This window comes from Canis lupus, chromosome 24 (genome assembly GCF_003254725.2).
Source record: "Canis lupus dingo isolate Sandy chromosome 24, ASM325472v2, whole genome shotgun sequence".
In the NCBI taxonomy this organism is placed as follows: domain Eukaryota; kingdom Metazoa; phylum Chordata; class Mammalia; order Carnivora; family Canidae; genus Canis; species Canis lupus.
The window spans coordinates 5,397,870-5,469,614 of NC_064266.1; the positions used below are offsets into that span (position 1 = coordinate 5,397,870).

General features: G+C 46.7%; 2 protein-coding genes across 15 annotated transcripts in view; one reads left to right on the forward strand and one right to left on the reverse strand.

Annotated features, from left to right (window-relative positions):
• Window positions 1-7,807: 7,807 nt before the first annotated feature.
• On the reverse strand, window positions 7,808-41,900 carry BANF2 (BANF family member 2). The gene is made up of 4 exons (XM_025469229.3): window positions 41,746-41,900; window positions 40,473-40,725; window positions 16,231-16,359; window positions 7,808-8,211 (listed from the first exon to the last, which is right to left on the reverse strand). The coding sequence occupies exons 3-4, from the start codon at window positions 16,354-16,356 to the stop codon at window positions 8,065-8,067; spliced, it is 273 nt and encodes a 90-aa protein (XP_025325014.1). The 5' UTR covers window positions 16,357-16,359; window positions 40,473-40,725; window positions 41,746-41,900; the 3' UTR covers window positions 7,808-8,064.
• A 16,691-nt stretch (window positions 41,901-58,591) lies between these two features.
• RRBP1 (ribosome binding protein 1) overlaps window positions 58,592-71,745 on the forward strand; it is a 65,403-nt gene continuing 52,249 nt past the window's right edge. For 11 of the 14 annotated variants that reach the window (XM_049100567.1, XM_049100576.1, XM_049100570.1 and 8 more), the window contains exon 1: window positions 58,593-58,795. The gene's annotated coding sequence lies outside the window, so the exon portion shown is untranslated. Of the gene's footprint in view, window positions 58,796-71,745 lie in introns of all 14 variants that reach the window. The other 3 variants (XM_049100568.1, XM_049100571.1, XM_049100569.1) reach the window with 3 other exon arrangements.

Here is a 71,745-nt window from a genome sequence, read left to right on the forward strand (position 1 = left end):
TGCTATGTATGTGTCACTGAGAACACATCTGAATTGCCAGATATGCCCCCCTCTCCACCATCAAGGGTGGCTCTGGAGGCAGCAGGCACTGCTTTAATGCCAGGCAGACCCGGTTTGAAGCAAATCATAAGATTAGTGTGGCCATGGCCCTTGACTTTTTTGGTCCTCAGTTTTCTCGTCTATAAGATAGAGAAAAGTGCCTCCACTCACCCTGGGAGAATTTGGGGTGCTAGCAAAGTGCCTGTTGCAGTGTGGGTTCAATCATTTCTATTTCCACATTTCTGTATTTAGAGCAGGAAACATTTAAAAATTGTATATCTACATATGCACACCCATATACATACTCATATATACATGCATGTATGTAGAAACATATATACACATATATGCGTATATGCAATATATACATGTATGTGTGTATATATGTAGATCTACACACACATATATAGGCATACACACACACATACATACATACACACATATTTCCAGAAACACTTGCTAAAAGGTTTACCTTCATGAGTCTTTCAGAAATTCCCAAGACTAATCACCCGCAAATGTCATCTCCTCCTAGGAGCCTTCCCTGACTACTCTCATCCATCCCCACCTCTTCTTTCTATAAATAACAATATACCATCAGTGCTACACATTTTAAGACTTAGGCTTTTAAAAAATATTTTATTCATTTATTCATTATTTACTTATTCACCCGTCTTCCACAACTGGTCACACCATTGATAATTCTTGTCTTCCCCTCTTAGATAATCACAGTTTCATCCTGCCTTCTTCCACTCTGAGCCATGCTCTTTATAAAATACTTGGTTCAAAGCTTAGCTTCCATGGTTTTCCCACCCCACCTTGGTTGCTTGGCTTTTGTGTATGAGCCATGGGATCCCTCCCATTATCACCATTTACTACTATATTAGTCTGGGTACCCTCTAAAAAAGAAGTGGGAGCTTTCCATCTTACACCTGGGATGCTGCACACTCTGAAGCCTCACATGGGAATTCTAGCAGTTAGCTCTAGCCGCATAGCAAACTACCACCAAAACACAGTGGCTTAAAACAATAGGGTTTCTTTACATGAGTTTGTAGGTTAGTTGGGTGGTTTTCCAGCTCTAGGCCAGGCATGGCTGATCTCAGCTAGACTCACTCATGCATCTGAGTTTCAGCTGATGGGTTGGCTGGTCTAGGATGACCTCACTCTGATGGCTGGCTGGCAGTTGGCTGTTGGATGAGGCAATGGAGACAAGTGGCCCATGTGTCTCTCATTCTCCAGCGAGCTAGCACAGGCTTGTTTGTGTGGGCATCACAGGGGTACAAGAGAGCAAGCAGAAGCCTAGGCTCACAACTGTCACAGTGTCATACCCACCATATTCTTTTGGCCAAAGCAAGTCACGAGGTTAGTCCAGATTCAATAGGAAGAGAGGTAGACTCTGCCTCTTGGCAGGAGGAGCTGCAAAGTTGTGTAAAGGGTGTGGATACAAGGAAGAGTAAAGGGTTGTTGGTTGTAGTAACCAGCTACTACAGGATTTCTCAGGTGCAGGGAGCAAGGCTCCTATAACCTATTCTGGGTCATCAGCACCGATGAAGTCTCTGTCCCCACTCACTGCTGCTGAGCACTAACCTTGCTAGGACAGAGAACCTGCAATAGGTTCCTTCAACTCACTCTCTCTGGGCCTGTTGGTTTTGTTTCCCCTCATAGCTCCTTCTCCCACTCCCTTCTTCCCCCTTTATTCAATCCTGACCTCCCCCTTTAACACCAAGCTCAAATGTCACCTCCTCCTAGAAGCCTTTCCTGACTACTCTCATCCAATCCTACCTCTCCTTTCTATAAATAACAATATACCATCAGTGCTACACATTTTAAGACTTAGGCTTTTAAAAAATATTTTATTTATTTATTCATGAGAGACACAGAGAGAGGCAGAGACATAGGTGAAGGGAGAAGTAGGATCCCAGTGGGGAGCCCAATGCAGGACTCCATCCGAGGACCCGGGATCACATCCTGAGCCAAAGGCCACACACTCAACCACTGAGCCACCCAGGCATCCCAATACTTAGGCTTTTAGAGCTACTATTCATGAAGCTCTTCTCAAGTGCCAGGAATGTTCATCTCCCCAGGGCTTGAGTAAAGATACTATCATCATCACCCTTTTACAGATAAGTAGTGAGGCCGACAGGGTGACTCTCCAAAAAGGCTTACCACCGCTCCACTGGTGAGAGATGGGTTGCTTTTAAAACCAGGCCTGTCCTACTCCAAAACCCAGCCTGTACCAGGAGCTATGGGTGCCCCATACCCTGTGTGCCCTCACCTTTACCGCTTCAGTGCATGCGGCTGGGCGGACCTCCAGCTGCCAGTGCCTGACCTCCTTCTCAGTGAGGTTCACTTTCCCCATGTGGCAGGTTCAAGAGCTAAGGGATTAATTTCCTGTGGGAGCAGTCCTCAACAAATGACTGATAAGAGCAGGTATTTAGCTACCCCAGGGTGAGGTGACTGAATGCATGCTCTACACTGGCTCCCAGAGTTCCCTGGGTGGGATGTGGTCCAGTTGTCCATGGTGCCAGAGATGGAAGATCTTTATTGGTTGCTTTCTCCTTCCTGCCATACTGCCCACTCCCATAATGGAATTTTCTGGGAGATTCCTGGAAAAGGAAGCTTTCCTTCAGGCCTTTGTCTTGAGGTATACTTCTGGGATGATGCAAGCTAAAATATATCTACCTCCTAACACGTTGGCTGCTCTTCCCTCCCTTCTCCCAATCATCTCTTATTAAGCTTAATGTATTATTAAGCTTGAAACCAGAGAAACTTGTTCTTATCCCCTTTGCCTTTCCCCTAGCACCTAACCATGCTCGGAGCCTTGGACTCTCCATAAATACTAACTGGAATCACTTATTGATTCACAGATACTCCGAACTACACATATTGGGCTAAGAGTCAATACTTGACCCCTCTTCCTTCCACATGGTTTGGCTTCCGTTTAACATGCTGCTTAAATCCATAATGATTGGTAAATGTTCTCAGGCACCAATCCTTTCCCAAATCATTAAAACTGTCCTGCCAAGTAGATGAGCCTTTGACCTGGCTGAGGACACATGTACATGGTCACCCCTCTTAAGTGTCCTTGAAAATGCCTTTGGGGATCAGTGGGCTGATGTGGCCCTGTAAGATCCGAGTCAAAATCTGATTTGTACTGGTTGTCCTTTCTTACCCACTCATTAAAGAATGTGTGGTCCCTAAAGAGTGTAGAGTGTTCTGTACTCGTATACTGGAACAGAACTGGGTAGGCTGATAGCTGGCCTCCCTTCCAACTGACAGCTATGAATTCTCTCCCAAGTATCAAGACATAACCAAGCACTCAGGGGGTCAGACTCAGAGGAGAGCCTTTAGAACAAAGACAGAGCTTCTACTGTCTTTGTCATTAACCATGAACCATGAACCATGTCATTAACATATACTATTTCAATTAATCTAGCCTTCAAGGCAGGGTAATTACCTTCCTGCCCCCATTTTATGGATGAAGAAACTGAGGCTCAGTGAGATCAAGTAGCTTACCAGGATAATGTGCCAATGCATTGGCACAGCTGGAATTCATACCTGTGCCTGGCTGCCTTCAGAGGCAATATTCTTTCACACACTCTGGACTGCTGCTCTATTGAAAGGTTTGGTTGGGCTTTAATGCAGCACCATTTGGTGGGGTAAGGACATGTTAGACTAGGAGGAGTGTATCAGTTAGATATCACTGCGTAGCAAAATGTCCCAAACATTAGTGGCTTTGTATAGCAATCCTTTATTCCTGCTCATGCATCTGTGAGTTGGCTGAGAGTTGGCTGACCAGGGTGGGCTCTGCTTGGCAGCTTTTCATCAAACTTCAGGTCTGCCTGGCCTCGGGTCCTTGCTGCATGTTGGGCTCAGATCAGTTTCACTGGGTTTCATTCTAGGACCCTGAAGGGGCAGCAGTTATCCAAGGATCTAGTTCTTCTCTCAATGTTGATAGAGACATGAGAGAGCAAGTAGAAATACACAGTGAAGCTCAGAACTGGCATGCTTTCATTTCAGACTCATACTTTTGGCCAAAGCAAGTCACATGGTCAAGTCTAAGTCAAGGGACTGAGAGTTAATCTGCCTCTAGAGGGAGGGACTGCAAAACCACCTGACAAAGGTGGAAAATACAGGGAGAAGGTGAAGAATTTGAAGCCAATAATTTTATTTATGAGAAAGACTAAAATCAATACAAATGAATAAATGGCTGATGGGGAGCATTCCTACTGTCTGTAAAGTAAATCATGAGTGAACAGGGTTCATCCTCAGTGTCTCACCAGTTACACTACACAAGGAACATCTATTCTGGTTTTCAATGTCTGTAGAGGCTCCTTAATCTTGGAAGCCCATCTCCTCCCAAGTTTCTCAGCTCTGTTATCTTCCTACATGATCCTAGACATCAACCTGATTAAAGGGATGAATTTCAGCAATATGGGAGGTATGTGGAAATAGAGTGAGGGACAGGACTACTTCCCATTCTCCTTTCCCTAGAGCCAACTAGCTCTTGTCTTAAAAAATGAGTGACTGTGGGGCACTTGACTGGCTCAGTTGGTTAAGAATCTGACTCGTGGTTTCGGTTCAGGCCATGATCTCAGGATCATGAGATCAAGCCCCTTGCCGGGCTCCATAATCAGTGTGGAGTCTGCTTCAAATTCAATGTCCTTATCCTTCTGCCCACATCCCCACTTGCATGTGCATGTGAGTGCTCTCTCTCTAAAACAAACAAACACATAAATTTATCTTAAAAAAAAAAAAAGAGTGACTTCTAAATCCCATGACTATTTCAGTAGAGGGTTAATCCAAGTGTGTGCTAGACAGGAGGGAGCCAGGGAAGGGTTCTGGGTGGCCAGAACCTGATATCTCAAGAGATGGAGCTGTTTAAATCTTTGGGCCAGTCAGATGGCTCACCTGGAATTCTTCTTCTTGGACTCTCTTTGGGAACAGCTAAAGAAGCAGAGCTAGAAAGAGTTAAACAGATCCCAATGGAAATATCCTAATCACATTATGAACTTAGGAAATGTAACACCTGTGAGGCACCCAGGGAAAAATTATTGAACCAGATTGATGATTGTGGTATTGATTAGTGCTGTCACCAGACATTTCTGCTGCTTCTGAATTCAGAAGAGTCCTTGACCCTTTGAACTTAAATATGACCATGTGATTTGCTTTGTTGTTTCATTCACAATGAAATGTGAACATAAGTAGAATATATCAGTCTGGGTAGAGGCTTTGAAATATAATGTGTAATTCACCAGGGCACCTTGCCACTGCTGTGGTACTCATGGAAGCATTTTTAAAAATAAATTTATTTTTTATTGGTGTTCAATTTGCCTACATATAGAATAACACCTAGTGCTCATCTCATCAAGTGCCCCCCTCAGTGCCCATCACCCAGCCACCCCCACCCCCCACCCACTTCCCCCTCTACCACCCCTAGTTCGTTTCCCAGAGTTAGGAATCTCTCATGTTCTGTCTCCCTTTCTGATATTTCCCACTCATTTTTTCTCCCTTCCCCTTTATTCCCTTTCACTATTTTTTATATTCCCCAAATGAATGAGACCATATAATGTTTGTCTTTCTCCGATTGACTTATTTCACTCAGCATAATACCCTCCAGTTCCATCCACATCGAAACAAATGGTGGGTATTTGTCATTTCTAATGGCTAGGTAATATTCCATTGTATACATAAACCACATCTTCTTCATCTATTCATCTTTCGATGGACACCGAGGCTCATGGAAGCATTTTTTAAAAAATTTATTTGAGTAGTCTCTATACCCAACATGGGGCTCAAACTCATGACCCTGAGATCAAGAGTTGCATGCTCTTTCGACTGAGTCAGCCAGGCAACCCAAGCATGTATTGAAAGAGAATTTCTATCTAACTCACTCTCAGAAAGATTACAACAGATACAGCTCTCCTGATGGCATATGTTATATATGAAGCTTAACAGAGAAATGAACATTTGTTGGCTAAATCACTAAGCATTAGGGGATTGTTAGTTACAGCCGCATAATCTGACCTATTCTGACTAATATAACCATCTGACTCAACCAACAGGAAGATGTATCAAAACAAAAAATTCAGGAGTGACAAAGCTATGGTTTTTTAAATAATTATACCAACAAGAATTGATGATTAGCTCTTAAATATATAACTAGGACTGAACAACTGCAGGGATTATGCTTATAGGGAATGTGTAAATGCTATAAATCTTGACAAGTTAAGAATAATACTAAAACCAATTTTAAAAAATGAGAATTAAGAGTACTACCTTCTTTTTACTTTTCTTTTTATAAAGTGGGAATTTATACCATCTAATATTTTAAAACACTTTAAAATATATACCTAATGATATTAATCTCTCTTACAGTTTTCCCCATATTATTCTTTATACTTGAAATAAATTGATTTAGAAAAGACTTATCTAGTAATGAAGAAAAAAATTCAAGGAAGTTTGATAATTCTTTCAGTTCCACTTCTCTTCTTCTGTTGAAATAAAATTAAATTCTAACACTTTTGCCTTAAGTTGGGTTCTTCTCAAACCAGACGGAGACTAAAATTAAATATTCCATTGAGGGATAATCCCAGGAAACCCTGATACTAGAGTGGGAAGGAAAGAAAGCAAATGCATGGAGGTGTTAAAAGGGCAGGGGGTCACTGTGGGAAGCTGGGTTCAACCCTGCTGGGGAGCTGGGAGATACCACCTCAGAGCTGTCCCACCCAAAACACAAGGAAGCTGAGGCATTTACCCATCAACTTCCACCCACTAGTGGGTGTTAACTCCCCAGCACTGCCTTCCTGCCCTGTGCATGGGTGGATGCCCACTGTTGCAACTCAAGATCTCTGCTGGCAGGTGCTTGCTGAAGGAAGTTACTGGACCCTACTAGAAAAGCGAATGCAAACAGGATATGGGGTCAGGCACCAACAACATCTGCCAAAATTCTCCTGAATTTATAAAGGCCAAATAGTGAATTTATCTCAACTGAATTTTGCTAAATGGAAGAAGGTACTCTTAAAAGGTTACATATTGTGTGATTACATTTGTTTGGCTTTCTGGAAATGTCCAAACTATAAGGACAAAACCAGAGCATTGGTTGGCAAGGACTGTGGAGGGGCATAGGATGACTATTGGAGAGCATTATGGAACTCTTTGGGGCAATGAAAGTGCATTTGTCAAAAGTCATAGAACTACACACCTAAAAAGGGCAAGTTTTACTGAATATAAATTATACATCAGAAACCTGACTATGATGCTCTTAAAAATATGTCCACCATCTTGGTAGCTGTTTCAAGAAAGTTTAATTCTCTTAAGGATTTAATGACTTGCTTCTAAAAATAGAACAAGGCAGAAGTGATTTAGTATGAGTCAGAGACGAGGTCGTAAAAGGCACTGTGGCTTCCTGCTTACTCTCTTACTCTCTCTTGGGTCAGCTGCTTTGGGGGAAGCTACATGCTATGCCATATGTAGCCCTATGGAGAGGCCCACGCCAAGAGCAGCTGAAGCCTCCAGTCAACAGCCATGTGTGCTCAGCCACTTACAAGTGGATCCTCCAGTCCCAGTCAAACCTTCAGATGACTGCTGCCCAGCTGGCAGTTTTCAACCTCATGGGAGACCCAGAGCCAGAACCACCCAGCTGAGTAACTCTCATTTCCTGACCCTTAAGAAACTGTGTAAGATAAAATTGTTTTAAGCTGCTATGCTTTGGGTTCATTTGCTATGCAGCAATAGATAACCAATACACTGACTTAAAACTTAATCCCCATTTAAAAATAAAAGATTCTTTTATAAAAATTTACGCCAAGATATTTGGCATGATATTCATGTAAGGTGAATGACAGTTGTTTTGAGATAGTGAATTTGGGGATCATTTGTCTTTTGTTTGTCCTCTTTTATATTCTTGCACTACTCTGTATGATGAACGTGTATCCTTAAAGTTAAACACAAAAATAATGACCCCAAGCCTGGGTGCCAGTGCAGAGTGCGCCATTTACCCAGGCATCAGGGCAAGGAGGTGTGTGTCTAGAGGAAGCAGGAGCACCACTCCTTCAGACAGTGAGAACTCTCCTGGGCCTCACTCTCGGTGGCACCACAACAACAAATGAGCCACTTCTGAAATTCGGCTTCATTCTTGTGCATCAGAAGGAACTGTCCCAACAGGATGTAGGCCTGTGAGGAGGGGGTGAGGCAGGGAGAAAAATGGGAAACGTTATAATAAATCGGCCCAGAGGTGCTCTTCTCTGACACCAGGACTTGAGTGAAAATCAGAGGAAGGGGCACAGGTCAGGTTTGAGGGAGGATAATAGCAGGCCCTGAAACCCTGGCTGGGGCAGTGGGGATGCTGGGACTGGCCTTTGGCGAGATGTGAGGCCAAGTTAAGTGGCATTTCTCAAGGATGCCCGAGTGGCTTGATTGGTTAAGGGTCTGCCTTCAGCTCTGGTCATGATCCCGGGATGGTGGGATCGAGCCTCACATCAGGCTCCCGCCTCATCGGGGAGTCTACTTCTTCCTCTGCCCCCTCCTCTGGCTTGTACACACTCATACATGCTCACTTTTCCACTCTCTCAGGTTGGGGTAGGGGTCTGTCCAGCCTGGGGTAAACCAGACCTGTCTTTCTCAAGTTTAATGATGCCATGAATTACTTGAGACCTTGTTAAAAGGGAGGTTCTGACTCATTAAATCTGGAGTAGAGCCTGAAAGTCTGCATTTTGAACATGCTCCAGCAGATGCTGGTCCAGGCACAGCATTTTGAGTAGCAAGAGCCTACTGGCCTCTGATGTTCCCTTCTGGCCTCTGATCTAGTGTTTCTCTCTCTCTTTCTCTCTCTCTCTTTTTTTTAAAGATTTTAAGTAATCTCTCCACCCAATGTGGAGCTCAAACTTACAACGTTGAGATCAAGAGTTGCATGCACCAGCAACTGAGTCCGCCAGGAGCCTCTAGAATTTCTTTTTAACACACACACACACACACACACACAGACACACACATACATACGTGTACGCATACACACATAAGGAGGAGTCAGAGATGCTCCCCACCCCATCGCTTTCTTAGTAGATCTTACAGAGTTTCTAACTCTCATCACTGTTGACATTGTGGATAATTTTGTGCTGTCGGAGTGGGTGGGAACTGTCCTGTGCATTGCAGCAAGTTTAGCAGCATCCCCACTTTCTACCCACTAGATGCCAGTAGCTGTCCCTAGCTCCCCAAATTGTGACAATCAAAGTGTCTCCAGACACTGCCACATATCCCCTTGGGGATGAATTCTCCCTCAACCAAGAACCACTGTTAGTGGGATGGGTAGATGAAGGACATCTTAACACCAATTTATTCTTGCAAACCAGCTGTGTGACCTCAGGCAACTCACTTAACCTCAAGTGAGACCTCCAAGAATCGGGCTCAGTTTCTGCATCACCTGAAGCCACACCACATGACCTGTCCCCCCTTGCAAGTTGAATTAAGTGGATTCAATGTGAGAACATTAGGAAAATGCAAATTCCTTATTTGTCCTAGAATGCTTCGCCTATGGAAGAAGCACAGAATGTAAAACACGATAAACTTTGCCCATCTTTCCTTTCTGAAGAGTCGGTGTGCATGAAAAATGCACGGAATTAATATTAAGTACACCAGGGCTGATAAGGTGTTCTCTCATTTTCTAACTTTCTAACTACTGCCCTACAGCTTTTAATTTATCTCTTTAATTTTAGCACATGGTTATTGACAAGGAGCAAGACTACACGGAGAAAAGACACCCGAGATTGCGTGGCCACAGATTGAGCCACTAAATGATGAAGCCTGGAGATTTAAGGTGACATATAAACAGCCATCTCTTGAGGCTGGTTTGGAGGCTCTCCAGAGTGGAATGAACGAGAACCAGTGTCCACGCCCACAGTCCTGGGCCCTCTCCAGGAAAACCTGCTGCTGTCTGTTTACCTTCAATTACATAAAACAAAGCAAACTTCATCTTAACCAAAGGGAACATATATTTTTTTAAAAGAAACTAAGTAAAAGCTGAATTGCAGTTGTAAAATGTACCCAAGCTGTTGGCGCTTGGGGTTTCTTATTTTTAGTCATAGTCCAGTTGTTGAAAAGATTTAAAAAAACAGCCGGGATGTCACTGTCATTTTAAACTGCTACTTGAATCATCTTTTTAGAAAAGCCATATTGTTGCTTAGAAGGATCTCGTTTTACTTTATCAGCATCCTCATCTTTTCAGTGGCGATTTTTTGGAGATGTTTTTTAATTCAACATTTTGAAAAAAATGAACGTTTATTGAAAGTGAGCCAGTTGTGCAGTGGGTGTGGGGGGTGCAGAGGTGAATAACGAGATCAGGGAACAAGGAACTCCGGCCAGGGAGAGAGAACATTAGTGATACTGATAAATAATAGTAACGGTAATGATAATAGTAAGTGGCGCTTGAGTGCTTTCAGTGGGCTCCAGACCCCTGGAACATTTTTAACCCAGTTCCATTCTCCAGATGGAATCACTGAGAATCTGAGAGGTTGATTTTTGCTTTCCTGAGCCCTGACCTTGCATATCCCACTGGTCGGCATCAGGCCTGGCACCTATGTCAGCCTTGGCCCTTTTGGAGGCCCCACTGCTTGGCATCAGCTGCTGGAGGTGATCAGCGCCTCCCCATCTGCACCTGCCTCAGCAGCCAGGCAGTGCATATGTAGGCCCAGAGGCAAATTTTCCAGGAATGCTGCAGGAAGAAGGGCCTCACCTCAGTCGACAGAGGCCCCCTTGGTTTAAGGCTGCGCTGCGACTGTATCTTGAAGTCCTCAGTTACATGAGAACCAGGGACCTCATATCTTCAGTTAGCTCTAGGTGCTGGTCGTGGCCCATGCCAATCTAAATTTTCCATCTTCACCGTGGCACCTGGCCTTTTCTTTTCTTTTGTTAACATTTTTTTTATTTGAGGAAAGTTGACACACTTTCGTTCCAGGTGTACAACATTGTGATTTGACACCCTGCACGTTATGCAATGCTCCCCACAAGTGTACCTACCGACCGTCACCTGGCCTTTTCAGACGGAGATCTGTGGTCTTGGCCCTCTCTGATTCTCAGGCTTCTCTGATGCCTCTGCCCAGACTTGCTAGCTCCTTGGAGACTAGAGTGAATGTACTCACGTGGCCACAAGACTTTGTTGTGGTGGGCAGCCCGGTGGCTCAGTGGTTTAGCGCCGTCTTCAGCCCAGGGCCTGATCCTGGAGACCCGGGATCGAGTCCCACGTCGGGCTCCCTGCATGGAGTCTGCTTCTCCCCTGCCTGTGTCTCTGCCTCTCTCTCTTTTTCTCTCTCTGTGTCTCATGAATAAATAAATAATATCTTAAAAAAAAAGACTTCGTTGTAGAATGAACAATAACGTTCTGTAGCCAGATGTTGGCTCTCTCTTCAGCCTTCGTGGCTGCCGGGAGCCCGGGACAATCTTGAAAATTCAGTACCTCTGGGGAATTTCTGGTTTAAATCTCCTTGTCTCTAGTGTGAATGCTCGATCCAGTGCAGGGCTTGCCCCTTCTTCTTTCTGATTCATGTCTCACTGAGATATACTAAAAAAATTATTTGTTTAACTAAAATTCAGTTTTAATGGAGTGGGTTCCTGAATTTTAGCTGGCAACCCTATGCGGGGTAACCCCAAACTTTGAGACTGACTCCTTGCAGGGCCCAGACATCAGGCTGTGGGGGCCTCTGCATTACTACCTCCCACCCCCCCCCCCAGGGACTGTCTGCCCAGATTTGAATTTTGCCTTTCTCACCCCGAGTGACTTTGAGTAAGTCATGTGACTATTCTGTGCCTCTGTTTCCCCATCAGTAAAAGGAAGGTGAAATAGTATACCTTATAGGATATTTTGATGACTCAGTAAGATGTAAGTAATACACCGAGGACAGTGCCTGACATGGAGTGAACATCATACACAAGTTCTGCTACTAGGAGAGCCTTAGGGAACAGGTAGCCCATATATCCCTCCCTGATCTTCCAAGTATCTTTCAGGAGGAAGATTTAGGCTCAGGGATGACTTTACAGTGTCTTCAAAGAGCACTGAATCAAACCAGATTCTCTGGGGTGGTAAACTTAACCTCCTCGCTGTTAGATAACTTCAGGGTTATCCCCACGGCAATGCACCTGCTCCCATAAGGCACTGCTCAAAGTCTCTGAATTTACTGAGTGCTTGGAAACTCACTCATCCGTGGGCAGGGTTTTCACAGGGAGAAAGAGGAGTACAAAGATCGTAGAAGCATCCTGTGCTTCACATGGGAGAGCCCAAAGGCAAGCTGTGCCTCTCTAGCTAATGAGTGTGGGTTCTCAGGCCACATGTGGAAAAAATAGTCAACAGTACAGATGTCACAGCAAGGGGTCTTATTGAATACTCGGGTTCAGAAACACAAGCATGTTAGGGTGAGGTGGGCAGACAGAAGGAAGGCATTCCTCCCAGAGAAGGTCGGTTGTGAATGGAGTGGGGAAGGGAGTGAATGTCCATTTCAAGGGAGGCCTGCAGGTGGGTGTCCCGTATGTGTTCGTGATTCATGGACAGACCGGCTTGGGTATGGAGTGGGTAGGGATGGGTAATATAAGACAGAGCTAGAGCCAGGCCACGGAAAGTCTTTTGACGTCTTGTGCACCAATGTATTTTCCCTTCACGATCATTCCTTTGTCCCTCATAGCCCTTCTGTCGTTAAATCTAGACCAGTGCTGTCCAGTAGAAATTTAATGTGAGCCAGCCACATATGTAATTTTTAGTATTCTGGGGATCCCTGGATGGCTCAGCAGTTTAGTTCCTGCCTTTGGCCCAGGGTGTGGTCCTGGAGTCCCAGGATCGAGTCCCACGTCTGGCTCCTTGCCTGGAGCCTGCTTCTCCCTCTGCCTGTTTTTCTGCCTATCTCTCTCTCTCTCTCTGTCACTCATGAATAAATAAATAAAATCTTAATAATAATAATAATTTTTAATATTCTAGTAGCCACAGGAAAAAAGGGGGGGAGGATGAAACAGGTGAAATTAGTTCTGATAATATGCTTTATTTCCTCCCATATTTCAAAAACATTATCATTTCAACATGTAATCAATAAAAAAAACTATTGATGAGACACTTTGCATTGGGAGGGGTACTTTAAAATCCTAAATCTATAAAAATTACAGTGTGTACTTTATATACATAAAACATCTCTATTCAGACAAATGCTCGATAGGTATAAATGGCCACAGTGGCCACTCAGACAGCAGAGATCTAGATTCTCAGAGATCTAGATCTGCCAGGCTGACTGCCTGAGAGAGGGCAGGTGCAAAATAACTGTGGAGTTCCTGAAGAGACTTGGGTGAAGCCATAGAAGAATCGATAGTTTTCAAAGTCAGGCCATAGCTGGGGGAGGGGACAACTATATCTCAGCAGAGGCCAGCAAAGACAAAGGATAGCATGAGACCCAGAAAGGTGTCCCTCCCTAAGGTCTCCTGCAGACAGGGTATAAAAGTCCTGGAGCTCAGAGGATTCTGGGGGCAGTGAAACAGCTCTTTCTGTTACTATAACCGTGGATATGTGTCATTACACATTTGTACAAACCCATAGAAACTCTGCCAGTGAACCCTGATATTAGCTATGGACCCTGGGTGATTACGATGTGTCAACGTAAATTCTTTGACGGGTACAGATGGACCACTCTGGTTGGGGTGCGGCTCATGAGAGAGGTGTATATGTAGAGGGGGGCAAGGGATACCTGGGAAAAATCTTTGCATCTTCTGCTCAATTTTGCTGTGAACCTAAAACTGCTCTAAAACTAAAAGTCAAAAAAAAAATAGGAGCATGCATTTTTATATGCTAAATCTGAGACAACTGCCCTGCAGGATCTGCCTGCCTGGAGGCTCTTCCTGCTGGCCCTTTCTGCTGACCGGTCCTCACTCAGAAGCATTTGTTCACCATCGTAGGTGCCACATCGTGTCTCCTGGAACCTTTTACAGGCTCAGCCAGGCTCTATCCTGATACGGAGTCTCATCGCCGAATCCCAGGGTAAGCCCCCTCCCTGCTGATGGTAACCACCAGGATCCAGATCTTTCTGCATGGTTTGTGACAACACTATCCACAGCCATTCTCATCCTCACTTGGGACCTTGATCAAAGCACTAACTCTTCTTCTGTCTTCTTTTTTGTAAAGTGGAGATACAGACCCTCATCTCATCCACAGGTGAGTGAGGGGCTCAAAGCAAAGGAGAAAGGTGAAATCCCTTATGTTAGTGTTTGGAATCAGTGAGCCTAGGAATGAAGAGGGCCTAAAAGCGGTGTGCTGGTCGCCGTGCTCACCAGGTCTTGAACATAAGGGGGACCTGGCCACACAGAGGCATAATTTCTTCTCTACAGCCCTGACTCTGTGTAGCAAGTTCTGGGATGCCTAAAATTTTCCCATTATTCATTCATTTCTTTATCTTAAACATGCCTATCGCCTTACCTGTAATCCTTATTAAAAACACAGGCTGGAAAAGACAAAACCACAGGGACAGAAAACAAATGAGTGGTTGCCAGGGACTGAGGGTGGGGAGTATGAAGGGCACAGAGGAATGTTCTATGCCTTGATTGTGGTAGTGGCCTCATGACTGCATCCATTTGTCAAACCTTGCAGAACTATGTACTAAAAAGGGTGAAATTCACTGTATGTGAATAAAAATATTTTTTAAATGCTGAGTATGGCTGAACAACAGCAAAAAAAACACCATTAAATCAAAGGTAGTAGAAGCCAGAATAATGGGAACCACTGAGAATGGGGGATGGCATCAAGTGGGGAGAGACACAAGGGGGTCATCTGGGATTCTGGAGGTATCCAATCACTGGATCTGAGGAGTGGCTCCATGAGCATATATATATAAAAATTCACTGAGCTGAACACTTCACATCAATGTAGGTGCGTTACTTACACCACAATAGAAAGAAAAAAGGGGCAATCATATCTTTCAAAAAGGAATTTTTAATTTAAAATGTCTTCCCTAGGAGCAGCCCAGATGGCTCAGCAGTGTAGCGCTGCCTTCAGCCCAGGGCATGATCCTGGAGACTGGAGACTGAGTCCCACGTCAGGCTCCCTGCATGGAGCCCACTTCTCCCTCTGCCTGTGTCTCTGTCTCTGTCTCTGTCTCTCTCTCTCTCTCTCTGTGTTTCTCATGAATAAATTAATAAAATCTTTAAAAAAAAAATTTCTTCCCTAGCCAGATTTGCTTGCTTCACTACCTGCTGGGGGATGGTCCCATCTCCTTTATCTGGGGAGGAAAGAATCAAACCTACCTCAATCACGGAGATCCAACTGCCTAACAATACCACCTATTGGATCTTAAATAGGCCAGTAGATTGAGGTGATGTTCAGAATATTTAACAACTGGTATGAACAGCATGTCAATTCGAAAACCAGAGGCCCAGTGGTTCAGAAGCCCCCTGGCAACAGCCACACACTGTGTAGGCACACACCAAACTGATTATCAGCCCTGCATGCAAGCGTTCCCCGCCTCGCTGGTGTCTCTGTAACATCTTCCTGCGCAGTGGTATGGATAGTAGTGCACGAAACCTCTCAACTGAGTGTGCAACACTTGGAGTGAATTTCCATCCACTTCTGTATGTGTTGGCTCTCTTTAGGTTCTCTTCCGAATCGAACTCCTAAAGCTCCAAGCAGCTTTTGCTGCACCATAGAAAAGAATGTTTAGATTCCACTGGATACCCTTGAGGTCATTCTTGGGCTGTGAGTGACATCTGAGAACAACTCACATCCTCTTACTCTGGTGTAGACCGCTCCTGCCGTTGCCATTACCCTGCTGTAACTCCACCTGGCGTTGCCAAGCTGGTGCCCTGGCGGGGCAAACGAGACCCCATGAGTCTCTTTGTGGAGGTGGAAAGTGCATCCAAATCATCCATCCTGACAGCTCAGCCCCAGATTCGGCGGCTGGCTCACTTCTGTCGACCTCTGCGTGTTTGAACACCAAGTGAGTCATGCCCGGTCCAGCTGCTCTGAGCCAAAGCCATTCAATTTGCCCATCATCTACTGGCCCTCGAGGCTGCCCAAGCATGAGGGGTCAGTGGCGCTGAAGCCGTTGGAGCTCTGCCAAGTGGTGGCTTTGCTCTCTGACGGCCCCTTGCAGGGACATGTAGCAGCGACTGCCATCTGGCAGGACTAGAGGAACAGAGGTCTGGGAGAGAATTTGGGGCAATAAGAAAAAAATGAATTACCTTGTTGAAACCTTTGGTGACTAAATTGATGGCAAGCTCATGGCTGATCCCGTCCACCCAGGCAACATCCTTTTCTCCGATGGGTTCAGAGAGGAAGGCTCTCAGCCTAGGAGACATGTGATCCATCTTCTGTAACAGCAAAGGGAGGAACAGGGTTAGGAGGTGGCTGGCTGCTCATGGGAGAGGGGGCACCAGGAGACTGCCCTGCCAAGGGATGGGGGCAACAGATGGCAGGTTTCCTTCCATCACTCAGTATTTATTAGGGACTTTGAGATGTCAGAGGGCAGTGCCCTACACTAAAGGCCTCAATACAGCCATTCCCACCTGGATGGACTGAAGAGATATATAGCGATGGCTCGGATGAGTCCAGTAAATTCCACCAAAGGAGTGCGTTTAATGCTAAGTACTTAAAGAAACAAGTGCTTCTTGAGAGTAGAATTGTGGTTGGAGAAATGAGGATATATTGGTCAAAAGATTCAAAGCTTTAGTTATGTGGAATGGATTAATTCTGGACATCTAATATACAGCACGATAATAACAGTTAACAATAATGTATTGTATACTTGAAAATTTCTTTTTTTAATTTTTTTATTATTTTTTAAAATTAATTATCTTTTTTTTTTACTTGAAAATTTCTAAGAGGGTAGATCTTAAATTATATCCCACCACGCACACATACACAAAAGGATACCCATATGGAACTGAGGGATAAGTTGTTGAACTTGGTCGTGGTGATTTTTTCAGTGTGTCTATATGTCAATCATATCATACACCTTAAATATAAACAACTTCTGTAAGTCAAAGATATCTCAATAAATTTGTCTTAAAGAAAAAAAAAGAAATATTTCTCCTCTTAGCTAATTAGCCCACCTTCTCTCTTTGCTACCAATACTTTTTCATAATTTTATTTTAGCATTTACCACACTCTGTAATAATTGGTTGTTTATTTTATTTTTGAAGCATTTTATTTATTTGGCAGAGAATGAGAGAGAGAGAGAGAGAGAGAGAGAGAACAAGCAGGGGAAGTGACCAGTAGATAGAGAGGGAGCAGCAGGCTCTCTGTTGAACAGAGAGCCTGGTGGGGCTCAATCCCAGGATCCCAGCCTGGTGGGGCTCAATCCCAGGATCCTGGGCTGAAGGCAGATACTTAAGAGAATGAGCCACCCAGTGCCCCAATAGTTGGTTGTTTAGTGACATATAGCAGAAAACTTGAGTTTTCTGGATCAAATATCAAAGAGGACATCATGTAACTCAAAAGCCTAAGGATGAAGATGAGTATGGTGCGATCAGGGCCACAGCTCCATGGTCTCTAATTCTTTCAACTTTTCCTCCTTGTGTTGGCTTTAGTCTCAATTGGTTTCCCTCATGACAGTGAAACAGCTGCTTCAGGACTCATATTCGCCCACATTCTATCCCAGAAGAAGAAGGAAGGAGAGAGAACGTGTCTCTAAGGAGTTTCAAGCAGATCCCCATCCAGACTTGAAGGTCTACACAGGGTCACTGGTATGAGCTTGATGTTGGCAGTACACTCTGGTCCTAGATTTGGGAGGGGAGTTAGCTTTCTCTAAACCATACAAGCGATGAGATCAAGTTGAATTACTGGAACAGAATCAGGATTATTATCCTGAGAAGGGGAGATGAGTGTTAAACAGTAACCCTAATATCCCACTATAGTCCACCCCTTTGGTGAACCAACATCTGTACATTCTCCTTTCCATATATAATCATCAGAAATATACACACTTGGCTAATGTAGACTCACCTCCTCCCCTAATGGGTGAAACCCCATCACTCATCCAGTTACTGGATTCAGATTCGAGTTCATATTTTCTGGAAGATGCATCATACTCTCCATCATGTCTGGAAGTAGCAACTCATGGGATGGTAGCCTATGAACTAAATTCTGAACTTCTCCACTATCAACATAGTCAATACTGGGGAGGGGGGTGGGGCAGAATCCAGTATATCTGCAATAAGAATTTCAGAAGAATTCTCCATTTGGAGAAGAAGACCATGGGAAACACATTCAAGTGTCATTGGCCAGTAATATGTGCAGTCTTGAGAAAATATTGGGGAAGCCATGGTGGTAAAGCAAGTTTCTCTGTCAGCTGAGATGGTGGCCCCAGTTCTGGGTTTGCATGTAGCTGCCCCATCTGCTGCCTTGCTAACAACTGGGTGGGCAAGGAGAGTCACTGCTTTAAAAACACACTTCTGGTGGGTACAAGTTCAGGGATTGCCCTGAGGAATGGGCAATTTCAGGTGTTAGTTGGCCCCTTTCTTTGGCAAGTCAACACTGTTTTTTTTTTCTATTCAAGTCCGGATTTGATTTCAGGTCAGAATCCTTGAGCTGGCAAATGGGCTCTGTGCCTTGCTCGCTGCCCTGCTCCCCAGATTAGTGGCATCTTCCTTCATCTCTGACATGAAATTATCCCATGTCGGCTCCCTACCCCCCAGCTGTTTTAGCTGCATGTCCACAGTGAGTGAATTGTCCCATTTATCAAACTTGAAGTACCTAAGACAAGACGTTCCATAGAGACCTGGGACTTGGGGGCACCATTTTCCCAGGGTCCTAATCTTTTCTCTTGCTAAGCCACCTGATTTTCTGCCTGTGTTCTAACTTTAGCCAGTTACATCAGCTTTTCCAACCCAGCGGGGCTTGCTCATCAAAGTCCAGTCACTTCAGATTGCAGGCCACAGGCAGAAAGGCCTTCTCTTAGCAGAGCTGTGTTTTTTTTTCCTCCCCATTTTCAAATAGGCTACCCTCCTCCTAAATTTGTGTCTCCTAGGACCTTAACAAGGACTGCCAGAGGCAGCCAACATCCTGAGTATTTCCCACCAGATGTCTCCAAATGTCCTATCTCCCCACACGTAGGGTCTGTATCCCAGGGTGAAACAGGGAGAACCAGTCGTTTTCTTAAACTGGGATCACCGTCTTCCTAACTCAGGTAAAGACATCCTGCTGCTCTGTGCATGAACACCTCTTCTCAGCCGATCTACATTTGAGGTTTGCTTATTGTAGCAACCCCTTCTTGGTACCAAACTCTGGGTCAGTCTGGACAGTTTGTAATTCAAGTAACAGAAAAATCCAGTTCGAACTGGCTCACACAGTAAAAAGGTTTTATTAACATCTGCCACCAAAAAGTCCAGAGGTGGATCACATGCTTGATCAAGGCTCCAGCTTGAGTTCCCTGACACTCTCTTGGCTCAGCCTTCCTTTATATATTGGTTCAATCCTCAGCTTGACTCCTTCATGAAAATAATCAGGACGTAGCCCGACTCGGCATCACTTTTGCAAGGCATGGCCCCCTCCCTCAAAGGAGAACTGCTTTTTCCTAGAAGCCTCCAATAAATGCCTTCTCCAGTCCAAATCATATGCCAAGCCCTGATACGTGTCCTATCTCTGGTTCAGAAGGCAAATTAGTGACCAACAAATCACCTAGGCTGCAGAGGATGGGGAAAGAGCACAAGATTGGAGTAGTTGCTGTGTTAGTGGGGGTAGTTGTCCTATACCATGATACAGGACAAGATCAGGAGGGCAATCCAGCATCCACTACATATCCCCCAGTAGATTGTGTGGGCTGTAACTGCCTCCTAATGCCCTTTGCTCCCCACCCCCCCCCCACCCCCAGTGCCTGGCACGTGGTAAGCATTTGGCATGGAAGTAACCTATCCATCCATTGCTTTCAGATGCCTCCAGCACTGGTCCCCTCACCTATTCCCACACTCTGAAATACTCTGCACCTAAAGTCTAGCTCCCCTCATACACCTTCCCAGGGGACATTTTGGGACACTTAGGGACATAAACTCTCCAAGAAATGATGAATCTGAAGGCACTGATCATGGGAGTCGGGAGATGTCTAAGGAAAGAGGCCTTGATGTGTCAGCCAATTGGAGGAAGGGTTTTGTCCAGGGGCCCCTGACACTGCGGGTCTCAAGTACACAGATGTGTGAGCTGGGAACACACTATTGTATGGATGGCATCCATCTTTCTAGCAGCTAAATATGAAGATCTCTCTTAATCTGTGAAAATCTGCTAAAGGGTGAGTTCTGCAGCCCCCATCACTTCCTGGGACAACGAGTTGGGTTTGGGGGTCCAGCTCAGGGCCAGGCTGCCGGAGATCAGGGTTTCTGAGCAGCGGAAGAGCCCCAGAGAGTTCTGGCGGGGTTCACCAACTTTGCCGGGAGAAAATTCAATTCACTATCCACGTTGGCCATCTGTTAAGTTAAACATCTCTGCCCATTTAAAGAATAAATGGAAACTACAACATTGCTATCAATGCAGCAGCAGCATCAAAGACAGGTAATGATTAGCAACACCTTGTGTGTATTTGCTTTTCTCACACACCTGATCTCACTTTGATCCTTGGAACACTCTGGAGCATATAGGCAGCAGCAATTTTTATCCTCCTGAGGAGCCACCGAATAGAGGCCTTCACATCCATTAGGATGCCTTTGTCTATGACAGTGGTTCTCAACTGGGGGCAAATTGTCTCTCCTCCCTGAACCCCAAACATTTGGCGATCTGTCTGGAGACACTTTGGGTTGTCAAAGCTGAAGGCGAGGGGAAGTACTATTAACATCTAAGGGATACAAGTCAAGGTTACTGCCAAACATCCTGTAATGCACACAACAGCCCTCCCACAACAAAGAATTACCTGGCACCAAATGTCGATAGCTTCAAGGTTGAGAAACCCTCAGCTAAGAGTAACAGAAAACTGGACTCAAATGGTTTTAAAAAGCACTTTTCTAGGTTTTAAAAAACACTTTTCTAATCTCATATAATCAGAAATCCGTCAGTGAGGTGGACCCCAGGATCTCGTCAGTCAGTGGCCGTGTGTGTGCATGTGTGTGCAGCAAGGATTAGGCTAGCTATGCCCAAGATCCCAATATGCATATAGATTTTGCTTGGATCTCATCCAGACATGAACACTTCCAAAGAAAGCACAGGCCATTTCTTCTCAGGTGTTCCCAGAACCTCTTCAGTAGAACTTGACTTAGTTTTATTGGCCAGAACCAGGCAACATGCCCACCTGGAAACCAGTCACTGTCCAGGGAATGGTCTGCACGGGGGCGTGGATACGGGCAGCCCTCAGAGAATGCCGGGTTCTGGGGAAGGTGGATGCTAGGGTAGCAAATGACTGAGTCTGTGTTGTCTTCCAACCTGGTCAAATGTTCAGGCCATTACAATGAGCACTTCTGAAAGTATAATGTGTGTACACACCACTTGGGTTGGGATCCTGTTTAAAAATGTGGGTTCCTAACCAGATCCTAAGAAGATGTCCATGCCAGGAATCCACAGATCACACTTTGAGTAGCAAGGCATTACATGATGCCATTTTTTCTTTTTCTGTTTTATATTTAATTGTAGCAAAACATACATAGCATCAAATTTTCCATCTAAAGCATTCTTTTTAAAAATATTTTTAAAAATTTATTCATTTGAGACAGAGAGAACATGAACAGGGGAGAGAAGCAGGGGGAGAGGGAGAAGCAGATTCCCCATTGAGCAGGGACCCCGACACAGGGCTCAATCCCAGGACCCTGGGATCATGACCTGAGCCAAAGGCAAACATTTAACCGACTGAGCCACTCAGGTGCCCCCCCTACCTGATCTTAACCATTCCTAAGTGTCTAGTTAGGTAGTGCTATGTATATTCACACTGTTGTGCAACCAACCTCCAGACCTCTTCATCTTGGGAAGTTGAAACTCTAAACTCATTAAATAGCAACTCTTCACCCTCACTTCTCTCCAGCACCTTGGCAATTACCACTCTATTCTCTGTTTCTATGAATCTGACTACTCCAGATTCCTCATTTAAGTAAAATTGTTAAGTATTTGTCTTTCCGTGACTGACTTATTTCACTTAGCCTAATGTCTTCAAGGTTCAACCATGCTGTATCATGGGTCAGAATCTTCTTCCTTTTTAAGAATGAGAAATATTCCACTGTATGTCTATACCACATCTTGTTCATTCATACATCCATTAGTGGACACTTGGCTTCCTTCTAAGTTTTGGCTACAGTGAACAATGCTGCTATAAATACAGGTGTGCAAATATCTCTTCCAGATCCTGCTTCCAGATTCTTTTGGATTGAGTGGAATCGCTGGACTACATGGTAATTCCATGTTTAATCTTTGGGGGAACCATGGTACAGTTTTCCATAGTGGCTATACAAATGCTATGTATTCTTCAACTTTAGCACACATTAGACTCACGCTGGGAAACACAAATAACCAATGCTTGGGTCCCTCCTCTAGCACTTGACTTAATCAGCATGAGGTGTGGCCCAGACATCAGAATTTTCAAAAACTCCCCAGGTAAACCCAACACGCTGTCGAGTTTGAGAACCACTGTTTCCTTGCCATTCACTTCTCATAAAATTAGGAGCATTTCTAGGATGATGGGATTCCAACTAAGTGGGACTGTATAGTCGGTTGCCTAATGTCTGTGTGGGCAGATGGCTTATGTTCACCAACTAGCAGACAGTGTCTGTCCCCACTTTCCCAGGCACATCATATCCTCATTAGCCATCGATAGGAAGACTTAACTATGACCCCTGATGGCTTTGAAGTCAGAGAACTTCAGAGCGGACAGGCCTCAGTAATGGCCTACTCCTTTTTCTTTCTTTCTTTCTTTTTTTTTAATTAAAAAAAAAGGATCTTTACTTCAAAGGAAATTTTACCTGGAATCCCTTTATATAAAATAGATCAAAGCAGAATAATTGTTGACTTGCCAATGAGGGGAGGGTACTAGAGCCTCCTCTGGATATATGAAGCCATCCCCATGGTCCTTCTTGTGTCCCCTTCAAACCTCTGTGTGATTCAGCCTAAACCCTTCATTTCACCCATAAGAAAACCAAGACCCCAGAATTTAAGTGACCTGCTCAAGATCCTGCACCTAGCAAAACACGGTTGACTCTGTTTCCCAGAGGAGCACTCTTTCTGAGTCATGGGGCATTTCCAGGGTGGGCTTCAGGGTGGGCTCTGTTATGGTCAGATCAAGTGCTCAGCCATCACATGACAAAACCACCACAAATGCCTTGACATCGTCCTGCCCCATATAAGAGTCTTGTTACAGGCTGTTCTTTTAATTACATCATTTTGAACCGCAAAGTACTGTTTGGAGAGGATACTTTGGCAGGAAATGACTTCAACCAAGTCTGGTTTTAGAGGCTAAGAGAAGTCACTCACCTGTTTAAATAAGGAATAAAGGGTCAACGGAATTTAATCACAATTCCCAAAGGAATGGCCTTCTAGTTGCGAATGTTTGACATCCTTTAAAGATTGTTTGAAAATCTCTACAATAAGTCTTTGTAAAGAGGCAATCACAAACACACCTCATCAGATAAATGGAGTGGGGGCTTGAGGGGGCTGCTCTAATGCCATACAAATGTGTATTTGGGGCTAGGGATACAATTTCCAGCGGAGACATTTACACAAATTCAAAAAGTGGTATTTCTCAACAACCATTAGCTGAACATGAAGTCATTTTTCTCTGGAGCCCAAATAAGATGACTCTAGGGATGACCCCAATGATGGAGACACTGGTGTGGACCATACATGAACATAGTTAGAATATTATACATGAACATAGCTAGAATACTATAGTTTTCTTGAAATCTAAGTGGAAAAGTATAGTACTTCTAAATATATTACTTTGCATAATATGTGCTTTTAAATGTGTATAATTAAATTATGAAATGAAAAGGTATAAGCAAATTGTTTTATCTACATCCCTAAGAGTTTACACATTCAAATGGCAAAAAAAAAAAGCATTTTTGGAAGGGTCTTCTAATTGAGCAAATGAGAGGTTATCTTATTTTTCTATTTGCTTTGTATTTGGGCATAAGTGGTACTGCATACTCCAGGGAACTAAGATGTTAATACTACTTAAACTTCATGTTTTTCTCTCACCTTCTATTGAAGGGATACAGGCCAGGAATCTGCATAGGTGACATCATTAACATCTTAACATCATTAAGAGTGCTGCTACCAACGAGGTATTCTAGGAAATACTCCCCATGGTGAATCTTTTTTTAATGTGAAGAAAAAAGTATACCTTTAAAAATTGGGATATTTCTATCTTTATGAGGAAAAGAATTTGTAAGCATATTTCTCTTTTTACTCAGCCTACTAGGAAGCTTTGACTTAAATCTAATGGCCACACCGAGAAACTAGCATGGTTAAAACTTCTCTCCCTTCCTGGTTATCATATCTGCTTCTTCTGCTCAGTGCCCTCATTTTCTTTCTACTTTTACTTTCAAACTTAAATTCATGTACTCAGAGTACTCACACATTTTTCAAATTATACTGCTTTACTATGTGCTCAAAGCCTCAAAGATATGGAGAATAAAAACAGTTCCTAAACTAAGCAGATTTATGGAAAAATTCAAAGGTCCATCCCTGTGGCCTCACACCCCTGCAGCCTTGTAGCACCAAGGGAAGGCAAGAGAATGAGGGTGAGAATAATCTCAGGATTGTCCCTATGGAGGCCCTTGGCTTCCAGTGCGTGAATGGCAAGACAATGGAGTTGGACCTGGAGGGAATGAGGACAATACGCATTTGTCACCCCTCAGTAGCCAAAGCAATGTTGTCTGTCAAATACCACTCCTGCCTCCATACACCTCTCCCCTGCTCCTCAAAGCTATGTCTTCCCCTTCAAATAACCCAGTCTCCCCCCCCCCCCCCGCCAGTCATTCCTAGATAAAAAAAAAAAGAAGAGTAGTAATGTTCCTGTGACAATGAGGTCTGACTCTGAGGAGCTCTCTCCCCCTCAAGCTGTTAAAGATCTGAGGAGACACTGTAAGGTTGCCTCCCTTTCTGGACGGGAGCTCATGGCCTAAAGGCATCAGGCTCTAGTTTGTACGGTTAACTCAGAAGTTACTTTGCAGGGCCTACCATGCCCATCCCAGTGTCCTGGGGCTGGCCTGTGGCCACACCTCACCTCCTCATATCCTGGTTCACCTATGAATGGCTTTCTCTAGGAGGATTGCTCAGCTGGTGGGCTCCACCTGTGTCGGTGGGGCCATCTTTGCCAGCACATATGGAGATCCTGTCTGAGAAGGAAGCAAGGCGGAGAAAAGCCGATCTGAGAGCAATGCAGATGGGCAGAAGAAATGCCCAAGCTAGGGAGTCAGAGATAATTGGATGCAAATATCTGCCCCTTCACTTACTAGCTGGGAGAACATGAGAGGATTTCTGAACAAAGGCTCAATTTCCTCATCTGTAAGGTGGGCATAACGAATGTCACCCACCCACAGGATGGTTGTGCAGCTCAGATGAGTTAACTGAATGTCAAACGAGCAGTACTGTCTCTGGAAGTAAGCACTTCTGCAAGTGAGCCAGTTCATTGGGATTGTGTCTCATCATGATTTCCCAACCTTTTGCAAATCTCTGTGGTTATACAGTCAAGTTGATTTCTGTTGCATCTAAGCATTACCTTCTTTTTTTAATTTCGAGTTTTTATTTAAATTCCAGTTAGTTAACATGCAGTGTAATATTAGTTTCAGGTGGAGGATTTAGTGATTTTCATTTACATACAACACCCCAGTGCTCATCACAAGTGCCCTCCTTAGATCACGTGATGGGATGAGCGCTGGGTGTTATGCTATATGTTGGCAAATCGAACTCCAATAAAAAAGTATACAAAAACAAGAACAAAAAACAAGTGCCCTTCTTAATTCCCATCACCTGTCTAGCCTATCCCCTGCCCACCTCCCTTCCAGCAACCCTCGGTTTGTTCTCTATAGTTAAGAGTCTGTTTTACAGTTTGCCTCTCTTCCCCCCATTGTTTTGTTCATCTGTTTTGTTTCTTAAATTCCACATATGAATGAAATCACATGGTATTTGTCTTTCTCTGACTGACTTATTTCATTTAGCATTATACTCTCTAGATCTATCTATGTTGTTGCAAATGGCAAGATTTCATTCTTCTTATGGCTAATATTCCCTTATACATGCACCCCCACCTCCCACCCCCCACCTCCCCACACATACACCACACCATACTTTCTTTATTCATTCATCAGTCAATGGACATCTGGGCTCTTTCCATAGTTTGGCTATTGTTGATAATGCTGCTATAAACATTGGGGTGCATGTATCCGTATAAATCATCACTTTAGTATCCTTTGGATAAATACCTGCTAATGTAATTACTGGGTCATAGGGTCATTCTATTTTTAACTTTTTGAGGAACCTCTACACTGTTTTCCAGGGTGGCTGTACTAGCTTGCATTCCCACCAACAGTGTAAAATTGTTCCCCTTTCTCCACATCCTCACTAACATCTGTTGTTTTCTGTGTTGTTAATTTTAGCCACTCTGACAGGGGTGAGGTGATACCTCATTGTAGTTTTGACTTGTATTTCCCTGATGATGAGTGAGCACTATCTTCTAAAACATGACCCTGTGTGTCCTTCACACACCATGGAAAGACCTTTTGCCATCCACCCCCATAAGAGTTGCCTATTGTCTACCCCTGCTTAGCACTGGCCCTCTTTACCTCTGGGACCAGCACCTCTACTTCCCTTTGGGGACTCATTCTTCCCCAAAACTCAATCTCTATCTTCCTAACCCCCTGACTCCAGGGGGTAACCATGTTCAGGCCTGGCCAATGAAACTTGTGCATCATTTTGGCCACAGCGATTGGTTCAGAAATTGATGTATTTCCTAGTAGTATGTGAGTACAGAACTCCCATGACCATCTCCATCACTACCTGTCCCTGAGAACCTGCCTGGGAAGGAAGCAACATGTAGGGAAGCAGATCTGTGAGAAGGAAAGAGACATTCCCAGGACTCACTTGCAGGCCTGGATCTAGCCATGCCTGAAGGCACCTACCCCTGGACTTTTCCATTGTATCAGGCAATATTTCTCACTTTTGTTTAATTAAGTTTAAGTTGGAATTGTGCGATCTGTAACAAAGAGTCCTAACTAATCCACCCCCCATATTCATTCACTCACTCACTCAATCATCAAGTGTTTGTAGTATGCCTCCAAGCACTAAGCACAATGCAAGGCACAAAAGCATATTTATTCTACCGAGAGGCCTATGACAGGATTAGTCCCACGGGCAGGCATCAGGGATAGAAAAATAATTTTTCAATGACCATTAGTGCTCATCATTCACAATTAAAGGAATATTTGCCTTCCTTACCCTTAATCCCGATTCTACAATGGCAAACAAGATTCCTCTGCCACTTGGTGGCTGTCTTACACATCACCCTTTAATGTAAATCTTTCTCCTGATGCGTGTGACAAATACCCAAATAAATACAACAATTTTTCAGAACTTTACTGAGCATTGATTGTCTCTTACAAGACCTTGAGTTAAATCTAGAGGACAAAGACTTCTGCAGGTTCCTGTCAGAGAAAAACTCAGTGATAGGAGTGGAGGGGAGGATGTTCCCAGAGGCAAGAGGTCACCTCTTCAGTAAACCATAAAGGAAAGGGATGATTCCAGACTCCAAAGGTCATTGTGGGTCTACCAGAGCCCCGTGGGGTATGCCAGCTTGAGGGTAGGAGACCTGAGTCTGCTCTGCCCATGACCAGCAGTATGATGTTGGGCAAGTCACTTCCATGTCATGTGTATTAAGTCAGAATGTTGAATTAGCTGGACCTCATTGTTCTGGTCCCTCCCAATACCACGTGTCTTTGTTAACTTAGTCTTCAGATGGTACAAAATTCATACAGGTTCACAATCCCTATTCTGCCATTTTCATTTCCAAAAAGCTCTGAAAACCAAAATATTTTTTTAAAACTTATTTGGCAGCAAAACTTGGCCTGGACCAACACAAAGCTATTTATAGCCTTTATTATCCCACTTAGTGTGAATATTTATACATTTCACCACAGGAATATTAATGGGTTTATTTACAGTGTGCTGAGCCAGACTCCACCAGGAATGTTCTATAATACATAGAATGGACACCATATTGCCTTTCTAAAATTCAGAAAAATCTGAATTTTCCAAAACTTCTAGCCCTAGAGCTTTAGAATAAGGTTTTATAGACTTATGCTAAGATCACTATGCCTGCAGCCAAGACACCCTACAACAGTCTCCTGTAGAAGACACTTGTTTCCCCAGCTTGTCCACACTCCACCTTTCTTGTTCATGTCACTAAGGCTCTGTCCCTGTCACTAACCCTCTCTCCCCAAATAGAGTTGTCCCTTTCTCCTATCTGTGCTGGGTATCCTCTGTCTGGGTAATGGTTCTAACTGGGACTATTGCTGGTTGCATCTTTGCTTCATGAAAACATTTCCTCTCCTTTGGGGCCTCATTCTCTGCAAATGACCAGGCACTGAGCTAATGAAATAAGTCATCTAAGGAATGAGTGTTTTAATTCCCCTCCATGGACAAGGCATCTGTTATTTTTAACAGATTTTTTCTCTTATTTTTAATTGTGGTCAAATGCCGCACAAAATTTACCATCTCAATAATTCTTAAGTGCACATTTCATAGTGTTAGGTATATTCTTATAGTTGTGCAATCTCCAGAACTTTCTCATAACCACTGAACATTAGCTCCCCCATTCCCCACTCCTCCAGCCCCTGGCAACCACCATTCTACTTTCTGTTCCTGTAAATTTGACAACTCTAGGTACCTCATATAAGTAGAATCCTATAGCATTTATCTGTTTGTGACTGGCTTATCTCTGTTAGATTAATGTCCTCAAGGTTCATCCACTTTGTATCATGTGTCAAGAATTTTCCTTTCAAGGCTGAAAAATATTCCATTGTGAAGACACATCAATTTTAACCATCATTCATTCATTGATGGACATTTGGGTCGCTTCCACCTTTTGGCTCTCGTGGGTAATTTGGCTATCAATATATGGGTATACTCTAATGTACATTTTTAAACTTCTTGATTTACATTCCTTCAGGGGTAGAGCTGTTTGATTCTGCCTCTCTCTGCTGTCATAGCCCTAGAGAGAGGGGGAAAGCAATAAGTCTTGGGAAAGAGGAGGATTTTCCCCCAGAGAAAGGACAAAGGAAGGTAGTGTCTATCTCATCTGGCCCAAGGCTTCTAGAAGAGGAAGGAGAAAGCTTGCTCCACAAGAGAGAACACAATGTCTGCCAAGTAGGTAATAGGGGCCTGGGACTTCACCTTCACCTTTCCTCTCTGAGACAAAATCCCAAAGTCGGCAGACATGCTAGATTCCAGAGAGTAATGTCCAGAATGCCGGCTGGGCTGTGGAAATAGTGCCAGAGACCTAGTGGCTTGCTTCCTCAGACTTACCATGAGATGAGGCAACAGGAAGAGGCACTTCCTAAGCATTGGTGGCAGCACGGCAGACAATGGCTAGATACCACAGCCTGAACACAGGGCTGAAGATGCTGTGGGGGCTGATGGGTGAGCTGAAGCCAGGGGTCAGAATGAAGAGGCCCCATGAGTGGGGGCCTTACAACCAGCACAAAGGCCCAAGCCACAGACTCCAGAAGTGGGTGCCAAGATACCCTTAGAAGTCCAGAAGGGCTAATGACCTGTGTGGGCCAGAGAAGCCACACTGCCATGAGATCAGGCCACTGTCCTGCAGATCCCCAGAGTATTCAAAGCCCCCTTCCCCCACTGCCATAAGGACCCACATACACCTCTCCCCACCTCCACAGGCCACAAAGCTCCTTAGGGAAGGCGGAGAAGGGCCCAGTGGTCCCTAAGGAGACACACTTTGTAACACTCTTTACAATTTGCAACTGAAAAGACAGATTAGTGGGGGGGGGGGCGGGGGCAGGGAGGGAAGACCCATTCCCCAGCTGCTAATGCTGCTGCTAATGCTTCCAGAGATGGCTCTTCCCACTGCATTATCTCAGCAATGGAAGCCACCACACCCGGAGACACCTGGGAGGTTAGAAAGGCCCAGGGTGTCAGTGACCTGAGGGTGTCAGTGACCTCCAACCCCAAAGTAGAAAAACCCAATCCCCTTGTCTCAAAGTAAGACCAACTCTCTGGCACCAATCCTGCTTCAGAATGTTCATGGGGTCAGGTGGATGCTGACTCCAGCTGGCCCCACGGTCTTGCTTAGCCCTTGCTTTCGAGTCTCTCTGTCCTGAGGGTTTTTTCTCCCAGAATAGATAGGGGGGCCAGACTGAGGAAATAAAAATACAAAATGCCCAGTTCAGTTTGAATTTCAGATAAGCAATAAATAAATTATTAGTGTAAGCACGATCTAAGTATTTCAAAAGACGGACGTACAGACATACCAAAGAAGTTACTCGTTGATTAACCGAAATTTAAATTTCACTGGGCATCCTGCATTTTTTCTGGCAGCTCTCTCCTCCATCTCTGTCTCAGCAGAAGACTCTTACATCTGCCCACACTCCCCAACGTGGGCTAGCAGGTGAGCTACAGGAGTCAGAAATCCTTCCTGTGGGGATTTCCTTCCTAGATCTTACTTTACTTCAGCCTCCTTCACTGGATCTGATGAAAGCTGCAAACTCACAAAGCTCGTAGCTAAAGGGGACACAGCATGATAATAAGTGGCTAGAGAGAGAATTGCTATGGGACAACATGTCACTCAGAAGTGGCCTCTGCGGCAAACACTAGTTAGGATGTCAGGGTGCCCCTGCTCAACTGGAAAGAACATCTGGTGCCAGCAGGGCTCACAACCGGGTTGCGAGCAAGTGGGAGAAATGAAACCAAAGGGGGCTCATGTTTGTCGAGCACCTAGCACGTGCCCAGAATGTATGGCCATGGTCCCACATAATCCTCAAAATTCATTTGGCAGCACCAGAAAATTGTTCCTGTTTTGAGAGATGGAGAGACTGAGGCCCAGAGGGGCAAGGAAGATCACATATCTAGTAAATGGTAATGTTGGGGTGTAAGTGCAGGTCTGGGTGCCTCCAAAGCCCATGCTCTTCCCTGTCCAGGATGGGAATTGGAAGAGCAACAGCAGCAATGTTAGCAGGGGCAGTCCCTGCCTGCCCACATCCTCTCGGGGCTCCCGTTCCCTCCGCCAGCACCTGTGGCTCTCCTGGCAGTGGCGAGTGAGAGTAGATGGATAAATGCCCAGTGCTGGCGTGGCTCAGGTGAGACACTTCCCAGATGTCCCCAGAGGGATCGAATCCCCAGGGCCCTTGGTGGCAACCTGCTTGTGAACAGAGTTCGCAGCCACCCTCCCTTCCTGTTTTGCCTCCTCGCCCTCCTACTTGCATGACCTGGACCCCTCTCAAATTAAGTGCTTGCACATAAATGAGATTCTCAGGGTTGGTGATGGGGAAAGCCAGGCTCAGAGAGCAGTTAGTGCCTCCCCAGGCCCCCAGGGCCCTGTGTGAAGCTCTTTCTCACATATTACCTCATTTCACCTGCCATGTGAGGAGGTGCATTCTGTGATGATCCCCATTTTACAGAGAAGATATGTTCAGCGACCCAAGGCACTCCTGGGCCTCAAACCCAAATGAGCCTCAGACTGATCTCTGTGTTCCCAAGCACTGAGTCATCAGGAGAGGCTTCCGCTGCCATTTCCGGGCAATCATCTTCTTTCTTTTCAGCGCTGGACTGAATTCCTTTACTTGGGTGCAAATACAAACTGGGACAGCTGGCCCTCAGCCAGCAAGGGGACATCTTGTGGTCTAGGTGGAACTGTACAATTTTGCAGTGTTGTAAGCACTGCATTGACTCCATCCTAAGATATGTGAGCTCACCCCCTAAGTGTCTTCTGCTTGTTCTTTGGCAGAGTACTTCGTCCCAGATTTGACTTTTCCCTTATTCCTTTTGCTCACTTTTTATGTACCTGCCCTTGTCTGCTGGTCCTCAGCATAGCAGTTCCAGTACCTTCTAAAGATCTCTCCTGTTCTGCAGATCTCTGCTTGTGAGGGTATGTGTCTATGTTCTGTGAGTTTTAGTTCAGAAATTGGCCCTACTGACTTACTCAATCTTCCTAAGTGCAAAGATCTACTTAAGACTCTCCAAAAAAATCACTAGCTTTCTTGGTTCTGACTTCAGAAAGGGAGCCTCAGCCAGAGAGTTGTATTCTTCTATTTCTGAATTGTTTCCATTCAAAGCCAGGTTCTCAAGGCCATAAAGAAAGGATTTCCCAAAGATTGCCATTGACTTCATTTATTGCATTATTTATGTGAACAGATAATGAATTATTTGTGTTGCCAATAGGACTTTTGCAGAGATTATACAAAGCAGTTTCGGTGATTTTTGGAGACCTTTTGGAGTTTTGTAGCCATCAAAAAGATAAGCCAGCCCATCTGTAAACACATTCTTGTACATGGAGCATAACCACATTCCTTGGGGGGAAGAGACTGAGTCCCCTGGCCTGGGCAGGACTGTGTTCCTCTCCTACTAAGGATCAGTCTCAGCCCTGGATTAGTCTTAATGACCCTTTTGAAATCAGATACGCTTTTGAGAATTTATTAAAGTTCAGATGAGGGGTGACAAACATAAATCCAAAGGGTCCAGATAAGTGAAAAATAAATTAATGAGGAAAAACAGTGTGAGGGCAAAGATACACAAGAACTGACCTTTGGCATTCACCAGGGAGGTCACAAAAGGTATGGGCTGTGGCTGAGTTTGGTCCCCTCTCAGGAAATTGGGTCCCAGGTGGCCAGATCTTGTGCTTGCTTTCTTTCTTCCTTTTTTAAAGATTTAATTTATTTATTTATTCATGAGAGACACAGAGAGAGAGGCAGAGACACAGGCAGAGAGAGAAGCAGGCTCACTGTGGGAAGCCCAATGCGGTACTCGATCCCAGGACCCCAGGATCACAACCTAAGCCAAAGCAGACACTCAACCACTGAGCCACGTAGGTGTCCCTTTTATGCATTATTTCAAAAGAATCTGAAAAATTTGGACTTTTTTATGCACAAGCTCCCATTTTTAAAAATGTTGGACAATAATTCAAATATTGGTAACACAATGTAGACCCAACCAAACAAAGCCATTCCACCAGTTTGCCTCTCCTGCTGTAGATTTTTCTTTCCAGAAAACTGTCCAGCTTGCACATATAAATACAATTTGACATCAAATGTCAGAAATCTGTGGACCAGGGGCCCCAGGTTATGAACCTTTGCATTCAAGTTCCAACTCGTATGAAACCTTCATCTGGGGCAAGTGGTTCTCATCCTTAAACTTGGATGTGGTTTCCTGAGGACATGTTCTGACTTTCCCCATGAAGGTCATCTACAAACTGGCAACCAGCATTCTCACCTCCACTTCCCATCTTCCCACTCAGTAACCAGACACTTACTACTCCCAGCATCTTCCTGCAAGTCCCAACTGGGATTTTCATCTCAAAAGCATCCAATCATCAGGAAAATGCAAATCGAAACCACAATAAGATATCACCTCACACCTGTTAAAATGGCTAGGGTCAAAAAGACTGGACCTGACAGCTGTTGACAAGGATGTGGAAAAAAGATAACCCTTGTGCACTGTTGGTGGGAAAGCAAAGTGGTGCAGCCACTATGGAAAACAGTATGGAGGTTCCGAAATAGGGGAACAGTATGGAAGTTCTGAAATAGAACTACCACATGACCCAGCAATTCCACTTCTGGCTATTCATTCAAAGAAAAAATGAAAACACTGGGGCACCTGGGTGGCTCAGTGGTTGAGCATCTGCCTTCAGCTCAGGTCATGATCCTGGGGTCCTGGGATCAAGCCCCACATCAGGTTCCCCACAGGGAGCCTGCTTCTCCCTCTGCCTGTGTCTCTGCCTTTCCCTCTGTGTGTCTCACGAATAAATAAATAAAATCTTCACACACACAAAAAAAGAAAATGAAAGCACTAATTCGAAAAGATAACTGCACCCACGTGTTCATTGCAGCATTATTTACAACAGCCAAGACATAGAAACAATCGAAGTGTCTACTGATAGATGAGTGGATAAAGAAAATGTGGCATATACATAAAATGGAATATCACCAGCCGTAAGAAAGAAGAAAATCTTTCCATTTTCAACAACACAAATGAAACTTGAGGGCATTATGCTAAGTGAAATAAGTTAGAGAAAGACAAATACTGTATGATCCCACTTATATGTGGCATCTAAAGCACAAAAAAACAAAAGTACACTGAGCTCATAGATACAGAGAACAGATTGGTGGTTGCCAGAGGTAGGGGGTGGGGGTCAGTAAAATGGGAGAAGAGAGTCGAAAGGCACGAACTTCCAGCTATAAAAAAGTCACAGGGATGGAACCTACAGCTTAGTGACCTTAATTAATAAAACTGTATTGTGTATTTGAAAGTTGCTTGGAGAGTAGATCTGAGAAGTTCTTAAAAATTTGTAACTATGTATGGTATTGGAGGCTAACTAGACTTATTGTGATGATCACTTTGCAATATATACAAATATCAAGTCATTATGTTGTACACCTGAAACCAATATAATGGTGTATGTCAATGGTATCTCAATTTTAAATACCTTTAAGGAGGGGGAGAAGTATCCACTGGTGGAGACATGGTTTCTACTAATGGAAACCCGGCTGACAACGCTAGGGTGTGGTCCCTCATCTCTTCCCTTCTGGGCCTTGATTGCTGATGGCAGGTGCCCCTCCCCACCCCAGTCATGCTGGGCACTGGCTCTGCTCTCATGGGCCACCCCCCTCTCATGACATCACTGCTCCACCTGGTCTTTGAATAGAGTCATCTGGAAGTGACCAAAGAGACACAGATGCCACCCGCCTCTCATACAGAGGGAAACCTGAAAAGCCCTTTGCACTTCCTGGACTCTGAGCCATTGCCATCTGCACCGTGCTGCTTCTCCGGGCGGCAGTGCAGAGGCAGAAGAGAGCCAAGCCAGGGCTCTGGCTGGACCTGTGTTTGATCTTGGCCTTGCAGGGACCTGGACCTGAGCCCACTTCTCCGTTACCACCGTCACACACCATCACACACCATCACGTCAGAAGTCCTCACTATGGATAGGCAAGGCATGTTGAATCCTCAGAACACATGCATGTGTAAAACCCTCCCAAGAGAGCTGTGAGGCAGGACATTTAGCCCCATCGAACAGATCAGAAAACTGAAGCTTACCGAGGTTAACAGCACATCCACGAGTGTGTACTTGGCAGAGAGGAGCTTGAATCTCTCATGTTGAACTAATACTCATAAGTTCTGCCAACCGACCAATGGCCACTTTCTACTGTTTATAAATGTGGGCCGTTGAGTGGCTCGGAAGCACCACATGTGAAGTGCCCCGACCAGAGCGGTCCTCAGAGACGCTGTGTGATAATCGCCACGTCACATCCCCCTGACGTAAGCATCCGTCTGGACTTATGGTGCCCGCTTAGCCCCAGGCACCTTCTCTCCTCTGGCCGCCCCCTGCCTGGCACTCCCGATGTCCTGGCTGTCCCTACTCTTCCACATCTGGAACCTTCCATGTCTGGCCAACCTTGGAGCCTCTTCAACCTCACAGTGCTGCCATCTTGCTGGGCGGATGGCTGTGTTTCTCTGTTCAACCCACAGGCCTTCCTGCCAGGTCAGTGGCTCTGCCAGTGGCGAGGGGCAGGTCCCAGGCTGGGGTCAGCACTTGGGGAGCCTGATGCCCCTCCCAGGGGCTGTGCCACGGAAGAGCCCCTGCAGGGAATATCTGGGAGACAGGAGAACAGGGGGAAGGAAACAAGCAGCCCTGGGGCACAGGCCGCCCTGAGCTACAATGCAATGCTTCCATGTGGCGTCAGATTTGTCACTGTCACAGCAGTTGAGGAGACACTCCATACTAACTAGTTACCTTAACTTGCCTGAATCACTTTCCCTTTCTTGGCCTCAGTTGTTTCATCTATAAAATGGGTGAAGTGGGGTTAGGTTGATAATTTTCTAAAGTGTGCTCAAAGGAACAATAGCCTTCATTACCCCCCCACCCCCACTCTTGAGAATTCAGTGTAGGCCAGCTTATTCAAGGCTCTGACAAGTCCTGTGTGGCAAGGGAACTGCTCTGTTTTGGCCTAATCCATTGTCTCCTAAGCTTCCTGGACCACATAGCCTTTAATTTTTTTTTTCATTTATTTATGATAGTCAGAGAGAGAGAGAGAGAGGCAGAGACATAGGCAGAGGGAGAAGCAGGCTCCATGCACCGGGAGCCCGACGTGGGACTCGATCCCCGGTCTCCAGGATCGCGCCCCGGGCCAAAGGCAGGCGCTAAACCGCTGCGCCACCCAGGGATCCCCATAGCCTTTAAAGTAACTTCACTTAACATCCCTTGGGCCAGTGTTCTGAGGGACATGCCTTGGCTAATTTTCAAGTCTTTTCTGGTACTAAAGGGTTCATCCCCTTTGAGTCTGTGCTAGGGGCCAAGAGGCCTGGTTGGCTGCGGGCTCCCTGGAATTGATAAAGTCCCTCTGCTTCCCCAGCCATCACAGAACATCTGTTCTCATGGCCAACTGTGGTGAGTTCTTGGCTTCTCAAGAGCTGTCTCCCTTCTCTGATTTTTGCACCTTTCCTGACCCCATTCTGTGTGGCCTGGGTGGGACTGGCCTCATCACCTGGCTCCAGGAGCATACCTATGACCTAGGCCTGGCCGTTGAGGTAACACAACCTCCTGGCCACCATGATTGGCTCATTGTGGGCATGGGACTCCAGTGGGACCAAGCAGAGAGAACTCTGGCACTTTTGCTAGAAAGATTAGGAAAGAAATGGTGCCTTCTTCCTGGTGTGGTTGCAAAGCAGGGGATCCTCTCTTCCTTCACTTTGGGAGAGCCTTCCAGAGAGATCTCCAGTGGGAGGCAAAGCTGATGATAGTGACAATTTTCTGACAATATCACTGAGGGACTGGGTCCAGCCATTCCTGAAACCACAGCATGCCCATCAATCCTTTTCCATTAAGTTATTTTGAGTTTGATTCTAAACTGTAACTGAAAGAGCCCCACCCCACCAATTTTACAAGAGGTGTGGTGGGCATCCAATATTGGAGTGAAGGAGGAAGGAGCTATAGAGCTTGGAGAAGCAATGTGTGGGAAGCTTCTGGGGGATGGAGTGGGATGATTCTCATGGTGTTGTGTGGACACGAGCCTGGGGACCAGGGGAGAAGGGACTGATCACATGAACCTTGGTAATAATGAGCAATGCTTAACCCAGTGGAATGATGCACCAGGGGTTGTATTGGGACCAAACCTAAACATAGACCAGCCCTGGCAGGATGCCCTCTAATACAGGCTTTCCTGTGGTTCTGGTGGTCATGGACTCAAGGCTTGGCATCTCCTGGGAGCTTGTTAGGAATGCAGAATCTCAGGCCACACCCCAGACTTACTAATAGCAGGATCTTCATTTTAACAAGGTGCCAAGTGGTACGTGTATTCAATCCAGTTTGAGAAGCAATGTGATTGGGCTATTGGGAGTGACTGCAGGAGCATGCACAGGTGGCCATCATGAGGTCCTTCCCTCCTGTATGCCCTGCCCACTTGTATGCCTGCCCACCAGGAGGTGGGCAGTCTCCTCCACTCCCTTTATCTGGGCTTGCGAGGATTTGCTTAGACCAACAGAATGTGGTGAAGCAGTGGTGCCAAGACTGTGCTTTGCCCTCAAGAACCCTGGCAGCTCGGAATCCTCTCTCAGAAGCCAGCTGTCATAAAGTCTGACTAGAGACCTCCATGCTAACCACATGGAGATGCCATCTGGAGGCCGTGTGAGCTCCCAGTGCCATGTGAGCTGAGCCCTACCCAAATTTCTGACCCAGGGCATTGGGAGACCTAATTGACCATTGCTGTATTAAGCCACTACATTTTGAGTTACACGGCAAAAGCCTACTGAGGCAGTGCCTGTCTTTCCTCCTGCAGGGTATTCACTGGCTGTAGACACTATGCTGAGCACATTCCACCTGCCAGGTGCTAATCCAGGCACTGTTCCAGGTCCAGGGTGGAGTGATCATGAGACATAGCACCCCTGCTCTTGCCCAACTGAAGTTCTTATCCAGGAAGATGGTAGCAGACAGGACAATACCGAAGCACAATGCAACAGTGGAATGTTTGTGCCCCCCACCCCCAGCATTCATATATCACCCTAACCCCTAGAGTGACATAATAGGAGGTGGGGTCTTTGGGAGGTGGTTAGGTCAGTAGGTGATTAGGATGAAACATTCATGAGTGGGATTAGTGCCCTTACAAAAGGAAGCCCAGAAAGCTCTCTTCCCACCACATGAGGCAACAACCAGAAAAAGGCTGCCCATAACTCCAAAGCGAATGCTCGCCAGAACCTGTCCATGCTGGCCTCAGATCTCAGACTTTGGCCTCCAGAACTATGAGATATGTTTGTTGTTTGTAAGCCAGTCAGTAGTGCTTTTTTATAGCAGTCTGAACTAAGATGCACGATATTTTGGAGAAATTAGTAGCAGTTTAGAGTGGAGCTGGGGACACTATCAGACAACACAGGGAAGGGTGCTCTGAGCAGACACTCTTGATCTGAGGCAGTGATGTTGGACAGGAGCAAACTGTAAAATGACCAGAGGGAAGGGCAATGCTGCCAAAGCCTCAAGGGAACTATTTGGCTTATTGGAGGCTTAGAATGATGGTTTGGTTGGTGAATGGGGTGGGGAGGAGGTGTCTTGGGGGAGAGGAGGGAATGAGGTCAAGAGATGAAATCACAAAAGTTAGCAGGGCTATAGTTACCCTGCCCGGGTACCCTGTCCTAGCCACACAAGGTATTTAGGCCAAACTGACATTAAAATTAAAATTGATAATTTGGTTTCTCAGTTCCATTAGCTACTTTTCAAGTACTCAAGAGCCACACTCATGGCTCTTGGCCATGGTACTCATGGCTCCTGGCTACCATATGGGACAGCACAGATGAGAATATCTCCCTCAATGGGGAAAGTTCTACTGGCCAGTGCTGGCTATAGAAGAAATCAGTAGTAAACCAGGGTTCAAGGTCAGACCATGTGCTCTCGAGCTTGGCACTTCATTAAATCTCTTGAGGTTCTGCTTTTCCCCAGGATTAAATGAGGTTCTCACAGCTTAACAGTGGGTATGAATTAGCCACAGCAAGATGCCAAGTCCACGAACAGTTGAACTAGGGTCTTACCAGGAGAGCATGTTCAAGGCTTCATCCATGGTAACTGGCAGCAAAAAGGCCTGTTTAACTGACTTCTTTGCAACCTCATTTAAGCTGCCAATTTGGGGCTCCCTGATGTGAAAAAAAGAACAGAGCGTGGCTACTATTTCAGGGCAGTGCGCAGAAGGGAAATTGCTACAATTAGCCAAAGCTGATTTTGATTAGCATATTTTCTTCCTTGGCGCATAACATCTGTTGGTGTGGAAACAGTCGCTCTGTCTTTTCCCATCAGGGCGAGTGGCACAGGCATTGAAGGAGGCAGGCCTGGGGGAGCCCAACAACAGCCAGGACAGAGTCAAAGAGGAGGTAAAATAGCCCCTGAGAAGCTGGGCAAGCTACCAGCAGTTTGTCCTTAGGAGGGATAAATAGGAAAGTGCTTCCCGGCACAGGCTGGGAGGTGGGAGGTGGAGGTGCATACTGTCCTTGGAGTTGGTGAGACCTGCATTGTCATTATTGTTTGTGGCGGTGCCACGAGTCCCTGACCCCTTGGGGCAGTTACCCAACCACCCTCATCTGAGAAATTCGGACCATGACACATCTACCTGACGGGTGAGGGGCAGATTACATGAAATAATCGCTGTAAACACACTTGCAGGCAGTAAGTGCTCAGTAAGTGTTGCTGAGTCATAATCTTCATAGGAAAGAGTTTTAGGATAAGAGAGATGGGCTAAGGGATGTTTGGTCAGCATTCAGGCTGATTCCAGGGCTGGCACTGTCACCCGTTCATTCATTTATTCAACAAATACTCATGTTGGGAATTGACTCTGTGGCCTTGGATCACCCCCCAGAACCCGCCTGGCCACCTGCTTTCTACCTAGGGCCCAGCAGGTTGGTAGAGCTGGTCTCTATGGCTCCTTCCAAGCTTTCCTCACTAACAAAGTTGGCAGCCACCCTGGAAGGCCTGACCCATTTGGGTTCAAACATGGAAGGTTAGCAAGGTTTTGAGACCCAGTTCCTGCAATCTGGGATTTGGAACAGCTTTTAAAGATCTTTTGGTTCAGCTCCCCGCTGATCACAAGGGTCCTGTCCCAGCCCTGCTAACGGAAGGCACCCAGTTTGCCCGGATGCGTCCAAAGGCACTCTCTCTGCCTCCCAAAGAAGTCCATTCTATTTTCAGAGTGCTCTAATCTATGGATATGCTTGTCTGTATATGGAGTGTATAGAAATTCTAGGTTAATGTCCCTCTAAAAACGCGGCACCCAGCACAGAACATAGTTCTCAGTTTCCATATCTATAAAATGAGCACAAAAATACCTACTTCACCTTCTTGGTGGCAGGAATCAAGAGCAACGACAGGGATAGTGGATCTGATACTTAGTAGGTACTTAATGTTTGTTCCTTGTGTCCCCTAATGAGGGCTGTTGCAGGTGGAGGACTATGGATCCCTCTGGCTCCAACCTCTAGACTTCTTTTCTCTTGGCGGGGCCTGGGATGGAGCTACGATGTTCCCAGCAGGCTTGGTGGATCACTACAACTTGGACTTTCACATGTATGGAGAGGCTGGCAGTCAGCTGTCATAACAAGACAAAGAAAAGGATGATAAAGCCTGGGGTCAGAAGATTTCTCCAATTGCCTCATTCTCTGCTTTATGCATTCAGGTAAAGCCAAGAGCCTGCTTGATATCATGTGCCCCCCAAAAAACACCCCTGTGCATGCATTGTTCTGTGCCTGTGCACACCTGTTGGTTCCTACGGATGGTGAATGGTCCAGGCGGATGTGGGAAGCCAGTGGACAGACAGGGCAGTGGAGGAGGCTGGCTCTGCCTCCTGGGGCCGCCTGTGCCCATCCCCACTGTTGGCTGTTAAAGGCCTTTGGGCCTAAGACCCCCTCAAGCCACTGCTGGTGACTTAGCTGGGAAAAGCCAGCATCTTGCCCTCACCCCCCACATTCTCCCTTGTTTCCTACTCTTCCAGTGTTCTAACCCATCTACCCACTTCCCATGATGGTCTCAAATCTCTCCCACTGTCCCAAGAGGGACAGAAGGGATTTAATACACTGGGCATTACTGGGGGTTGGATTTAAAAGCAGCCAAAGAGAAAAGGCAAAGTGTACAGAGAGGAAGGCCATTATGCACAGTCAGAGGGGAGGTGGTCTCCGCATCCCTCTCGCTGCCAGAGAAGCTGCACCTGCTCACACTGCTGTGAGGGTATCACGGGGCCAATGGCTGCCTCTGCCCCAAGCTGGGACTCAGAGCGCTGCTCTAGTGGCTATGCTATCTGAGAGCCTGGCCTCCCTGCCCCAGAGTCTCTATCAGGCACCCAGATGACCTTTGCCCAGGGAGCCAGGGCAGGTGGCAGACTGGGCCTAGGAGGTGATTAGAATATCAGTTCCTGCAGATGGCAACCCCGCACAACACGTCAGGAAAGGGGTGTCTGTACCAGGGGAGGCAGCTTCCCCAGGAAGGGCTCAGGTTTGTCTTGGCACACTCCTGGACACCAGATTGGACCTGCTGCTGTGAGTCTGGGACCCCAAGGCCAGCCAGTCATCAGCTGGGTTTCTTTTCGTGGTTCTCAGAAAGTCTGAATACTCACCAAGAGTGCCTGGCAGGCCAGCGCCCCAGGTCAGCTCGTCTGGGTTGCGGTGGCCCTGTAAATGCAGGTCAGCCCTAGGAGGGTAAGCTTATATACTGGGCTCATGGGCCAGTCAGTCCTGAGATCCTGAGTGGGGCCACATTGTGATGTCACACCACTGGGGTCCCCAACAAGGTCTGCTGTCACTGCTTATATCAGGGGGCTGAGAGTCTCTTCTGAAGGAATAACACATCTGGCTGCTGTTCTGGCTGGCACTGTTGAAAAAGCAACTGCTCTGCTAGAGGCTATCAGCTGGGTGACACCGTGACCCCAGTGCCGTGTGTGACCCCAGTGCCGTGTGTCCCCTACCCCGTCTGGTTTGGGTCCACACAAAGTAAACCAAGTGCCTCCTTTAATTTTTCCCACACAAATCCACCCCCAACCCTTAACTCTTCCTTTGCACATTTTCTATGATTGATTTAAAATCAAAGTCCGGGGCAGACCCATGACTTTTCCCCCACTGCCCACCTGGTATGTTCAGAGGCAAGCAGAAGAATTTAAATATTAGCTCAGAAAACAAACAGGAAAATGTGCATCTCCCCCGCCCACTCTCTTTGGTCAAACCCAACACAGATGCCTCTCAGGGCAGCTTCTGTAGCTTTGTATGCTTGCACCGCTTTCCTCTGCAGGTGATTGGTAATTCGGTACAATTTCCATTTAATAAGCCCTCATAGAAAGGGAAAACCCACAAGAGGGGCCAGAGTCTGAAAGGTTTCTAGAAGTTCCATCCCCTTACTTCTCCGGTGCTTGAGGTCGGGAGTAGGAAGCATTCTAACCAAAGAGCACATGGCCTTGCCTTAGAAACTATCCTAAATTTTAGAGAAAACTGTTTTTCAAGCGTTAAGGTACATTTGAAACATCTGGAGGGCTTGTTAAACTACAGACTCCCTCCCCAGAATTCCTGACTTTGGTAAGTCTGGTGTAGAACTCAAGACTCTACATTTTTGACCAGTTTCCAGGTACCGTTGCTGCTGCTGGTCCAGGGAGTACACTTTAAAAAGCATTGCTTGTGTAATGTGATGGTGCTAGTCTTCTGGGTTTGATCCTAAAATAACGCTGCCAGCTGGTGGCAGTATTCAGGGGTTGCTGGAGAACAAAAGGAAGCTATAGCTTTGGGGCCAAAGCTAGCTGAGCCCTCTGAGTTCAACCTACCTGCTTTATTGAGGATCTGTTCATTGCCAGTGCTGAGCCACGTCAGGGAGGCACAGCTCATGTCTGCACCCTGCCCATGGCTTCCTGGCTTTATCACTCCTGTGCACGAAGGTAGCCTGGCTTCCAGCCGCCAACACTTATGTCTCTTTGGGGGCTTTCCCCAGCTGCTGGAGCCCACCCTGCATGCAGGCAGTGCAGGTGTGAGCCGAGGAATTGAAGTCTTCCCAGGAACCTCCTCAACCAATGACTGTTAGTGGTTGGTGGATAAATACCCCAGCTCCTTCCCACGTAGGTGGAGTAGCTTGGAGGTCTGCTCGGTGCTATCTTCCATAGGCTTCCACAGGACTGAGCCTCTGTTGCCCACAGTGGTAACTGGCTTGATAATACACCTTATCTTGCTGCCCTCCCAGAGCCTCTAAAGAAACCATTTGCCCTTGGATCCTCCTTTCAAGGTCTGCTTCTGGGGGAACCCAGGCTAAGACACCATGAATGAGGAATGGCTTTTGCCCCTCAGTAAGTTCCCGTTTAGTGGGAGAAGGACACTCTTGTGGCTTTAGTACAATCAGGAATTTCTGGGCATTGCTGGTGAGTGTCGGGTCTCCAGGCAGATGGAGACATTCTACTGGTTGCCCTTTGGAGTGTCATCAAGGATGCCTCTGCCTGGAGGAAATGGGGGAGCTCAGAGGACATCTCAGGGGGGAGACCAGGGGGAAGAAGGAGCCTGGCAACCCGCCCAAAGGTTTTCTTCCACATAGGCAGGCCTGAACGGCATCCCTACAGGGGACTGATTTGCTATGCAAATTCCTCTTGCTTCCCTTTCCCTGTACAATTTCTCCTGAAAGACGAATATGGAGGTAGACCTGGAACCATCTAAAATATGGCTCTTGCTAGGTTTGCTGGGCGCACTAGCAAGAGGGGTTGATACTTGGAGAGGGGTTGATAAGGGTCTCTGCTGGCCTGACAGGATTAATATACTTTTCTAGGTGCCCATCCCTCTGCCATGCCTGTGTCTGCCTCACATCTGAGCTGTAGCAGGGTTGATCCAACTCCTCCCTTGCCCCTTGCAGTGGGTGCGATCCCCGGAATCCTCCCACGTACCCCTCGGCATCAGCCGCGTCAGCCCTCCCAGAGACCCCCGCCCCCGTACGAATGTTTGGATCGTACAAACATACGATCCAAATGAACACACTCCACATGGCATCGAAACACTCTTCAAGTTCCTGGCCCCGTCGGTCGGGACTTCATGTACAGAAATTAGGGAATGGCCTCAGTCACCAGTCGGCTGGGCATCTACCAGGCACCCCAGAGTTCTTCTTTCTCCCCAATTCAACTTGGCTTGAGGGAGTGCGAAGCGTAGTACCGGAGCATTGTGTCGAGGATAGCGTTAATCTTTCCAGCATTGCCCAGGACTCAAAAATAGTGGCTACCAAACAACTATTAGCCTTGTCTCTAGACAAAAGGATCACATACACGAAGGGGCCCGATCCCGGGACCTCATCACACAGCTGAGAGATGAAAACGGGCTCAGCTGGTACCTTCAAAGACAGCATTTTCTACATCCACTTCCTATTTTAGACTCTCACAAAAATGCCTTTGGCCTGATCCTTTTGTTTTTGTGATTAATCTAAAGGAAATCATCTAAAATATGTGAGGAATATATGCATTCACATGTTGGTTTCAGTGTTATTTAGAAATGTGGGAAATTGGAAATCATTTAAATGTCTAATAGAAATGATTGAATACATTGTAGAGAATCCTCTTGTTGGAGTATTAGGAGCCATTAACATAATGGTCACTAAGACGACAGAGAATGGTCATTTTAAGTGTAAACTTAAGAAGCAGAGGCTACAGAGAATTACAACTATGGAAACACTTGCCTGTGAAAAAATGCTCAACATTAGTGATCAGGGAAATGCAACTTAAAACTTCCCCACACTCATAAGAGTAGCTATAGTAAAAAAAAAAAAAAAACAAAAACCAGCAATACGAAGCGTTGGCAAGAATGTGGAATAAAGGGGATCCCTGGGTGGCTCAGTGGTTGAGCGCCTGCCTTCCACCCAGGGCGTGATCCTGGGGTCCCAGGATCGAGTTCTGCATCGGGCTCCCTGCATGGAGCCTGCTTCTCCCTCTGCCTATGTCTCTGCCTCTCTCTCTCTCTGTCTCTCATGAATAAATAAATAAATAATCTTAAAAAAAAAAAAACAAACAATGTGGAATAAGCTGGGGTGCCCAGGTGGCTCGGTCAGTTAGGCATCTGCCTTTGGCTCAGGTCATGGTCTCAGAGTCCTGGGATGGAATCCCACATTGGGCTCCCTGCCCAGTGGGGAGTCTGCGTCTCCCTCTCCTTCTGCCCTTCCCCATTGCTCATTCTCTCTCTCTCAAAAAAAAGAAAGAAAGAAAGAAAGAAAGACCTTAAAAAAAAAGTGCAGAATAAGCTGAATTCCTATACATTGTAAAATGGTACAACCCCTTTGGAAAAGCACTTGGTAGTTTTCTTTAAACATACAGATCTACTAAATGACCCAGCACATCCACTTCCAGGTATTTACTCAAGAGAAATGGAAACGCCTCCACAGATGTACAGGATGTTCATAGCTGCTTTATTTGTGATGTCCCCAAATGAGAATCAACTCAAATGTTCATTAACAGGTAAATAAATAAACAAATTCATATATATATATATATTCTTGTAATGGAATATTAGTCAGCAACAAACAGAAACAAACTCCTGGTACCTACATGGTAACATGATAAAACTCAGAGACACAGTGAACAACAGAGGCCAGAGACAGAAGAATACACACTTGACTCCATAAAGTTCTGGAACAGGCAAAACTAGTCTAAGGTTGCAGAAGTTTAGTGACTTCCTGGAGGAGAGGGTGGGGTGGGGTGAGGGAGTGACTAATGGGGTAAGGGAAGTTGTGGGATAAAGAAATGTTCTAGATCTTTAGCATAGTGGTGATTACTCAGGTGCTTGTATTTGCCAGAACTCGTTAACCTTCACAGTTAAAACACATGGATTTTAAAGCATGTAAATTATACCTCGATAAGGTAATATGTGTTTGTGGTATGTGTCTATATGACATGTATGACATATCTGTACATTCATATACATGTCATATAAATACACACACACACACACACACTGCTTTTTGAGGAGGAAAAACCAGAAGGTAATACACTAAAATGTAAAAAGCAGTTGTGTTTCACTGAGTTTTCATTTTCTTTTTTTTAAAAAAAGATCTTATTTATTTATTCATGAGAGACAGAGAGAGAGAGAGTCAGAGACACAGGCAGAGGAAAAGCAGGCTTCCTGCGGGGAACCTGACACGGGACTCGATCCCAGGACTCCAGGAGTACACCCTGGGCCGAAGGCAGTGCTAAACTGCTGAGCCACCTGGGCTGCCCACTACTAATGAGTTTATAGATGATTTCTTTTTCTTGCCTTAGATTTACCAAAATTTTACCTATATGGTCCTGTCCTTTATATGATAGGATAATAAATGTTCTTTTTTTTTTTTTATTCTCAAGTTGCTGGAGGCAAGCATTTATGGTAGTCTATAAACATACTTGGTTTTTATTGAGTGTGTGTGTGATGACTCCTATGGATTTCTCTGTCCACCAATCTAAATCTTCAAGCCAATTACAAATCTTGCACCCCCTACTTAATTATTCATAATATCCTTGTCAGAAACAAAAACTGTCTTATATCATGCATATCTCTTCATATATTGTTTCTTTTTAACCGCATCATGTGCTCACCAAGGGCTAGAATAATATCTTTATTCTTTGTATTCCCAACAGTCCCTAGCACAGAAAAAGCATAGAAATTTGGAGAAAATAGACTTGAGCTAGCACAGGGCTGCTATGGACAGTGGCTCAGGCTGTGCACTGCACAAACTCCAAGCAATGATACAAATGGCTCCCCCTGCTGTGTGGATAGTGTGCTCTCTGGAGTTGTGCAGAGTTCTTGGTCAGAGGCCCTGTCTGCCACTTCCTAGTTTTGTGACCCGGAGGAAGTCAATAGGAATGTCGGGATGATTGAATTGAGATAGTGTGTGTTCAAAACCCAGTGCAAACTATAACACAGTCTACAATGTTATATGTGATGATTCTCAAAATAAATCTGGTCCCTGCCTTTACGCTTTGCTCATTACCATCACTTCCTCATCAGCTTTTCCTCAATTCCCTGAAATTGCGAAACATGTTCCTGCCTCAGGGCCTTTGCACATGCTGTTCTCTCTCCCCAGAAGATTTTTGCACCGACGTCCTCTGGCAGCTGGTCTCTTTGAGTGATCCAGATTTTGGTTGCAGTGTCCCTTGAGGCTCTACCTGAGCATCCTAAAATAGACTCCTCCCCACTGTCATTTTCTATCTCGCCACCGTGTGTCATGAATATCTGAATAAGGAGGCGATTGTGCCGCCCACGGAGGGGAGGCGAGGCGAGGCGAGGCGAGGCGAGGCGGGCGGCCGGGAAGCACCCCCGACTGACAGGCCTCCCGCCAGGTACTTTGTCGCCTGCTCCTTTCCCTTTTCCCTCCCCGGCTGGGAGCGAGGACGCGGGCCCATCGGCCTCTGCCCTGTTCCTCGGCCGAGTGTGGGGTTTCCCTGAAGTCCCGCCGCCGCCGCCGCGAGCGCTGCCACCGCCCCAGTGGAACTTCCTGCGCGGTGCGGAGCCTGGAGCCCGTCAGCTTTCCTGCCCGAAAGGAAGGAGCCGGTCCTCCACCACCGGCGCGCTTGGTCCGCTGAGGGCGGGAGGCCTGCCTGCAAGACGTTTGATGTGGGTTTGTAGGTGCGTCATTCGGGGAAATCGGGCCACGGCCGGCCCCCGCCCCCGTGGGCCCGCGAGCACCCCTGGGGCTGCCCACAGCCGAGGCAGGCCAGGGCCTGGAGACTCGGGCAGAAATGCACCCCCACGGCCCCTCAGAGCGCCACCCCGCACATTTCCAGAAAGCTCTTCTGCCCTCTCTCTTCCTTCTTCTTCTGAAATGTGCACGGTTCCTGGAGGGAGTCACTCCTGAGGTCCTGCTTTGCAAACCGGAAAACAGGCGGGTTGTCCCCAGTGCCTGGACCCGATGCCACCAGATAAATAGCCAGAGTCTTTTTACACCGTGGTGATGATCTAAAAGCACATATATATAAAGATTGTATTTATTTATTCATGAGAGACACAGAGAGAGAGGCAGAGACACAGGCAGAGGGGGAAGCAGGCTCCATGCAGGGAGCCCGCGTGGGACTAGAATGGGACCCCAGGATCATGCGCTGAGCCAAAGGCAGACATTCAACCACTGAACCACCCAGGGGTCGCTTAAAAGCTTATATTAAAACAAACAACGTATATTTATAAATAGAAAATAATGTAGAAGGAAAAAGGTAAAAAATGTTACTTTATGAGGTTGGGACTTCAGGGGATAATTTATACCTTCCGTGATACTTTTTCCTATATTATCTGCATCATGTACAGTGTTTATATATATATATGATAAAAAACAATAAAATGATTTCCATTTTTAGAAAATCTATCCTTGGGAATATATTTGGAGAAGAATGCAAAAATTACATGGATTATTAATATAAACCCAAATGCCTTCCTGATTTAGATGGTTTAGAGCCCAGAGCCCCCCATCCACAATAGCCACCTTCACTCTCTCGTCTTTAGAAGGCAGGCCAGGTGCAAATGTTGAAGAGACATTGCATGGTAAATCAGTAAAACTTTAGTGTGAATTAGTCCAAGTTCTTGCTTTCTGTCCCTCTCTCTCTCTTTCCCTCACACACACACCATACCACCACCACAACCACCACCATCACAGATGGCACCTAAACTCAGCAAGAATCTATGGACTCACAGTAAAATGACCCTAGAAGCAGAAAAAACAAAAGTCTGAATTAAAACAGCTCACAAATTTCTGACCAGGCCTGGAATTTTCTGATTAATAGTCTGAAGAACTGTGTCAGTGGGGCCATGGGCAACGTTCTCATCCCACCAAATCTAATTTTTCTGCAGTGCACAGTCAGATCCAAGCCTGGGCAGTTGTGCGGGGCCACGCCAGGAGGCTTGATCGATGAGCTGGTTGGAAGGCCTGCCAAGCCAAAGTAGAGAGCTGAATCCAACCACCCTAGCAGGCTCTTTCAGAATTTTATTCTACTTTCTTTTTTTGCTTCTGGTTAAACACCTTCTTCAAAACTCTCACTAATGATTAAAAAAAAAAAAAAAAAGCTGATTAACAGTTTGAGAAGAGCCACGTAATGATTAAGTGGTTGGAAAAAGATGTGGAAGAAAGGTTGAAGGAGCTGCACTCTTTAAGTCTGGAGGAAAGAACCCGGAGGAGGGTGTAGAATAATGATTTTTAAGTGCCAGGCACTTACTAATCAACTGACATACACTCTCTGAACACTTAGCAGACACCAGGCAGTGAGCGGGTGCCTCAGCTCTGTCCCAGAGCCAGGAAGAGTAAGGCTTTAAGAAATACGTACGCAGTGAGGTAGGAGTGATTTAAGATAGAAGAAAGGACTTTCAAAATCACAGGGAATTCAGAAGGAAAAACATGGGATGCAGGTAGCTTTTTTGGTAAGTTTTTCCTAAGTTTTTATCATTGTTGAAGAGTCGTAATTCCTGTACACAGATTCCCCCCCGTTTTTTTTAAGATTTTTTGTTCATTTATTCATGAGAGACACAGAGGCAGAGACACAGGCAAAGGGAAAAGCAGGCTCCCCGTGGGGAGCCCGATGTGGGACTCGATCCTGGGACCCCGGGAACACAACCTGAGCCAAAGGCAGGTGTTCAGCCGCTGAGCCACCCAGGTGCCCCCTGCACACATTCTGCCGGTGACCTCTGGTGCCCAATCGTACCAGAGCAGCCTCTACATGGAGCTGGTAAGGGGGGGAAATGCTCTGTGGAGGACACAGTTCTGTGAGCTCAGCAAGGGCAGAGGGAAAGCGGGCAAACTGAGAACCCAATTCTGGAATGAATGACCAAAGGCAGCTCCTGAAAGGTGGAGTGGAAGGGAAGGATCCAAACTGGGGCGGGGGCACTGGCCCGTGGAATTCCACAGACGTCGGGCAGAGAGATGCAGACTGGATGTGGTGGGAACCATTGCAGGCTCCTGAGGGGGAGGTAAGCCAGGCTGGGAGTAGTCTTGCGGGAAAGTTAAGTTTGCTAAAAGCGAGCAGGACAGATTGGAAGGAGAAAGAGTGAAAAAAGACATTGAGGCCTTTCACAGTTCCTGCATACAATTTCACTCTGTTTACTTCAGAGCACTTACCGCAAGCTGAATGTTGGTCTAACGAATTATTGATCGCCCGCCCCCATCTCTCCTAAACTGTAAGCTCACAGAGCGTAGGGTCCTATGGGCTGGTTCTCTGCTGAATTCTTAGCACCCAGCAGAGGCTCTAGCATGCAGTAATGCTCCATAAATATTTATTGAGTGAAAGAAGTAAATCAGGAATGGGGCACAAAGTTCTAGAGTCCTGAGTTCTTCATCGGTGGTGATCACAGAGAAGAGCAGGATGTCTAACTAGCGAGGCTACTGACGGATGCTTGCTGCTTGAGGCTAGAAAAATGAAGCCGCATTACTGAGGCTTCTGACTCAGTGGCTCTCAGACTTTGTCCCAGGATGTCCCAGGCCCTGCCAAACTGACCTCAGGGCTGCAAAACGTTGCTCATGACTGGCACCTCCCATCTGAGACAGGGGAGTGTGATTCCAGAACCCAGAGGGTGTATTAAGGAAAGATGCCATTTTTGGAGTCTCCGAGGCTTATCTAACGTCGTCGTAAGTGTGAAATCTTGAGCAAGTTACTGCATTTCTCCGAAGTCACCTGCCTCATCTGTACTGAGGGCACAATAATAATACTTCCCTCTGTGCGTCTAGTAAGGATCATCTCCAAAGCACTTTAGAAATAGTAAAAGTGCCAGATATACATCATCCATCTATTTTTGGTTTCCCCTTGCTTTCTTTGGGGACTCACAGCCAACCACTGGGTCAGTCCTCATTTGTGCAAGATTCCTAACTCCGAGCTCACTTCCAATGTCACCCACACAAAACCAAACGTTCTTACCCAAGTGGCTCATTACTATCACCAGCAACCATAAAAATTGGTAAATTGGGTTCTTGCTGACCATCCAATTTCTTTGTGTAAATATTGTTTTCTTCTGACACTTATTAGAGCCTGTCTATAGGGATTTTTCTTCAAGTGTATAATAAAATTACTCTGATTTTATGTAGTGCTACTGCAAAACTTAAACCGTTTGGGATATCATAAGACTTCTGCTCTAGATTTTGCAAAAGTATAAATGTGCTGCCTGTGGAGTGGAAGGAGCTGCATTCTCTTTTAAAACTTTTAGATCTTAAATTTGTGTTTAAAGCACCTCAAAGGGCCCTACATTCATTCATTCGTTTGTCCATTCATTCAAGAAATGGTTGTGAGTTTCACACCAACATCATTGGCGGCCTGTTGACATCTAGTCCACCATTCCTGGGCATCTCAACCACGATCTTCTTCCTCAGGGCTTTGTCTGTGGTGTGGGCTAGAAATACCAGAAGCAGCCTCCAACCCGTGACAGAGAGGTGTCAGTGAATGAGTGCCCAGCCTTCCTGGCTTCCCAGTTCGGGTGATGCTGAGACATACTCCACACTGTCTCCCAGAGTTCCTTCATGGAATGGGGTGCCAGCTGCCTAGAGAGGAAACTTGCTGAGGATGCACTGCTCATCAGCTGTCTTCTCTTCCGGTCTCCCTTCTCTGCACCCTTCCTGGTGATTCTGGGATCACCTTCCAAATAAACTGTCTTCATTTGAACCTTCTCCTCAATGTCTTCTTCTGGGGAGACCCAGTCTCAGGGGAGTTTGTACCCAAATCAAGGCAGTGGGCTAGGTTTTCAAGGGAACATGATGGTGCATCAGACTGAGCTTCCGACCCCAACGAGTCTGAGGTTCAGACAAAGAATGAGATGTGTGCAGAAATGCCGACATGAATGTGTACAATTTCAAATCCTGTTGAGTCTCTCTCTCTCTTTCTCACACACACACCCCCTCCACTCTGGTGCAGGTGACTATTATATTCAGTGGTGCGGAGGAGCCAGCTGGCTCATGACAGCTGATTGTTAGATTTTTAAGAATTTTTCGAGCAGGGACGCCTGAGTGGCTCAACGGTTGAACGTCTGCCTTTGGCTCAGAGCATGATCCCGGAGGTCCAGGATCGAGTCCCACATCGGGCTCCCTGCATGGAGCCTGCTTCTCCTTCTGCCTGTGTCTCTGCCTCTCTCTCTCTGTCTCTCATGAATAAATAAATTAAATATTTTTTAAAAGAATTTTTCAAGCAGATCATCAAACACAGCCATTCTATTAAAAATGTAATGATGTAAACTTACAATAAAATAGATTGTATGAAAAACAAAGGTAATAAATATTCAACATCATCTCTTTTCCAATTATTTCACTACATTTTACTATTACACATGCCCTTGAGATTATTTGTGAGATTATCTCTGTGGTATATAATGGCATATTACTGCAATTTCTTCCCCCCTTTGTGTTCAGTGATTCAGCAGCTTGAAATCAGCTTTGATGGGAGTATTGACAGGATGGAAATTGGCAATTGCTGCAAATTAGGAATACCCTCTCTACCCCCTACCTCCAGAGCCAGATGTTAAATATTTACCAGCATCTTACCTTGCCTGGAATCTTGCAAAAGCCTCCCAGCTGGTTTGGGGATCCACATGAGATCCAAATCCGCTATCTTAACTAATGCCAATGTGGTCTTTTAAAAATGTAGATCATATCGTAAGACTTTCCTGTTTAAAGCTCCCCACTCCCATTGGCTTCCCAATACCTCCTAAGAATGTGGGACCTAGGTATCTTCCTGCCTTGCTCATCCCTTGCCTTTGCCTCCTGCCCTCCGTGAGCTCCAGGCACACAGCCTTCTTCCTGTTTCCCTGAACCACCTGCTAAGCTCCTCCCTACCACAGGATTTTTTTTTTTTTCTTATTCTTCTTATCCTTCTTTCCAGGACAAGATCAACTTCTTCTCCTGTTCAGGTGTCAACTCAACCATCACCTCCCCAGAGAGGTTTCCTCTGATCATGTTCTTTACATCCATTGCCCTCCCCATTCCCAGATCCCTGCCCTCTCCATCGCTAGAGGCCGTTCTCTTCCTTGAGCCCTTGGCACCATTTTAATTCATCTTGTTTATTTATCAGTTGACTTGTCTACTTTTTTCTCTAGCTAGAATGTGAGCTCCATCAGAGGAAACCCTTTGCTTTTTTCCTGGCTGTCTCCATCACAGAGAACAGTGACTGACACAGAGTAGTACTGAGTTGGATTCATCTATTGGATGGATGGATGGATGGATGGATGGATGCACATGGCTTCCACTCTCCCCTCTCTCATTTTTCTCTGACCCCTCCACAATTTGGTGGCCACCTTATCTAAACTTACCCCTCCTCTAAAACTATTTCCCCAAGGTCCCTGGTGACTCCTGAGTTGCCACATTTAACACATAATCTAGTCTTTGTCTTGCTGGATTTCCAGGCTACATTTAACAATGCTTACCTTTTTTCACTTCTTGAAACTCTCTCCCTGCTATGAACCCCCCTACTTTCTGGATTTACTCTTCCTGTTTTTCTTGGATTCAAGGTAGATTGCATCAGTAGTGTCATTTCTTTAACCCTGCCCATATTTCAACTCCTGTTGAATCTAGGCTTGTCCACCTGAGATGCTTTGGCCAATAGAATGTGGTGGAAGTGACACAGTTATAAGCCTCCCGGAGACCTCATGTATTTCTGCTTGTTTTCCTATGCTTCACCCATCACTGAGAGGCAAATATCTCCTCTACCTCTCTGATCCAAGGGAAGAGAGTGAGCCATGTGGAGCAGAACTTCTAAAAAGCCCCAATCAAGCCCAAACAAGACATGAACCCCAGCCTACAAAAAACCCATGCGTGAGCCAGCCAAGATCAGCCAAGTCTCAAGCCTGTTTTAAGCCACTGAGTTTTGGAGTGGTTTATTATGCAGCAATAGCTGATCGATGCAGATTCCTTTTTTTGGGTTTTCCTTTCTCTGTCCGGGACTCTAATACAGGCTTTCTCTTGTCCCCACCTACATGCAGCTCCCAGCTCTATATGCTGTGTGTGATTATCCCCATTCTTAAGGCTCAAACCCTCACTCCTGTTCTTAGCTTTTCAGTCTGTGTTACCCTTGCTGGCCTCAGCACCTGAGCTTCACAGAAACAGTAACTCCACCTGGACTTCCCTCAGGCTCCTCAAATTCCATGTGTCAACAAACGTGCAACATCCTCCCCAATTCCTGTCCCCTATTTTTCATTCCCCTGTGGGTCCTGCCCCAGTGGTGTCACTCAGGCCAGGAGCAAGGGCTCACAGGTGGCAGATCCCTATCCCGCACACTCCATGGTCACCAAACCTCACCTACTTCACCTCCTAATTGCCCCTTATGAAGTACCATTGCACCTCCCTCTCCTGCCACTGCCCCATTTGTTGCAAGCCCTCATCACTGGAGCTATTAAAATGATTTCCCAACCTAGTGGGCCCCCAACCAAGCCAAGCATCACTACCACCAGAGAGTGCTAAAGGAGTGATATCAGCCTTCATGGATCACAAATTTCTCCTTGCTTGAAGTCCCCCTACCCCTCCCCACACACATGTAGCTACAGTATGCCTTCCAGTATCTGGCACCAAGTGCAGAGGTTCTGTGTGCAGATGCTGAAGCCCAACACTCTCCTCTGACTAGCCTTGTAATGTTGGGCAGGTTTCTCAACCTCCCTGTGCCTCAGTTTCCTCATCTTTAAAATGGAGAAAATAACTGTTCCCCCTGTACTGAGTTGTTCTGAGAGTCAAATAATTATACCTACATGTAGGGCACTCAAATAGCGCCTGAGGTGTGACAAGATGTAAAAACATTATATATTGTCACAGTGGCTTTGTTTCCACGTGGCATTCTATTCTGTGTGTCATTTATCACCCTTTCATAGTTATTGATAAAGCAAAAGCTCTTTTTACCCTGGATATTCTCATCTTTCTGTCTACTCTTTTAAAATAATATCTGCAATTTAGTAATTGAAAGCAAAGCACCATCATGAGTGAATGGACCATATACTAGGTGATTATTCTTATGTATTTAGGGTTTTCTAGGAGGAACATTCTATTTGTTTTTAACACACAACTAAAACCTGCTACACCCTTTTTCTGAGTCAGGTTAATTGAAAACACAATTTGCTTACAAACTGAACTCACATTTTTCAAAAGTATATAATTTGATCATGTGATCATCTCAGTCACCAAGATATGGACCATTGACATCACCCCAAATTGTTCCTTGGTGCTCATTACGATCACCTTTTGAGACTCATCTCTGCTTACCATCTTCTGCATAGTTTTTTTTTTTTTTTAAGATTTTATTCATTTATTCATGAGAGACACACAGAGACAGAGACACAGGCAAAGGGAGAAGTAGGCTCCCTGCAGGGAGCCTGATGTGGGACTCAATCCCAGGACTCTGGGACCATGACCTGAGCCAAAGGTAGGTGCTCAACCACTGAGCCACTCAGGTACCCCCATCTTCTGCAGTCTTCAGGCTGTGGCAAAGCAAAATAACTCAGAATTACCCCTCATGCACCATGCTATCTTTGATCACCAGGCCTTTGTTCTTACTCTTCCCTCACCAAGTCCAGCTTCACCCGCTTTCTGAGCTAGGTGACTCCCACTTCTCTTTCAAGCTTCTGTTGTCACCCCATCTGCTCTCCGCAGTCTAGGTCAATGCCCTTGCCAGAGGGGCCCCCATCACCTTGGGCCTCTCTCTCCAACTCTTTTACATGTGACAGCCCCTCACTGGACCGTCACTCAGGGAGATGGCAGGGACCTGTTTCCCAGGCTCTAGCCTGATGGTGGGCACTAAGCAGACAGGCCCTGGAGGTGCACTGTACCATGAGGTCTCTGCTGCCATGAGAGTCTGTGTGATTTGGCAGATACAGGCCCATGACAGAAGATACAGCAGGGCCAGGGGCTTTGAGCCTGGGGGATGCCCCTCCAACTCCCCACAGGCACCCTGTCCACCTAATCCTAGGGAGGTTCCTGTTTTTTCCAGACACACCTTGGGAGAGTACAAGGCCAAAACACATTGATGAGGCTGAGCGGGACCAAGGATGGGGGTCCATGGACACAGCAGTGGCTGTTAAGAGTCAGGTCAGGCCAGGCCAGGCAGCAGGGGGGTGGTGGCAGAGAGGCTGCTCTGGCCCTAGCAGAGCCTGGTGGAGGGAGGACAAGAAGCAGGCAGGGGAGGAAAAGCAAAGGCTCAGGCCAGGCCAACTCTCCATACTGAAACATACATTGTGCTGAGGCCAAACTAAATGTTAGATTATGGGAGGGAACAGAGAACCTGTTTTTGGTAAGTACCCCTCATGACCAGGAACACTGCAATCCTGTAATTCATTTAACATATTTACAGAACATGCATTTACTGAGCCTCTACTCTGTGTAGGTGCTGTGTCAAGCTCTGGGTCACAGTAGCATAGAAGATATGACTGTGACATGCTGCCCAATTCCCCCCCGCCCCCTCAACACACACACACACTCCGACTCTCCAGGCACACATTCTTCTGCCAAGGGCTTCTTGTTGCAAGCAGCTGCTTTTCTCTGCCAGAAAGCTTTCTCTGGCTGACAGGGCATGGGACCAGTTAAAGTCCTCTCAGAAGCAGCTCTCACTCAATGAGGAGTGTGGCAGTGATGGATAACAACCCACCTCCTCACCCCTCAGGTAGGACATCTCTGGGATGTGTTCCACATACTGAGCTCTGGTTGCCCACACCATCACTAACTTGATATTGTGTTATTTGCCTGCTACAGCTGCTTCCCATTCTACTTCTCTACCAATGTGTCCTTTGATCACCCCCAAATGAGTCACTTGAATCCAACAATCTGTTTCTGGGAAAACCAAAACAGTGAATAAGATGAAGGTCTCTGCCCGTAGCAAGGTCCTCAAGGGCAGTTGAGGTCTTTACTGGGTCTGCATTATCACTCTGGGCTGCTTGCCCAGCCTGCATACCAATACCATACTGATGAATGAATGAATGAATGAATGAAAAACTAATGAATTTCCTCTCTAAAATCCAGGTTGTCCTAGAGGGGTACACTCATGTTCAGAGAAGTTAGCTGGTTTACCCATGGTCAATTAGAACTAGTTGATATGCCAGCCAAAAACTGAGATTCTTGATTTTTATTTCAAGTGAAGGCTCACCACTGGAAAAAGACTGGGTGTTGAAAGTTAATCCAGGTTAATTCCCATTGATTAATCATTAATGCGTTAAGGAACTGCTAAGATTAAAAATAGGAATGAATGGTTTAATTTCAACTCAGCCCCTCTATTCCCTCGCCACAGCTTGTATTTTCCACACCTTTCTAACAACAGTTAGAAAGCACAGTAGTAGTGATGGTGGGGTATAGGGGGAATGTGAAATTGTCCAATAAATAGATATTAGGAACAGGATTCCGCAGCCACAGGGGCCGGGGGAGTGGTGTGGAGCAGATTAGGCTGCAGCAGCCCTTTTGGCTTTTTGGAAGCCTTAATTTGAAAGAAGCTGGCTTTGGCTCAAGTTCAAAGCATTGGCCTCAGGAGACCCTGATATAATGGTTAAAAACCAGGCCTAAAATTATCTTAATTGAAAGACTTTTTTGGTTATGAAGAGACAGTATTGGTATATATCGAGGGGAGGAAATCATATAATGAAGTACTATTTGCTCAGTTTTCCGGGAAATGCGTGAGTTTGCTTGGGTCAGACCCTCTCAGCCTCTTCCTTGCACGGAGTAAAATGCCCTAGGGTGGATTGTATTTATCGCTCTGCCAGCTGTGCTTTGTACGAGTAGCTCAAATAGACTAGTGCTCAGTTGTACCACCCCTAAAAATGGGTGCAATCACATCCACCCTCGACTCCTCCTGCACCTTCTGGACTTTCATCCCAATTCCTCCATTTGCTCAAGAAAATCCTTTCTGGTACCGAACGCCATCTCTTAGAGGATCAGAGTTTGTCCTCTTGGCGTTGACCCCCAGCCGAACTTGTCCCCACACCCTGAGCGCGGAGGCCCCGCTGCTCGGGGGAAGTTAGTGGGTTTAAACAAGGCATTCCTCCCGGCTGTCGGCGGGTTGCGCAACCGCGCCCAGGGCGACACCCACCGCCACTTCGGGCCTCCAGCTCCAGGGGCGCAGGCGCCGCATCGCCGGGATTCGAACCTGCCGCAAGCGCGCCTGGCCGGGCCCGCCCGGGGGAAGCCGCGGCCGGAGGCGCCCCGGGCCTGGAGTGGGCGGGGCCGACGGGCGCCCCCCTCCCCCTTTGGCGGGGCGTTGCGGCCCCGCCCCGCCCCCGCGCTGGGCCGAGCGCCGCACCGCGCGACCCCGCCCCTCCCGGCCCCGCCCCCCGCGGCTCCCCGCAGCTCCTCCCCTCTCCCATTGGCCGAGGCGGAGACCCTCCTCTCCGGCCAATGGCCGCCGCCGCGGCTCGGCCGTCTGAGCGCTGATTGGCCGGCGGCCCGCAGAGTGGCGGGGCGCGGACCAATGGGGAGAGGCGGCTCGATGAATGGCTGGCCCGGGCGGGGAAGGCAGGAGGCGGCGATCCCGGCGGAGGGGGCCGTTCGCCAGCTCCGAGGCAGAAAGTGCCACGACTCCACACGCGCGCACGCAGCCAGCGAGCGGCCGGAGCGGACGGCGGACGGGGCGGACGGCGGTGGGGTCGCGGCGCCTGCAGCTGCTCGGGGCGGCTTCTCGGCGGAGGCTCGGCCGGCTCCTCTCTCCCGGCTCCGCGGCGGCGGCGGCGGCGGCGGCGGCTCCTGCCCTTTCGCTCTCCCTCCCGCGTCTCCGGCTGCAGGTAAGAAACTTGGCCGGGCCCTGCGGCGGCGGCGGCGGCGGCGGCGGCGCGCGGGCCGGGCCGTCGGGGCGCCGGGGCCGGGGTGGCCGCTCGGCGAGTGACACGTCTCCTTGGCGGCCCCTCCCCGCCGCCGCCGCCGCCGCCGCCCCTCCCCGCCCGCTGCCAGCCGTCGCTGCGGCCGCAGACCCTCGGGGTCGGGGTCGGGGTCGGGGTCGGGGTCGGGCCGGGCCGGGCCGGGGGCGTGTGCCGGGCGAGCCCCGTGCAGGGGCGGCGGCCGAGCGCGCCCGGGGCGGACCTCTGGCCGCTGGCCGTCGGGGGCACCTGCGGCGGCCGGGCTGCGCGACGTGGCGGCCCCTCCCTCCCTGCGGCCGTCGGGCTGGCCGGCGCGCTCCGAAGTTGGGCGAAGAAAGTTGGCGGCGGGGCGGGGCGGGCGGGCGGCGGGCGGCGCGCGGCTGGCGGAGGAAGGGGTTAAGTTTCGGGAAGCGGCCGGATGACGTTGCCGGGCTGGAGTCCGGGCTGGAGGGGCGGGGGGGCGGGCGGAAGGCGGCGGGGCCGGCGGGGGAGGGCGGGTTGAATGGGCGCCCGCGGGCCGAGCACGCCCGCCTGCGGGCTGCGGCCTGGGGGCGCCTCGGGGGTGCGGGCGGCCGCGACGGGGCGGGCCGGGGCCGCGGGGGGCGCCGTGCGGGGACCGGGCCGTCCGGGGTTGGGACGCCGGGGCGGCCGCGGTGGCCACTTCCCGGAGCGCGGGCGGCGGCTCCCTGCTCCCCCTGGCGGCGGGGCCGGGGCGCCGTTTCCCGGCCGGGCAGCGCGCAGCTCGGCGCGAGGGCGCCCGGCGGGCCGACGGGGCCACCCGGGCCCTGCCCGGTCCGCCCCGCCCGCGCCACGATGAATGGGCCGGCGGGACCGGGACCGGGACCGGGACCGGGCCCGGGCCCAGGCGGAGGCGGAGGCGGGCACCCCCGGCCCGCGCCCCGCGATGAGGAAGGGCGGCCTGGGGTGCGCGCTTCGAGCAGCGAGTCTGGGAAGCGCCAGGGACCCTTCCCCGCACGACGGATCCTAAGTGGCAGCTCGTCGCGGTGTGACGGACAGGGGAGTGGGCTCCCGAGGCCCCCGCAGCACTGAGGCTGACCTGGCCCGAGCTGCCTCCACTCCGGGTGTCTGCTTTCCTTCCCATCTTACAAACGGAGCTGCCGGTGGCTTCTACACTCGAGAGAAAAGCTGTGAAGACCCAGCACGCGTGCGGAGTAGCCAACAAGTGTTGCCTGTTACTGCTGGAATGGTTTTTAGGGGCTTGCGGGGCCGGAGAGGGAGGTGGAGCCTGGTTCAGCCTCCAGCCTGCCTGTCGCAGGCCGAGGACTCACTGAGTCCCAAAGTCTGGATTCCACTCGCAGCCCTCACCCTCCGGACCCTCTGCGCACGTCCCCTTAACCTCTCTGAACCCGGGTCTCCTTATCTGTGGCCCGGAGATCTACCACCCACTCACAGTAGGGTCGGGGCAGCCTCCCCAGCAAGTGCTGGGAAAAACCAGGACCTTGTGCAAACAGAAGGCAGTTTGGCAATAACTCCTGGAGGTCAGAGGTCCGCAGCAGAGACTGGGAAGCACCAAGGAAATGAAACTTTGAAGGGTGCTTGGGAGCCTCCCACCTCACTATTTGCTTACTGTGCTGGAACCTGCAGGGTGGGGGCATCTGGATGGTCCTTTTTGGAGCTTGGGGCAGTGGGCCCACTATGGCCTGAACATCCTAGGCTAGAGATCTCCTCTTTAGAGCTCTGGCTGCTGAAGGTTCCTGGAGACCCAGGTCTTCTTTCCAGCACTCCCGGGAGGGACAGCTGCACATTTTACACCAGCCCTACACAGTTGGGGAATGTTCTCCTGTTGACTCTACCTCCCTCCCTACGTGTTCCTTCTGTGCTTGCTCTTTTTAACATCCTCTTAATGTGATATCAGAGAAGTCTTGGTGATCCTGCAGCATGCTGCTTATGGTGCTGATGTCTCCATTACTTTATGAAGTGTTTGCAAAGGTCAGCCCCACTATGGGCTGCCAACCTGTTTCCTTTCCAGAAAGAACCTTCCAGTTCTGATGAGGTCCCAGAGATGCCACTTTCCTCTCTATTTACACAAAGGAGGAAAAGTGGGGGCATCCCTCCTAGGAGACTGTTTTCCCTTGCCCAGAGCAATGCACATGTGGTTTGCAGGGCAGCTGAGACAGGAACAAGAACGCTGTCTTGGGGTTTGGGAACAGTGGATGTCCAGTGGGTAGAGCCATAGGCACCATGCTGTAACAGGATTCCTTTCTTTCATAGTTAGGAATCAGCCTCTGAACATCTCTAAAGAGATAAGTTAGAGTGGTACCTTGATGCATGAATATTTTTTGGTGGTGGGCGATTTTTAGATAAATCCTGAATCATTGAGTCACATTTAAGCAATGAAACTCTTTGCTGAAGTGATCCCTAAGTCAACAGGTTGCAATAATTAGTTCCAAATTCTGCCTAAGTAATTGAATGGAAACGATTCAATTGGAATATTGGTTTGTTATGTAACAGGGACACCTTTTAAAAGTCAGGACTCCAGATTCTTACTTGTTCTTTTATCTCTGGGGACTTTAATGAATGACAGGGACCCAAAAGTTCTTTGGAGACAGCAGATTTTTGTTCTCTAAAATCTTGTTTCTGGAGGGGAAGAAATAACGGTCAGTCAGAATTAGGAAGGCAGAGACTGTGCTATCCAGCTGTACATCCAGGGCTTACAGTAGGTAAGGCTTGGCCTGTAGCATGATAAATGTTAACCAAGTGAGGTAGACTGCCATAGCTGTTAATATTCTCCTTAGTTAGCCAGCTGCTTCATTGGACATCTCAAGCTGAGCTCAGCTTGGTTTCTAAGGTTTACTGTTGAGAATCGGAGTCCACAATTTGGACATATATCTAGGCATTGTAGTAGCCCCATTCTGTAGAAGAGGTGTGGTTGTTCCCATTCTGTGGATGGGAACATGGAGGCCTAGCAGGTCAGGTGATGGTCAGGCCAGTTCCTGTTGCCCAGCTGCTGGGCATTGTGGGCGTGGCCTTCTGAATGTTCACCCTCAGGGCCCAGTAATTCCACATTTGCTGGAATAGTAACTACCCAAGGGAGGATGTAGCACTAGAAGATCAGAATTAAGAGCTTCAGAGGAAGAAAGGTAGACAGCTGATTGAAAATGTGTGCAGTGCAAGAAGATATTTTTCATTTCTTTATCAAATGTCTCCTGTATACTGGGCCGTCAAAACTATAAATATAAGTGAGTGAGACCTGTTTCTTGTGTGAAGAAACTATCCTCTAAAACTATGTTGTCTAATACAGTAGCCACATAGAGCTGTTTAAGTTTAAAACAAGTACAATCAAGTAAAATTAAAAACTATTTCATAGTCATACTAGCTGTATTTCACATGCTCCGTAGCCACACGTTTGCTGTGCAGATTTAGATCATTCCATTATCATAGAAATTTCTGGATAGTGCTGATCTAGAGATAGCTGGAATTCTTTTTCTTTTCTTTCTTCTCTTTCTTTCTTTCTCTTTCTTTCTTTCTTTTTTCTTTCTTCCTTTCTTTCTTTTCTTTCTTTTCTTTCTTTCTTCTTTCGAGTTTAAGGTAGCTGGAATTCTTTAAACACCCAAGTCTCTTCTTGATTTAGGAATATTATCATGTTGAACCATATAACATGCCCATTTAATAGGTCAAAAACAATTGACTAGTGGCAGTTCCTGGGCTTTGCCCTAATAAGAGATCACCTTTAGAAAACATTGATTTCTGCCTCTTTGTGCGCCTTGTAAATTGCATACTAAGAAAAAAAGTGGGGTGGGGGTGAGCAGCACAGATAGTGGCCCTACCCTGGGGGAAATTCTTAACCTCGTATCAGCAGCATCAAAATGGTCAGCTGTACCAAGCCAAATAGGTATTGTGCAGACAGCATATGGCTTGTAGGGAAAGTTAATATTTAATTCTGTGTGAGAGCCTGGGCAGGAAGGCTATCCAGCAGTATAGAAAATTAACTCGGGACTTCCTAGGAGGCTGTTTTCTTAGGCAGACAGATTCTGATGAGTCTCTTGAAACTGGCAACCCGACCCCCACATCTAAAAAACAGACACGGGACGACTGGGTGGCTCAGCGGTTGAGCATCTGCCTTTGGCTCAGAGCATGATCCCAGGGTCCTGGGATCAAGTCCCACATCCGGCTCCCTGCATGGAGCCTGCTTCTCCCTCTGCCTGTGTCTCTGCCTCTCTCTGTGTCTCTCTCATGAATAAATAAATAAAATCTTTTTTAAAAATTAAAAAAATAAAAAACAGACACATCTGGGGTGCCTGGGTGGCTTAGTCCGTTAAGCATCTAACTTTGGCTCAGGTCATGATCTCAGGGTCCTGGGATCAAGCCTTAGTGTTGGGCTTCCTGCTCAGTGGAAAGTCTGCTTCTCCCTCTCCTTGTGAATGCGTGTGCACATGCTTGCTTGCTCTCTCACAAATAAATAAATAAAATCTTAAAAAAAAAAAAAGATAAAAACCAGACACATTTAATGTGTTTCCCTTAAGCGCAGCGAGTGACATGTGTATCCCAAAGTCTAGCAATGGGAAGAAACTTTGACTTATGAGGAAAGTTTTGTAATTTCTAAATTTGATTATTTTGGCAAGATTGGAACATCTGCTGCTGGTCCTTAAACATAGCAGTATATTGGTGTTTTCCTACTTGGCTGACATAAGTTGTTTCCTGGGTCATTTGCAGGGCTCTGTTATGCTCTATACAACTTTGAAAGGATCATCGGATGATATTTGGGAAGCTTTTTTGAATTCTTGGTTGTAATAGTGGGCTTATCTTAGTCCTCCATGTAGAATAAGGTAAAACCAAAGTTAGCACAGAACCCGGAATGATGGGTAGCCACTTACTCTCATTTTGGTTGGAAAGGAGTTCACTAAGATTGTTCTGGAAGTTATCAGCTATTTACAGTGATAATGAATGTCATCTGCTGGCTGAAAAGTTGGTATAAAAGACCTTTATAAACTGAAACCTTTAATTCCATGCCCTAACCCTGGTCAAGGGGTGAGTGAACCAGGTCTATCTTTTAGGCTGTCTTGAGACTGGTTCCAGGATGATGCCCTGCATGGACTGAACTTGGCCTGTATGTGAGATTTGTTTGGCCAGCCTTATGTTACTAAACAACTAAGCCACCTTTTAAAGGAGATTTGTTTTGTTAAAATCTAGATTTGGGGGTTCTTTTGGAGAGAATGGAAATGTGTGAGCACAGCTGGTCGGCTTTCTTGTATGGCAGACATGGACTTGGTCATCCTCTCTGGGCAGGGCCTGTGGCTCTCACTCACCAGCACCCTACCCTGGTTTACATTAGTGCTTGGTATTGGCAGTGCCTGAGAGGGCACTGTCTACGCCGGCATCTGAGAGCAGAGAGGAGTTGGAGGGCGTCCAGGTATGACTTGAGTGGTCACCACTGTCTCCTGCTGAGCTGCAGGTTAGGGACAGAGAGAGAAGCACTGGTTGTGATTTTTGTCCCAGAAATAAGTGATGTGAGCTTGGACCTGACTTAGCCTTCCTGGGTTTGAGTTTCCTTTTCATGTAAAATGAAAGTAGGCCAGTTGCCCCCTTTTACAGGCCACAAAATTTGGTTTATCCTTAATTCCTTGCTTTCTCCTTTTTGTATTCTGTACAACAGCAAAACTCCACCTTCAAAGTAGAGCAAGAATGCAACTGTTCTCACCACTTCCATTGATACCCTCACTGTCCCCCCAAGTCCAAACTCCTCTCCTATCTTTTGCGGGTTACTTCATTAGCTCTGAGGAGGTGTCCCTGTTTTTGCCCTCACCCTCTACTTTCTGGTCTGTTCCCAGAGCAGGCCGTATCACTTCTCTGTTCAAGACCCTCCTTGGCCAGAGTCTTTACAGTGGCCTCCAAGAGTCCTGCTTTCACAATGCATTGGCTTCACTCCTGTCATCGTGTCCTCTGCTCCAGTCACCACTGGCCTTCTCTGTTCCTCAGGCATGCTTTTTTCTTTTTTCTTTTTTTTTGCCTGGGGCCTTTACACCTGCTCTTGCTATCCCTAGCATGCTGTTTCTTAGATGGCCACCTGGCTTTCTCCCCCATCTTTTCAGGTCTGTGAAGTGGCACCTCGACTCCCCTGCCTAGCGATCCTCCACCCTCATCCCTGCTCCCTGTCCCACCTCTCTGTATAGCTTTCTCATCATTCTTACCAGTCTGACATGTTGCATATGTGACTGTCTACCGGTGCAGGGGTGTGTCTGTTGTATTTCCCTGAGGTATTCCTAATGCCTGGAACAGTGACTGGCACACAGTGGATGCCCATCCTTGCTGAGCTAATGGGGAGAGGATTTTCTAGTGTTCATGTTCTATGAGAGTATATTATTGTTTAGCCTAAAGTAGTCAGGATTCCTAGAGCATCACATATAAACACAAAAAACATATTATGAAGCCAAGTGAATTTTGGATTCCCTCCAGCCTGGCTCCAGTTGAGAGGTTGACAGTAACATTCATGGAGGAATGCTGTCATATGGGGACGATCCTGCTCTGCCCACGGAGCCCGGGGTTTGAAGTGACCCTTAGTGGGAGGCCTGGGCATTGGCTCTCCCCCAGGTTCCCTAAGCCTCCAGGCTAGTTCTGTGAATCTCTGTGGGCCTCGTTCTCCACAGCCCACTGCCCGGATCAGGGTGCCTCTCGCCAGGGCTAGGCCCTTCCCTGCTGCTCGTGCTTCTGGGAGGAGAGCACCCAGCAAGCTCCCTCGATTTCCTCCCAAGGCTGATGAGCATTAGGTGAGGCTCGGAGAGTAACTGAGTGTAGATCAGCGACAACACGCTCACCAGGAAAGAAAATGTTATTTTTGCTTTGAACAATGTGTTGGCTCTCTCTGAGAAGAGGTGGATTTTTGTGTTCAGTGAGCAAGAGTGTTCCTTTGTGGGAGGAGGAAAATTCTTTTCTTGTAGTTGGCATTTTCTTCTCTCTTTTAGTCAGACTTTGAGGAGCACAGGAATTGATGAGATTAACCTCCTGCCTCCCGCACGGAGTTCACTGTCCTTGGAGGACTTGGTCCTGGAAGCCAGGGAGGTGGGAGAAGATGGTTGAGGCAGGTGGTCTGGTAGGTGGTAAGAGTCCATTTCAGGTCTACCCCCCTTCTTTTGTTTCTTCTCCACTCTTCCTGCTTTTGCTTTTGGGCAAAAAAAATGAAAAGTTAGTCCTGGGTTTCTCATTTTTGGTGACGGGACCATCTGTCCTCCTCATTTTACCTGGAAGGGTGAAGGCACTTGTTCTGCCAGGTGGTATGTTTCTCTGGAACTTCTCATTCAGTGTTAAAGTGTACCTCTCGATGACATCTGAACTGTTTCCTTTTCAGTTGAGACTCCTCTGGAGTAGGAATTAGATCTAGCCTTATTTCTGTTGAATACACTTTCTTTTCTTTTTTTTTTTTTAAGATTTTATTTATTTATTCATGAGAGACAGAGAGAGAGCGAGAGCGAGAGCGCGCGAGAGACACAGGCAGAGGGAGAAGCAGGCTTCATGCAGGGAGCCCAATGTGGGACTCGATCCCAGGACTCCAGGATCACGCCCTGGGCCGAAGGCAGGCACTAAACCACTGAGCCACCCAGGGATCCCCCTGAATACACTTTCTTTCTGAGTTCTAGATATTTGTAAAAGTCAGAAAAGAAATAGTAATTTCCAGAATTTAGTAGTAGTCACAGTGATTGAGGAAAAGAAGGAGTCATTGCTAAAGAGAAGATGACTTATTGATACCCCCTTTTTTAAAAAAGATTTTATTTATTTATTTGATAAGAGAGAGAACCAGAGAGCACAGGCAGGGGGGAACAGCAGGGGAAGAGGGAGAAGCAGACTCCCCGCTGAGCAGGGAGCCCAACTTGGGGCTCCATCCTAGGACCCTGGGATCATGACCTGAGCCAAAGCAGACAATTAACCTACAGAACCACCCAGGCACTCTGAATTATTGACACCCTTAAGGAAGACTTACGGTGGTGTGTCAAGGACAATGAAAAGGTCACCTTTAGCCACGACTCAAGCCCAGCCCCTGTGTTCTGTGTTAGCTGGCTTCCCTTCTAAGTTGGGAGCTTATTGAGTTGGAGACTTAATCTGAACAGTTGGATTTTTGGAATTCGGTTTGGGGGACTGCATAGTGGGTGGGTGTGGCCATGTGAAGGCGGGAGATGACTGTACTTCTTGCCCCTGGCTACACCATTAGTGCCCAAGAGAGGGCTGGTGCCCCAGACGCCCCAGGCACTGAAGATGCTCCTTCTCCAGCTCCCACAAGCTGTAGCTTCCTATCAGAGTGGGCATGTATATTTTTAAACTTTAAAACATATTTTTATTTGTTTATTCATGAGAGATAAAGAGAGAGAGGTGGAGACACAGGCAGAGGGAGAAGCAGGCTCCTTTCTCTGGGAGCTTGATGTGGGACTCGATCCTGGAACCCCAGGATCACACCCTGAGCTGAAGTCAGATGCTCGACCATTGAGCCACCCAGGTGCCCCAAACTTTCTAGTAAAGTAAAATACATAAGCAGCAAAGTGCTCTGTAAATAGTCTACAGCCCAGTTTTAAACTTCCACAAACTGATCACCCTATTTTATCCAGCACATCAAAGAATATTACCCTGCACCCAGTTCCTCTTCTCCCCCCCCCCCCCCAGCTGCTGCCCAGCCCCAAGGGTAGCTGCTCTGCTGGTATCTGGTGCAGATCCACCCCACTGGGTTTGAGCTTGACGTGAATGGCATCACACGGCTTATGCTCTCTTGGGCCTTTCATTGGGCGTGCTGAAGGGAGTCATCTGTGCTGTTGGGCTTGTCATTGTCATGTGCTACTCTGGCTTGTGAGTCTGTCACCAGTGCCCCTGTCACTCTGCACGGGTACTTGGGCAGTTTCTAATCGGGGGCTCATATTATAATAGGGTAGGAATTACATTATAAAATATAAAGTCCTGCCCCTCACCATGGTGACCACTTATCCACATAGCTGTCGGGCCTATTCCTAGGAGTGGGATTACAAGCCTCAAGGAAGCATATGCTCAGCTTTAGAAGAGAGGCCAGATTTTTCCCCAAGGTGCAGGATTTATTATTTATTTATCCCACCAGCAGGATGAGAGGGTTTAGAATATATTCTGCAGTGGCTGATTTTAAAAAGTAACCAGAGGGGTGCTTGAGTGGCTCAGTGGTTGAGCATTTGCCTTTGGCTCAGGTCATGATCCCAGAGTCCTGGGATCGAGTCCTGCATTGAGCTCCCTTCGAGGAGCCGGCCTCTCCCTCTCCCTCTCCCTCTGCCTGTGTCTCTTCCTCTCTTTCTCTCTGTCTCTCATGAATAAATAAAATCTTAAAAAAATAATAAAAAGGAATGAGAATGAAGTTTGAGTTACCATCGCTATTAATAAGAAAACTCACTCATATCATACTTCTCCTTTGTCACAGAGATGGGAACATTTGACCATGGAATTCATTAATCTGAGATTGGCCTTTGCGAGAAGTCCGTGAAAGAGGGTCAGGTGTTGTTGTCGATGAGCAAAGGATACCTCTTCACCGCAAATTCAAGTGGAAAGGCAGCTCCTTTTCGCAGCTCCCCTTCGTTAACTGAAGGGAGAGCCTTGATCTGGGGTCTAAGTTTTCAGATCCCCATCCCCAGGTTAAGGTAATGAGTGTTGGAGTATTAAGGAGATTTCTTAAAAACAAAGGAGCCAGCAGTTGAGGACCAGGTATCATTGAGCCCTTCCCCACACATTTCTAATCTGACGATCCTCCCACCTCCTAGAATCCTTGTGTAGAGCCCAGGTAGGTAGTGCAGGGACACCCTGCAGACTGCCCGCTTCTTGGGTTGGATGTCTATCCAAGTCTGGATTTGCAAGTCTACCTAGTACAACCAACCTTCTGTCACATAGCAGGGATGATCACCTTTTTCTTTTAAGAGCTCTGCTGGCTGGGATTTCTTTCGGCTAGAGATGCCAAATATCAGTGTCTCTTGGCACAGTAGTGACAAATGCCAGTAGCCCCAAGAAGTGAGGGTCCAGTGTGTTCCTGTGATTGGGTGGTCTGGACCAGCCTTCTGACTGGAGTAGGGCAGGGCAGGTAGAAAACAGATAAAAAGCACCTCAAAAGCATGGAATGGTATGGAAGTTATTTTCCTTTTTTACGAGCTGTAATTGGTATATAATATTCCACTTCATGTGTACAACAGTGATTTGTATACATTGAGAACTGATCACACAGTAGATTTAGTTCCCGTTTATCATTGAGCAAAGTTGATAGAGTATTATGGACTTTATTCCCCATGGTGTATATTACATCCCCATGACATAATTTATTTTATAATTGGAGTTTGAGCCTCTCGATTCTCTTCACCTATTTCACCTCCCCCCACTTGCAACCTCCCTCCCCTCTGTGGTAACCTCCTCCCAATGTGGTAACCACCACATTGTTCTTTGTAACTGAATCTGGATTTGGTTCTATTTGGATCATTTGTTTTTTGGGTTTTACATTATGACATAAGTGAAATCACATGATACTTGACCTTCCCTGTCTGGCTTATCTCATTCAGCATAATATTCTCAAGGTGTGTCCATGTTGCAACTGACAAGATTTCACTCTTTACTTTGCCTGAGTAATATTCCGGTATGAGCGTGTGTGTATAAAGTATACCATCTCTTTTTTTGTCCATTCATCTAACGATGGACACTTAGGTTGTTTTCTCTTGGAAGATACTGAGGAGGCCAAAACCTCAGTGAAAGGACTGACGTGGACAGTGAGCCCAACCCTTAGGGCATTTTGCACACAGGGCAAACTGAATTTTGATGGCATCTCTGGGCACAGGGGGGCAGTATAATGGAAGACCCTGCTCCCTTGGAGCTGGAACCGCAGAAGACTGCTACCTGCGTCTCCAGGGTGAAGGTGACCCAGAAATAAGCCCATTCCCCTCCTGAGAGCTTGTACTCACAAGCTGTACCTCATGCAGATGCCATGACCTCAGTGGAAGGATGTTCTCCAGCCAATTTTAAAATTCTTTATTTTAGACTTGACCTGGGCAGATAGTGCTCCTGGGCCATCCTTCAAGTGAGTGGATGAGCAGATCTTTGAAAGACCGCCCCCTTATTCCAGGCTTAGTGAATCCCCATGTGTAGTTTCCACAGGGAAGTGAGCAGTCTGCAGGTAAGAGTAAGTAAACCCAAAAAAACGCAGAGCGCCATGAATGAGGACCAGCAAGAACAGGTCTGTGAAAATACCAGACAGCAGAGGGATTGACTCCGATATTAAACACTGCTTCTTACTATACTTAAAGTAATAGACAAGATAAAAAAACATACAAGGAAAGGAAACTGTGAAATGATCTAGCAAATTTTAAAAAGGAATCAGGGACAACTTCTAGATATGAGCAGCTCGATAATTGTAATTAAAAACCCAGCAGGTTGAAGAGAGTAAGTGAACTAAAAGAGCAGAATAAAATGCACAGATTTCATCTTAGAGAATCAAAGAGATGAATAATTTCTGAGACCAATTAAGAACCAAGGAGGATAGGCTGAGAAGCCTGTCTAATTGGGGTTCGAGAGGAGAGAGATCGTGGGCCAGAGCCAGTATCGGACGAGATAACGCCTGAGGGTTTGACAGAATGGATGAGGCACCCATCCAAAAATTGAAAAAACATTCATATGTAGACAGTGTAGTGATATATAGGAACTAAAGTGGTGGAAAAATCAAGAATCCAAAAAACCAAGATCACTTTTAAGGCAAAAATCAAGACAGGTAATTAGTGACAGACCCTTGCTACAGGAAATTCTGGAGGATGTTTTTGGAGGGCAAGTAATGGCGAATGGAAGGAGTAAGCTATACAAGCAGGGAATAAAGAAGGTGGTGAATATTTGGTTTGCTCTAAACAAACATAAAAGAGTAATAGTAATGTTTGGCGTGAGGGTGGTGGCTATAAAAAGGTAGGATTTAATACATGAAAACAGTTACACTGAAGGAAGAAAAGGTAATGGAATTAGGGGAAGGGGTAGACTCCTTTAACTTTGAACTTGGTAAACCCTACATGTTCTTTTTTAAAGGTAATTACTAAAGAACAGAAACAGTGTATTCTGTAAAAGTAGAGGGGAGAGAATGGATGATTTAAAAAAGAAGAGAGGTAAGAAAGGACAGATGGGAAAATAGCACAAAATAGGATTATAGAATTAAACTCATATGTCAACATTCATATTTAATATAAATTTGTTAAATACTGCAGTTAAAACATAAAGATATCATTCTGGATTTTAAAAATCCACTCTTGTGCTGTATATAGGAGACAGGTCAAAAATAAAAGGATAGAAGATGTAGTATAGAAATTCTGTGAAAAAGAAAACTGGTGGGATGCCTGGGTAGCTCAGTTGGTTAGGCATCTGCCTTCAGCTCAGGTCATGATACCAGGGTTCTGGGATCTAGCCCTGCATTGGGCTCCTTGCTTGATGGGCAGCCTGCTTCTCCCTCTGTACCACTTGTGCTCTCTGGTGCACATTCTCTCTCAAACAAACCAATACATAAATAAAAAATCTTTAAAAAATAAAGAAAACTGGTATGGTGACACCTGGCTGACTCAGTCAGTGGAGCATGTGACTCTTGATCTCAGGGTCATGAGTTTGAGGCCTGCGTTGGGCATAACGATTACTTAATATAAAAAAAAAAAAGAAAATGGTGTTGTATTATTGGTATATAAAAGAGGCTTTGACACACACACAAAGTATTATCAAGAGAAAGGACATATCATAATGATCAGAGTTTAACTTGGCTTAAAGATAATGGCAGCTTTAACTTTGCATATTACTAATGTAATCACAAAATACATAAAACAAAAATTGACAAAAGTACAAGAAGTGGTCAAATTTATGATCATGGTGTAAAGACTTGCATGGTGTAAGCTAAGCAGACAAAAATCTAGGATAGGAGTCAT

Excerpts from the sequence above, each read along its gene's own strand:
- BANF2 (XM_025469229.3), bottom strand. The coding sequence starts at position 16,356 with ATGGATCACATGTCTCCTAGGCTGAGAGCCTTCCTCTCTGAACCCATC. Across the intron at positions 8,212-16,230 it reads TCACCAAAGGTTTCAACAAG|GCCTACATCCTGTTGGGACA; the intron begins GTAATTCATTTT and ends CCCTCCTCACAG.